The sequence below is a fragment of the Pollicipes pollicipes genome, unplaced genomic scaffold (genome assembly GCF_011947565.3).
Source record: "Pollicipes pollicipes isolate AB1234 unplaced genomic scaffold, Ppol_2.1 Scaffold_5724;HRSCAF=6776_pilon_pilon_pilon, whole genome shotgun sequence".
In the NCBI taxonomy this organism is placed as follows: domain Eukaryota; kingdom Metazoa; phylum Arthropoda; class Thecostraca; order Pollicipedomorpha; family Pollicipedidae; genus Pollicipes; species Pollicipes pollicipes.
In genome coordinates, this window is record NW_023596746.1 from 29,372,766 (window position 1) to 29,442,435 (window position 69,670).

The 69,670-nt window shown below is 55.3% G+C and overlaps 4 protein-coding genes across 4 annotated transcripts; 3 read left to right on the forward strand and 1 right to left on the reverse strand.

Annotated features, from left to right (window-relative positions):
* Nucleotides 1–19,451: 19,451 nt before the first annotated feature.
* Nucleotides 19,452–21,449, forward strand: LOC119103842 (phenoloxidase-activating factor 2). Its single transcript, XM_037227506.1, has 2 exons — nt 19,452–19,527; nt 19,818–21,449. The coding sequence occupies exon 2, from the start codon at nt 19,820–19,822 to the stop codon at nt 21,206–21,208; it is 1,389 nt and encodes a 462-aa protein (XP_037083401.1). The 5' UTR covers nt 19,452–19,527; nt 19,818–19,819; the 3' UTR covers nt 21,209–21,449.
* A 640-nt stretch (nt 21,450–22,089) lies between these two features.
* On the forward strand, nt 22,090–27,958 carry LOC119103847 (hsp70-Hsp90 organizing protein). Its single transcript, XM_037227512.1, has 6 exons — nt 22,090–22,229; nt 23,877–24,086; nt 24,566–24,719; nt 25,871–25,968; nt 26,474–26,627; nt 27,085–27,958. Exons 1-6 carry the CDS (start codon nt 22,221–22,223, stop codon nt 27,183–27,185), a joined length of 726 nt encoding a protein of 241 aa, XP_037083407.1. The 5' UTR covers nt 22,090–22,220; the 3' UTR covers nt 27,186–27,958.
* Nucleotides 27,959–31,209: 3,251 nt separating this feature from the next.
* CstF64 (cleavage stimulation factor subunit 2 CstF64) lies at nt 31,210–39,516 on the forward strand. Its single transcript, XM_037226362.1, has 13 exons — nt 31,210–31,311; nt 31,948–32,032; nt 33,772–33,850; nt 34,241–34,410; nt 34,790–34,935; nt 35,282–35,389; nt 35,778–35,810; nt 35,910–35,949; nt 36,495–36,632; nt 37,060–37,166; nt 37,758–37,863; nt 38,354–38,445; nt 38,988–39,516. Exons 2-13 carry the CDS (start codon nt 31,984–31,986, stop codon nt 39,102–39,104), a joined length of 1,185 nt encoding a protein of 394 aa, XP_037082257.1. The 5' UTR covers nt 31,210–31,311; nt 31,948–31,983; the 3' UTR covers nt 39,105–39,516.
* Nucleotides 39,517–42,543: 3,027 nt separating this feature from the next.
* On the reverse strand, nt 42,544–60,024 carry LOC119103840 (uncharacterized). The gene is made up of 13 exons (XM_037227504.1): nt 59,625–60,024; nt 51,793–51,908; nt 49,134–49,274; nt 48,733–48,842; nt 48,418–48,497; nt 47,706–47,851; nt 47,222–47,359; nt 46,333–46,929; nt 45,902–46,011; nt 45,598–45,677; nt 44,815–44,984; nt 43,794–43,937; nt 42,544–43,212 (listed from the first exon to the last, which is right to left on the reverse strand). Exons 1-13 carry the CDS (start codon nt 59,930–59,932, stop codon nt 42,665–42,667), a joined length of 2,688 nt encoding a protein of 895 aa, XP_037083399.1. The 5' UTR covers nt 59,933–60,024; the 3' UTR covers nt 42,544–42,664.
* Nucleotides 60,025–69,670: the final 9,646 nt, after the last annotated feature.

Below are 69,670 nucleotides of genomic sequence, written 5' to 3' on the forward strand. Positions count from 1 at the left end.
TGCCCAGGGATGGAAACAGATAATGGAACCCAACTATGGTAGGATTTTACATTGAAGTAGGAAGAACCCAGGACCCAGTGTGCAGGGTCTCGGAACAATCTTGTGTGCCGGATCAGGTTAACAGTTGGAACCCCCAACAAGAGTGCAGGGCCCTCCATTCACATAGGAAGTACCCATGACACAGTGCGGAAGGCCCCTGAACGGTGGGATGTGTCCGAGCGGTTTGACAGATGCCAGGTTGACGGATTGTTGACAGATTGTTGACAGTTGACAGAGCGGGTTGACAGATGACAGGTCCCGTCAAAACCGTTGCGCCCTCCAGAGGCATCAAAGGCACTCAAGACCCAATATGGAGGGCCACTGCACGAGCGAGTGTGCCCGAGGGGGGGTTAACAGATGAGGCCCCGGCAAGAGCGTAAGTCCCTCCACGGAAACGACAAGCGCTCAAGACGCAATGCGGAGGACCTCCAAACGATCAAGTGTGGCCGAGTAGATTAACAGATGGGCCCCGACAAGAGCATAGAGCCCTCTGCAAGTGGCAGGTAATTGGAAGAGCCATAGGCTAAGGTCTATGGCCCATGAGCACATCGATAGTGTGTCGGTAGGTTGACCGAAACTAACGCGAATGGTCCCTGAGCAGTCTGGAAGTCACTGGCAGTTTGATATATGAGGCCCCGGCTGTAGCTTATAGCGCCTTTCAAGGGAAGGTGAAGAATCTGTGGAAGACCCCTGACCGACAAAATTGCCCTGGCATGCCAATAAAAAGGGTCCCGACAACAGCGCGGGCCCCTCCGAGCGAATGTAGAGGAATCAGGGGCAACGTGGAAGGCTTCTTGGCGATCAGATTTACTCTGCAAGTGGACATATGGGCCCCAAAAAACAGTGTTGGGCCTCTGGACAGCGTAACGAGCCTCAAAATGTCCCAATTACCACTTTCTTAATCAGTCAAGACCTATTTTAGTCTACTCGTCGGCCCTTTGCTTCCGCTTGCGACCATTCTGATCGCCTGAAAGACTAAAGACGCCCAGTTTTGCTGCGTTTTGTGTTGAAAGAAGCGATGCCTGTTCGGCGGCTATGGGCCCCTCCCGGGCCCAAAGGGGTAGGCATGGTCCCGTGGCCCCCTTTGGATCTGCTCCTGATTTCTGTTCCAGATTAGAGTGCTCGCAAATGCTGTTTCCGTACCGGTTTTCGCAGCTTTGTTTCCCCTGACGGAGAAACCAAGGTTCATTTATTGCTATATTTTTGCATTTCATGTTTGGATTTTTCATGAGGATGGTATCTGAGGGTAAGTTGCGGTGGTGGTGGTGGTGAGGGAGGGGGGGACAATCCTCTTTGACTGAAAAGCCTCCTACATTCTTGTTAACTTTCCAAGATTCATAAAGCAATAGGAATGTGTTGAATTCCTGTACAGTCTGGGCATGTTTGCAAAAGCTGTCAGCAATATAGGAACCTGGAATTATTGGACGTTGCACGCGCTTTAGCACCGAACCAGTCAATGCCAGAAGATGCGCGTGGATGCTGCGCAGTGTGCATGCTAAGTTGCCGTACTGACCTCATGTGAGAGTGTCAGGCACGGTTCGAGATGATGAGAAAAAAGTTATTCCTTCTCGCTAAAACCATTCACCAGCAGGTGAATGGTTTTAGCAATTCCTAGGAAGTCGACCTCGGCGCCTCGATCCGTCTTCCCATTACGCCGTAGCTATCTTTCCATCGGGCGGTCAGCCTGCGGTGGTGGGGAACTTTGACCAGCAGCCGCGGAGAGCGGGGGTGTGCCTTTAAGACAGCACAGCGGCCGCAGCGGGCTGCAGACTCGTACCGGCCACGAGAACGGCGAGAGCACCGTGACCGCCACTTGACTGTGTTTCTGCGTGGCCAACCTGCAGGGTGAGTGGGGACGCGCTGCGTCTGCGCCCATGTCGTGGATGGGGACAACCGTGACTCGGGGAAGCATCCCCTCTTACCCGCAGCCTGGGCCCTTCACAATGAGATAGCAGCCGTAATGGAAGCTGCAACATAAAATTCGTGACGAAAGTGCCCATCCGCTACCGACCTGTTTGCATTTTGTTAGCGCAAGTCCCAAATTATGAAGGGATTCCAGCGAAAATGAAGCTAACCGCGACTGAGCTAAATGCAGACAGTAGCATCGCGAAGCATCTCTGGAATAGTCTATCCGATATCTCGCAACAGTTCTAGCCATATTCGTAATTTCGCTCAAATATGTACCCAACCCAGCGCTGCTCATTCGATATATGCACCGATGGTTTGCTCTAATCCGTGAAATCATCTAGATCATTTTTGTATGAAAGAGTTGACACATACGGCCGTTGATTAGCACTGATGACACAATGTCGGCTTTCCCGATGGAAGGCACAGTAATTGTTAGCACTTGCTCCACATGACATGTGCACTTGCAACCACGGGTCTGGTCTGAGACCGTGTACTGCGCAGCCACGGGTCTGGTCTGACACCGTGTACTGCGCAGTCATAGTCTGGTCTGATGCCGTGTTCTGCGCCGTCGCGGGCCTGGTCTGATGCCGTGTTCTGCGCCGTCACGGGTCTGGTCTGATGCCGTGTTCTGCGCCGTCACGGGTCTGGTCTGATGTCATGTAATGCGCAGTCATGGCTCAGGTCTGAAACCGTTTACTGCGCAGTCATAGGCCTGGTTTAATGCCGTCTATCGTGCAGTCACGGGTCTGATCTGACACTGCATAATACATAGTCATGGGTTTGGCCTCCCCGTGTTTTGCGCACAATGAGCAATCACTCGTCCTTTCACTCTCTAACAAACCGTTCAAATCGCACGGAAGGTAGCAACAATCCCACCGTTACTTTGCGCGGGGCGGACAGTGACGCGTGACCGGTCACAGGCCGGGCGCTGGCCGTGGCATCTGAGCTGACGGGCGGTTCCCCGCGCGCCATAGATGCGGCCGTCGCTGATGCTGACCGTGTGCGGGCTGCTGCTGGTGCTGGCGCTGCAGGCGGCGCTGGCGCTGCCGGCCGGCGCTGTCCAGCCGCCGACCGCGGTGCCGGGGTCGCTGAGCCCGCAGTACAGCCCGGCCCAGCCCTGCCGTAATGTGGAGCGGCTCGGCAGCGACGATTTCGTCAAGGCACTGCTGCACGGATGCTGACGTTCCGGCCTCGTCGTAACCACGTGACCTGTATTTACTGTTGTGTTTGTGTAATACACCGGAATGTCAAACTTGCCACGGCAGGTGGGACATTTGGATTGTAACGCTGCCGGCGAGACTGGTGTCCCGGTTGTCCAGATCGGACATCGGGAGCTGCAGGCTGCAGACATAGCATTATGCGCCACGTCACCCAGCACACGTTCTGGTGCGCTTGAATCGTAAAATGTGCTACTCCGCAGCCCTCTATGGTCAGGTGTTGTTTCTGTCTCTCCTCGCTTAGAAGCGGCCGTTTGTGGATTGACACGAAACGCATTGTCCCGGCAGTGTTTCCAAACGTCGCGCAGTGTTCTGATGCCGGCTTTTGCGGTCGCCATCTCGCCACTGGCCTCTGCGGCCGCCAGCTCGTCACGACCACCGCCCACGGCCTAACAGGCCCATTGCACGGGCTGCCCACCGGCTGGATTTTCCCGAGGGAGGGCTATATGCGACACAGTATGCTGAGTTGGAGAGGGGGGGGGGGGGGGGGGTCACGGGTCTGTCGCTGTTCCACTGCACACGTCATGATGCTGGGAACCTCATGGCGTTGGGAAAATCATTGTTTCCGCAGAGAGCATGCAAAGGTCCGGTCGGCCAGCCAGCTGATCATCCGGTGGATGGCGGCAACTAATGAGCTCATAGCCGGGTCTTCTGGCTGGTATTTATCGTGTCCAACGCTGCCGGAGGTTAAAAGAAAGCTCTCATTTCGTGGCGCTTTCCCGAAAACCCAACCTAAATGGGCCAGCGCCTAGGAACGATATGAGGTGTTGCTTCCTTTTGGGTGAGTTGCAGTACAAAACACGAGGGCTAAAATACCGAGATGTGGAGGGGCAAAAAATCGAGAAATCATAGTTGACAGAGACGCAGCAAACATAAAGTACGCCAACAGACACAAATGGATATAGCTATTAGCCACACATTACAGCCAGTAGAGTCAGACTCGCGGCGACTTCTTCCCCAAATAGCGATTCAGTGATGTAACGAGGCAAACTTACAGGGATAGTGCAGACGATAGGTTGGGTACCACCGAGCAACACGTAAGGCTGAATGATTCACTTTCTTAATACACAGGGCTTCCAGGACATGACGCTGTTGGGTGCTGACTTTTAAGCTCACGCAGTGTAATGTAACCTTGTTGATGTACTACATGTAACCTTGTTATATATAAATAAACTAAATGTAACCTTGTTGCCTATCTCACCTCCCATTTACTTGTGTTGCTGCACGGACGTAAAATCGAGTACCCACCATTCTGAGTCTTACATTGGGTCTGTTTGCAGGATATACATGGCAGATAAACTTGACCGGGTTGTTTTGTTACATTCTTCCAGAAGCTTGAACTATGTCTTGTACATTTTTTCCTTCCTCAGATTTTCATGTTTTCTAGTTGTGTAACTTGACTTCATTCTAGAGTGAGATGCATTCCGTCCCTAGCGATTACCCATACGGTATGCTTTAAGGTCACAAAGCATGCTAGCATGTCATCACATTCGTGTTTGCTGTTCTGGTGCTTATCACGTTTAATTTCCGATATAATGCTAGCTCTGCAAAACACCGATGTGGGGTGTATCCCACAGCACCGAGCAGATCTTACGTGTCATAGACGATCGTGAAATATGGATTTTAGTACTATCTGACCTTGGCAAACGTTTCGACGTCATAGACCATGCCAGACTAGTCTAGAAGCTCTAACTAAACGGGCGAACTCTGAATGGCTTAAGAGCTACCTCACCGGCCATTTCCAGTATTTGGGCTTAAGCTCCCTACAGCATCGCGTTATCAACTCCAGCCTAGCCTGTGGTGCAGCTGGAGTGTACCAGGGGGGTGGCAGAGGCCAGTGCAATGCACAGTTTTCTCGACCGACACGAGTTTGCGCGGAGAAAGTGATGTCACCATCGTGCAATACGCCGATGATTAACAGCTTAAGGCTACAGGTGTAAAGCGTGGCCTCACCGTACTCACGCAATGGATGGAGGTGCACTGCGCACCATACATCCGTGGTGCGGTCAAAACTCGAGGAAATTGAGCCCCAGTAAATCCCAGTTGATTGTGTAAGACACACGCACAAATGCTTGGGAACTTGCCTCCCGTCTTTCTTTCAGTCAGTAACGCTGTCATCGGCGAGGGCCAGCGTTTTCAAAAGTTGGTTTTAGTTGTGGGTCGTACGCTGTCCTTCAAGTTGCACCCCAACTACCATGCATCCTAATACACTGACCTCCGCATTGGTCTATGCATCGTAAAACATCGTACCCCCCCCCCCCCCCACACACACACACCTGCACACAAATGTTATCTATCTACTTAAGCTAACGCACTGCTGCTTTCATTAGCTGACACATGCTAACATTAGCTGACTTTGGCTAATGACTACTTTAAGCCTCCTCATGTATTATTTTTTCTTGCCTATTACATGACACAATTCCTTCTGGTCTGCACCACCTCTTCGCCTGCTTCGTCACGTTTGTTTTCTCTTCATATATGGGAGTGCTGTGACTTGATTTTATGTTTTCTGGTGTTAACGTACGGTTTATTGCGTCGCTGGTATTGAGGGAGGGGCACTCCTGGTTGTCTATTCTTTGGTAACGGCATAGAAATTTTTAAAAATCGCCTGCTGAACTTCACTGATCGTCCACCGCGGGTTTTTATAGGACTTAACAACATCTCGGCTGAATAAGATAGAAGTAATAGCCTTATTCCTCGGAGAAAAAACAGGAAAGGGGAGATACAGATGCTATGATATTTTGGCAACATGCGTTTATCGAAACAATTGCAAAAGTGAGTTCGAAATCGCCTGCCGTTGATCCTACACGATTTTTCAGTTTGCTTTTTAAACAGAGAGCCACAGCTTTTACATGACACTAACATTCACGAGATTAAACAAAGGGCAATTGCCAGGCAGCCGGCACTACGATACAGTGCATGCTTAAACAAGAATTATAATTCGCAAAAATACGTGTGCATGCAAACGAATTCAAGTAAACAGGCATCACACATCACGCATCGATTATATATGCAAGCGATTTTTATTAAGCAGGTATCGCGCATCACGCGTAAGGAATCATTTATACATGCAAGCCCTTTTAAGCTAGCACACATCACACATCAAGGCGCATATCACGTTCGCGTAATCGGCCGTGATGAGCCTTGTATGTTAAGGTTTGGTCGCTGACTTTTTAGAAGAATAGATTTATGTATTTTCCTGCCTTTTCTGCCTATAAATGACTGTGAGGTCTAAAAGAGACATAGGGCCCCATTCCTCCCTCGATTTCAGCCTGAGCGTGTTTTACCAAAAAATGGGCACCGAAAGGGTATTCCCTATTTTGCTCTGGCGTCTCGCTGGTGTTCATTATACTTCAAACGAATAGAGCGCATGGACTCCCCGACATAGACTATGCGACATATGTCCATGCGTTTTTCTCCGAGGAATAATGCTATTGCTACAGTCTTATCTATGTGAACAACATTCTTCGCAAAAGCATTTCACAATGTACGTAACATCTGGGGTAGACTGAGTGTGATTCTTATGTGTCGATGCGAGATGCATCTACTTGTTCTGTCATACCAGATATATTTGTGCCTGAATAAGTCTTTTAGATCCGTGTTTTCCTGCGAATCTCTTAATGTTGCGAACTTGAGTCTAAGAATGTCAATGAATTTTGGTTACCTTTTAAGCGTATGATACACACAAAACGATGCTGCCTCCGCTTTTGAGCTTGACACTAATTGTATATTTACTATCCTTGATTATTTGCTGGAGAGATTTGTTTTTGGAGGGAGGATCAGACCTATCGAATACATATGCTGCATTGTAATTACTGCATAAATATGACATATACATTACATACTTGTCATGTCAGATTCATCAAGGTGTGGCTCATTGCACCTGGAGAAAGGTGCATTTAGCAATAAAATGCGAGCGCCCAGGAACACTTAGCACTCGGATTCCTCAACAGGAATGTGCCAATGCATGTGAGCTTGCTTCGCTACGCCACGGGGCTAACTCCTTCAAAACTCATCAAAAGACTCCTCGCGTTCTATGAACGATTTCTGTTTGCCCTGCTCCTGGACGCATTTAAACAGATTCATTGCACTTCCTGGCCGGTCCGGTCTCTGGCTTGCGGTATTCCTGACGGGATCTGGGTGTGACGTGCTGACTACCAGGGAGGTGTGTGGGTGATGGGAGACGAACTTCATCTGTGAGCCAGTTCTGCGTGCAGCGGCATGGGCGGTGGATCGTTCACAACTCTGACGGAAATAAGTCGGTGACCGCTCGGCTCATCTCCCTCCTTCCTTTTAGGCGTGAGAGTATTGGGAAGGGGTCTTTGCAAATGCCTCAGGAACTCTGCTTGACCTGTGTCAAGAAGCACTGGCAAGCAATGGGGGATAGCGTTAATGAATACTTTAAAGCCCAAAGCTGTAAAGAGTATTCCAATGATTTAGTAGATGCAGTTCCAGTGGCTAGAATGTCGTTGCTCTTTCTAAAGACCACAAGGAAATCGTCTTTACCGCCATGGCAAATACCAGATCTCTCTCATTTATCCGCTATCACTTATCAACGCTGATGCATTGTTTCGGTGTTGACACAGTTTGCAACGATTCCGAAACCCACTGCGAGCCCCGCAAAGCACTGCACACGCTGTTTTGCCGTGGCGGCGGGCTTCGCTTTACAGTAGCTGCACTGCATGTGTCATTTCATCGCACTCTTTGTCAATTATTGCTTGCTCCATATGCTTGATTTCCTTAACGGCTCAGGCGAGGAGCTCAGCTTTGTCCTCACTGCGTCTCACTTTTTCACCGCAAAGAATGAATATACTAAAGTTGAAGAAGTACTACCGGCCGTCGACAACATACGGCCCGAGCACGTTTCGTCGTTATATTTAACACATTCGTGGCCGTAGGCTGAATAAGAAGCCGATGACATTTTGACGACGCGAAAAACTGAATCCACAAACTTTTTGCTTAGGGTCTGTCTGTCTGCCTGTCTGTCTGTCTGTCTGGCAGCGGCGAAATTACAGAGACTTGGCATTTGCCGCGGTAGAAAGAACGTGCTTCTTAAAGGTCGCTTAATGCATAACAACGCTCCAACCGCAGTGGAAATTTGGGAAGGTAATCTCTTATGCAAGTGATTTATCTCCTGCTACTCCACGAAAAACTTGCTCCCAGATTAGTTTTGCATTCCATGATCAGCAGACGTCCGTGGTAATCAGCAGATCACACACGCTTCCTGCCAGACATCCCATCAGCCAGAGGCCAGATGGGCTAGGAAATCCCAGGTATTCTGTTGAACGCATCCGGTGTAATACAAAAGTATCAATAAAATGTCATAAGTGTTTTCATACGTTTTGAAGGAGTCAGCTCAGTCGCTTGGCGAAGCAAGCCCGCGAGCATTTGCTGCGTCATTTAGGTAGCGTTGATGTTTAGAGCAGGGGTGGGCTCTTGTACCTTTCTCTTTGGAGCCCCCCCCCCCCCGCCCCCATATTGGACTGTGCCCCCGCATTATTGAACTGGGCCCTCGCAGTACTGATCTGGGTCTCTGGAGTATAGGACCTGGCCCCAATACCCGTTCTTTGAAGTAAAGGTGATTTCAAATGTTTACTCAAAATTTAGCCAAATGGCGCGAGCTTGCAACACTTCAAATGCAAGGTTATATTTGTACGCGTTTCAAAGGCATGGAAAAATAAAGGCTTAACATTTGGCTCAAAATATTATTGCACTGTGCTGCTGAAACGAGGCGCAAACGCTGCACTAAAGACAGCTGTGAATAAATGTGAACTTAAAACGCGTTGAACCGTGTTTGTAGTCGGCCTCGTGCTGCGCAGGTCTTTGGTGGTGCCTTGGATGATTGCACGATAGCACTGTTCAAGCGACACAAAAACACTCAAACGTTTTTAGGCGCACCACTGGGGGCGGATCCAGGATTTCGTTTCGCCGGGATTTTTACATTGCCCAAACTCTTTGTCGTTTGTGTTTGTTCTATTACGAACATATTCAAATGCTAGCTAGTGTTGTTACATTACATATATACCTATCTGCTCAATGGTGATGGATCTTACTGTGGGTTTCCTCAAATGCAAAGTGCATTTTGGTTTTTCTTCTTTCTGTCAAGAGCCTAGAAAAATATTTGTAATGTGTGTCAAAGGGATGACGAGCCTTTATTCAATGACTGTGCTAGCCTAAACTGTGGTTAGGGGCGCAGCCGGTCACGTGACTGAGCTAGCCTAAACTGTGGTTAGGGGCGCAGCCGGTCACGGTAAGAGAGGAGTGCCGCGGTTAACATAGGATTCCTGATAGCGGAAAGGCAGCATGGAATCCAAACCCTAAAAGTCGCTCCAGAGTGGGTCACCAGATTCAGCTGTTTTAATAGAGATATCGATATAGTCATTCGATATACACAAATGATTCGCCTAAAAAGGGATTCAGCAGTAACCAGAATATTCAGTTCCTCATGTATTTAGGAGTAAATGACGCGAAGTAAGTCAGAAAATAAATGGCTGCATTCTGTATGGAATAAAACACGGGCGCTACTCAGTTTTCAATGGTTCATTCGGCACTTTCGATAATACAATAATAGTCCACGGACTGGTATGGTGTGCTAGACTTTCTTGGGATTTTTCAAAGATATTGAGAATCTCGTAAATTCAAGGCAGCGTAGACAGAAGCAGGGTCAAATAGTTGCGTTAATATGTCCAACCATTTTCACCTTGACAAATATCATTTCCTAAGGAAACATACAAATTCCATGGAACGGTTTCAAGCATGCGCGCTTTAACCATGTCCAAAAAGGAAGAACAATGGCTCTCGGCGTTGCAGTCTCCATGGCCTTCGCGATGTCGGTCTTGCAGTTAACATTGGGCGGGGGTCAACGGAGGGGGGAAAACGACCACGCCTGGGAAAATGGTACTTTGGAACGTTTTATGGCATCAATTCGATGCTTAAAATAGGCATTCCGGGCGACTGATATCACCTGAACAATTTCTAGATTGATATTCGTAGCATATTACCCCGTGCGGCACCACGAAATCATAAGCCAATGGCGTGAATGCGATTGCTCGTATTGCAGTAACAGCAAATTCCTTTCACAGAATCAACCCCAAAATCGTATAGGTAAATTTCCTGGCCATTAACTGAAGGCCGTTTGGGTATGCCCGGCCTTGGGAGGGTAGCTAGAATGTGATAGTAGCTTTCCACGCCAGCCCAGGATATCCAGCAGCTCCTATTCGGGCCCCACGGGGACTGCGGCGCCTCGATAAATCCGGAGGTGCTCGAAAGGATCCATCCAGTCCCTCGACACCGGTACAGCCCCTGGTGTGGCAGGCCCTCTGACCTGGGCATAGGATACTGGATTGACGCAGGCACCGTCACTGACGCAAAAGGATCGTTTACCGGCGCAGGGAGCCCGATGAATGACACCAAGACATCAATTCGGGTTGTCGGCCCCAGGTTCAAACGGCGCGGAGGGTCCCTCGCTTTCTGTCTGACACAGATCAATGACTCATTGCAAGTGCAAGTTGGAAGGCCCGGCACTGTCGCTGCTTGGAAAAGGGGCCCCAGGGCCCAGACCGGCGTGAAACCGACTGTGCGGTTTTGATGGTCCCGGTCAGCTGACTGTCATACGGACCCTCACTGTTCCCAGGGGACCCGCGATCGGTGCAAGAGACCCGCCGCCTGACTTGAGGGCCCGGTCTATGGACTGGGGTCCCTTCACATGCCACCAGCCTGCCCTTCAGGCCCTCCGACCGGGGCCTTGACCGTCGGCCCCTCGAGACCTAAGGGTATGTGGTTGGTCACGTGTCTCTGTCCCACCAATGATTGTGCCTGGGCTACTCGTAAAAATCAATATTGGGGGGGGGGGGAGGAAGTTTGACACTCTCTGTAGTTCTAAGCCATTTGACCCGAAATGAGGGCTTTTGGTATCTCTTCGCCGAAGTGGTCGACCTAGGATTTCGTTAGGGCGGAAGACACAAAAGTTGCGTTGCCCTGGTTTTTGGTGCCGCTTTAAAATAGAGATGTTGGTGTTCTTTAGATGATCTGCTTGAATTTGGGGCCTATAGAAATACAGATCATGTTGCCCCAAAATGAAAATTTTGGTGACCCATCGTTGAAAAGGCCAACCGCAGATTTCGACAATGGGAGGTAAAGTTGCGGTGCCTCCTGGAACTTTTTTTGAGAATGAACGTTTTGGGGCCCTCTGTGCTGCCCCCTGGAATTGGGTTCCTGGTAAAACAATGGTTATGATGCTTTGCAATAAAGTTTTTGGTCTCTGCCGAATTGGTGGGTTCAGGATTTTGTGAGTAGAGCGGCACGGGCATCGCAATTTTTCCTGAATTTTGCTATCTCCTAAAGACAACGGTTTTGCGACCCTTTAAGATGTCTCCCGGAAATGGTTATCTCTGGAACTTAAAGGCTATGATTTCCCAACATGAAGAGTTGTGGTGCCATTTTTCCGACCGACGAAAATGGGCGATATCAATAATTTTGCCAGGGTGAAAGGCACAGAAATTTCTTCTGAAAATAAAGATCATGCTACCTCAAAATGAAGATTGTGTTGTCCTTGGCCTGAGAAACCGATAACAGATTGTATTCGCAGTGGAGGCGCAACATTGTTAGGCTCCTGGAGTGTACTGCCTCTTGAGAATGAAGATTTGGAGCTCTTTGAGGTGCCACCTGGAATTGAATGTTTTGAAAATAAAGGCCTATCCAGAATTTCTTGAGATGGACACAGCAGGAATATTGTGGTACTCCTAGAAATCCGTGCGTCTGGAAATTTAAGATCTGTGACCCTTTGAGGTTGCCCTGAAATTTAGTGACTGTTAAGACAGGGGTTGCGTTGCTCCAAAATGAAGGTCTTGATGTCCTTCACCATGAGATTCGGTGCCGCGAAGGGGTACCAAGATCTCATGAGCGGCCAATGGGGGGAGGGGGATGCCCCTCTCCCGTTCTTGATTTGCCTTTTTGTTCACTGCATCTTTCGACCACAAGCAGACGAATGAAATAATCGAGTTTGGACAAACCTGGAACACTGCCATCATACCATTCAATGAGGCATCTTCTTTTGCTCCCGTGGCTGGTACTTCCGGGAGGAGCCAACAATTACCCAAAATCACGGCCTTCCCACAGCCTTCTGGAGCGGCCTCGAAGCGGCAATTTTGTGGGCACGTGCACTTTCACAGATAAGTGCTGTGGGAAAATAGTACCTGGTTTGCTCCGGCAAAGAATTCATCTTTAAACAAAAACTAGATAAAAAACACTACATTACATTTTCGGAAGCCATGATACGTCTGTGAATAAACATTTTTCAGATGCTAACGCTGATCTGCTGTTCACTGATCATCCTCAACAGATGAGCTCTTGAGGATGGGCACATCTCAAAATATTGAGTAACGTCAATATGATCGTTGTTTAGCGTTTTAACGTCGTTTAACCAGTGCCTCCTGGTACACCTAGGGCCGTTAACACAGCATTAGATCTTTGAACTCATGGCACGAGAAACTGGAAGCTGAATGCTATTTTTCTTACATTGGTCAACATTATGACCATAGCCTCAGAATTAATTAGACGAGATCCGTGAAGAAATGCGCTTGGGAAACAGGATGAGTAAGGTTCATGGGTTTGCCCCCCCCCCGCGGGCAAAACATAAAGCTTCATCCTTGGTTTGGAGAGGACGGGTTTGTGTACAGGATGACGGGTAAGTGGGTGGGAAGTGCAGGAAATAAATCGGTGCATGCAGTGGAATGAATTTTGTCACGACCCTGTCCTGTCTGTCCACTGCTTAGCTCTGACAATGTCCCAGAGCCCTGGTGGATGGCGGATAACGAAGTGCGTGGGGTAAACCGCATGTCTGGGGCAGCGTTGAGCCGCGTACGATAGCAGCTGCCGCTCTTCACCACATGGTTATGAATGGCGTCACCCGGTGGCTTAATGCAATGGCCACTGCGGCATTCTAACTCTGCCAGGATACTGCAGCCGGTTTATGGTGAACAAATACCATATTCAAAACAGTCCAACTAGAAACATTAGCTATCGGCCCCGCCAAACGCTTTCCTTGGTTCGCTCTCCTCACGCTCCTGATTCGAATCTGTAGCATCTGTGCATTAAGTATATATTGTATGGCTGGCAACAAACTTGCAGTCACCAAATAAACAAATAGATGCTCCTATTAGGACCCAAGTCGACGTTACTCAACCATTGCAATACCTTGCTTGCACATCCTCTGCAGCGCATCCGCTCAGCACGAGGCAGTCCTGTTTTTCTGTGAATTCCTTATGGTTTGCATGAGTGGCGATGGGTTCAGTTCCTGGCCCGAGAGATGCCGTTGTGTGTACTCCGAGCCTGCCACCCAAGATGGGGTGATCCAGGTCACCGCTGATCGTTATGATTGGTCGGTGCTCGGGCCAAGGTAATGACGGCACAATGTCGAGTAAAGGCCCGTGATGTGAACAGCCGCAGCAATAGTGATTATGTCACTGACACACGGCACAAAGCTACGCCGAATGTTTCACATGTCTTCAACCGGTGCCTCCTGGTACCATGAAGGTCGGCTATTTTCAACTGAACTTTAACCACGAAAGATGTCGATCAGGAAAGACCCAGGCACACGTATTGTGCCACCCCCACGACGCTCCACTTCTTGCCACGATGGCCTATTATCTCAATACGATCGGGTCACGCTGCTACCCCTCCCCTCATCCACCCCAATCTATGGATCCGGTCCACGCATCCAGATAAGGTAAAGTTACAGATCTGGGAGGGGGGGGGGGGGGGCAGTCGGCCTTCCTCGAAGTGATCATAATTTGCGTAGCCCGCCTCGCGAGCTACATTTTTATTATTATTCTTAGAGCTAATGAAACGGGTGCATGACTACATAGACCATAATGTCACCTTGTGTATCTTGACATATTTTTTTCCTTTCGTTATGTGCAAAGTACATGGTAGCTGGCTTTCTGCGGGCGATAGACTGACAACTATACTTTTAATAGACCTTCAATAAATATTTTCCAAATACGCTGCCTACAGCACGCGAAAAAACGAGTAGCTGATATACACTTAATGTACACACATATATGTATATAATATGAACATTTATATATATATATATATATATATATATCAAGTTGTATATAATAAAATAACTTACGGTAATCCAGGAGACGGCAGTGTGATGCACAATGCAAGTGTTTTGTAGAAGTGATAACGATTGAACTCAGTGTCAAAACAGCTTGCCTCAAACATTTTGATCAAGTTTTTCAACGCCTTCCCACCTGTTTGGATTGCACCGGCTGCTTTTCCGTCCCTGCTGAAGCTACGATGAGTGCGTTTTTCAAGGAATTCTTGGACTTATGTTAATAAATATTTGTCACACACATCATGGCCGTCCCAAAATTTGCATTTCAGCGCGACACATGACTTATATAAAAGAAATGTGCCAGAGAAAATCAAGAGACATGTATTAAGTTTATAAAATTTCCGGGGTGTTTTACTTGCAACGCCAATTTTGAAAGTGGAAGTAAGGCTGCTTAAAATGGGCCCAGCACGCAATATCTGGCAAATGTTGACGCAAATTGGTAGATATCTATATTAGTGTCTTTCATACCAAGGACCGTAGTTTCACACAATCCTTGTGGTCTAGCAGCTAGAGATGCAGGTCTCTTTCCTTCGCGCTCAGCCCACACGCCATTTCCAAGACACCAGTGCGTGCGGGCCAATCCGGATATTTGTAGCAGCGCGGTCCCGTTCAGGAAGCCGCTGTGGAAGCGTTTCGCTTCCACAGCGGCTTCCTGCAGGTACTTGAACACTGGCGATGACAAATTGCAAAAATTCTTGACATGTCTGTATCATAAGGTAGCATGTTCGTAAATAATCTTTTATACTGTTCAAGATTGACATTTCAAATGAAACACGTTGCAGGTAAAGCAATAATCGCGCAATTCTCAATGAAGCCGTTTTGCCAAATTATTCCCTTTGTACAGTGTCGTGTTCTAAAAACAGCTTCCCTTGCACGATCTCACAACTCATCGAGCAGACCAAGTAATGTCATTAGGTGCATAGCGCGGTTTGCCGCACTGCTAGCCACTGAGGCGGGTTGTGTTTTTGACACGTGATACCGTGCTCGGATGATTCGCATAATCCACTGGCATCACACACGGCACCCTTCGAGCAACAGCTGCCAAGCCTTCCAGCACGTTTCTTTACAGAAAACAGGAAGTGCAACGCGATGCACTCCGTTGAGCGCATCCGATAATTCAATGTCATCGTCATTCAAGCTGGCTTAAAACACATTGATCTGACGTGTAATCAGCAGAAATTATGCTAGCTCGCCCCTGACCATCTATCCGAATCTCTTCCACTTCCTTGGGCCTTTCCGCCGGTAGATATTTGGAATAGAGCTTCTCGTGAGCAGAAGTAATTATTCTTGCCTCCCGGCTACCGGGGCGTTTGGATCGCATGATGGTGGGATTTCCGATGTTTGGCCTTGGACCGGCCGGCGGCATCGGAGCTGGGAAACCCGGGGCCCGGCGGGGCGTCTAGTTCCAGACAGCGCCGCCAGGGTGCGGGCCCTCGCCGCACACCTCAGCCCTAGCGGTCTGACCGGAATGCAAATGAGATGGGTCTCAGGCGATGGCTCGATGTGGGTCACAGCGCCTGTGGCGCGGGGCAGCCCGGCGTGCCTGGAACCGCTTGTGGCTTCGAATGCACACCTGGTTAGAGGGCACGTCACGTCTTCCGCACGGGGCGTGGGGAATCCGCGAGCCGTCAGTAAGCGAGGAGACGTGGTTGCTGCCCCACAGCAAATGTGGTTCGGTGGCGGCTCGGTAGCAAGGCGACTTACGCTCTTACTCTCATTTGTGCCACTGACTGCTCGGCAACACAGGCGGGTGAACATACAAACCGCACGAAGAAAATCCTCACTTCAAGTGAACCGCGTAACCACGTAATTCGTTGTCGACAGATTACGCATTTCTCTAAGGCACGAACCCAGCCAAGTGAAACATTCACCGGCGATGACTATTGAGGGGAAGGTAGTCTTGAAAGAGGGAAATAATTCGCATTATACGCTGTTCGTAAATGTGTGCACCAACTACAGATTAACCCAATGTTCGTAGTTCGTTCCGGCTTTTTGTGGACAGACCCGTTCCGAGAGCGTCTCTCTTTCGGTGCCTCACGCAGATAAAGCTCGCATCGTATCGCTCCGTATCGTTTTCGTGAAACCTCAGGCTTTCCCTGGGTGACGACTGACCAGCTAATTGTTACCTCTATCATACCAGTCAGAGGTCTTTTGCGGCGCGGGACGAGCGAGATGGTAACACACGTGCTTATCACTATCACGTAGATGATACCTAAGAAAATGAATGGGGCTTGTAACCTCTGGAAAGCGATACGAATAGGACTTATCGATGCAATGGAACACCGCCCTTTCATGGGCTCAGTGGGTAGCGGTGAACTAATTTTTTGCGTCCGAACACAAGCTTACAATCCACCTGGCTGGGATTTTGGTTGCCTGCATACCTCCTGCCAAGGCCCAGCAGCTTCAGCGGACGACTTGAATGAAGTCGGAATGTCTTACATCATTGGTGACAGTGACAAAAGTGTTGGGAACAGGGGAAGGTTTTGGATGTGTATCGATCACGACAAATTAAGGCATGCGCTGGTATAGTTAATACGGCCTCATGTGACTCGGTTTGGGCTACAGGGGGCCGGCTTCGGAACAGACGACAGTGGCCGCTTTCCGACGATCTTTTACTGGCGTACCCACGGATGAAGATCACCCAGCGATTTGCAGACGGTACGCTCGTTTACACTGGATTGCACAGATAGATTCCGGTTGCCACCTGCTCTGATTCGCCAAACCTGAGATCACCTTAAAACGCAAGAAAAGTGGCGGATCCCTGGTTTGCGCACGATTACGCGTTGTATTCCGCAACACATCATCCCGCACTTTGCCAATGTTAGTATGCTGTTGCTCTTCTGTCAGCATTACTCATCGTAGTCTCCCTGCCAGACCCACAGCCGCCGAGGTCTGGAACTGCTCCCGACCCACGTCCTTTAGCTTTTCGTGACACGGTAACTCTACCTTTCCCCTGTTAATCAATGGAGCAGGTGGTTGATGGTGAGGGTTGAAGGTCAGCGCGTGATTCAACACGGCACATTCAAGAACCTGGAAAATATCACCGTACAATTCTTAGCAAGTTATGTTATTGGCAGCTGAAAACTCCATTGCGGTACGGATAACGGTTGCTATTGCGCATGCAAGTTTGCCCACGGTGCATGATTCACTCTGTCTTAGCTCCGTTTTGTAATCAACCCTACGGCAACCGATCACTTAAGCATGCCAAGGATCAGGCCGGGCCTGCAGAATTGCAGGTTGGTCACACATGCTGAGTTCTCCGTTTTCGTTTACCGTTTCAACATACATGTGTTCTCGGGTGTCAAGGGCCTGGCCCTCTCGCGTGCTCCCAGCCTTTTAGTGGACGATTAAATGCATAACGGGGGCGAAGGCGGTACCATGACGTCACTGTGCACGGGCCCGGCCACGTACACGCTAGGCAAGCCCACCAGTTCACTGCAATCGATTTCAACGCATAAAACGTTTCCGTACCGCTTTGATGACAGCAAACCAAAATGTCAATAATAAAGGATGCGTTGAGTTCGCTGACGAAAGTGCCTAGCCTGACCTGCCAGATGCATGGCCACGTTTGTAAAACCGGGTGAAGGCTACGTCAGTGACTCACTGTCTGGCAGGGGCGCGGCCAGGCTTTTCTGAAAGGGTGCAAACTTCGGTGAGAACGTATCGCGCCGATTTGTGATGTTGTCAGGAGCCACCTATTGTGATTGAAAAAACGGACCTATGGGAGGTGCCCTCCCCCTGGTCGTGCTCCTGCTGTCTCTTAAAGTCAAGTGAAAGAGATACATTCCGAACCATCCATGTAGTCCATTATTTTCATTGGTCCCAGTGGCGTTTGCCTTCTTCAGTTTAGGTTTTGGTGTCATCTTCATCATCTCATTCACATCTGTTTTGATCTCGCTAAACCCTCTTTGCGCAAGCCATTTTACTGGAGCAAGATATCCCGGAGCTTATTGTTACAAAAAAGAAACACCTGAAAGACATAGAGGCAAAATCTCTGAATTCAGATGGTTTGGTACAACAGCATCCAAATGCTATCTCATTTTGCCCTTGTAACTCCAGAAACCGCAACTGAGCTTTTTTGTCGGTGTTCTGGTCTGGCCTCTGCAATCTCCACAGCATACACATCGAATGGAAAGTGCCATCGAGCCAAGGAAATGCTTTTTTAAAAGTCGTTTTCATGTAGTTACGCAAGCGACATATCTATAAATGTTCATGTTTCAAAGATGGATTGAGTCACGGAGCGCGTGGAACTCGCCGAAGTTGCACGCATTAATTTTCAAAAGGCTCCTAAGAGGCAAAAGGTCCATATATGATTTTTTAACACAGTGAAAAATGATTTCAAGTTTTTCTTGTTGCGTGCAATAATAAAAACTGTTAAACTACATTTTGTTTAGTGTTGGTGCATTGTCACCTTGACCTAAGAAAGAAAGGTCTTAAGCTGATGTTTTTTTGGCACTATGTGTTCAAAGTATGTTCAGTTGACGACCCTCGATATGCCAGCATATACGTGTTACAAGACATGTAGTCGTAGTACTAAGTAACAATTATTTGACGATACTCAGTACGGGTTCAACATCTGGTCGCCATTGGCATCTGTCAGGCTTCGGTGGGCTGTTCGCTTCGCATGGTCATGCAGCCTGTACATCCAAGAGGATATCAGCAGGTCGAGGGCTGGGAACCAGTTCTGGTCTCTTTTTGGGAGAGGCTGTCCATACCGCGATCGAGTGCAGACATGGCCCGACATCCGTGTCATTGACTTTCAGACTTTCATATCGTTGTATCGCCCATAAATGGCTATGTTCCGCGATCAATCTTCTTATAATTGTCGTGACTGAACACTTGACGCAGCGACAAATCCGGAATATTTTAGGTCCTTTAGTTTTTTATGAAATGAGGCTGAATTGGCGACTCCGATCGTGCAGCATGTGCTGTTATTACGGTTGCTGTCGTTTATCGTTCCTCTCGCCTTCCGGCTTCTACCTACGTGTTGACTCCGGTCTGTCCACTGTCGTCCCACGTCTACGCAGCACATCCTCCGCCTCTTATTTCCCGAGGCGGTCACCAGCTGACTGCGGAATTCCCACCGGTTCAGGTGGACCCGTGACGTCACGTTTCACAAAGCCGTTATAATGCCACGCAGGTGAGGGCGGCGTCAGAAACCCACGGACGGACCAACAGCCACGGTACAGGCCAGCTCCAGCCTATTCCGCTACCGCGCCACCTGTGACTACAGCGTTCAAGGCAAGTTTACATATACTTCATATTGTATCATTGCAAAATCAGCCCGCATTTACATTTGTTCCAAAATTCCGTCACTTTTATTACCTTGATGGTAGTAGCATTTAAAAGCTTAATTTAAGCCGCCAACAGGCGACGAAAAAGTCTTAGCGATGTGAGGTGCAGCATATAAGCAAAGCTCACTGCATTTTTGGGGCTGCCATATTGGTGGTGTCTAAGCCAGCCGTGGACAAAAACGCGCTGTGAAAAAAATCGCGCCGTTGAACGCACCTAACCGAATCCGCCGTCCGCAGTGATGCGTCTCTTCCTCGGATCGCTACTGGTGGTGGCTGCGCTGGCGATACCGCCGCCGCCGCCCCAGCACTCGGCGACGGGAAGCCAGGCGCAGACCGACGCCAGCCAGCTGACGGACGCCGAGCTGCTGGCGGCGCTCTCAGGCGACACAGCCGACGTGCCGCCGGCGCCGCTCGCGCCCGCCCAGCAACAGGCGGGCGAGGCCGACCACCTCACTGACGCTGAGCTGCTGGCCGCGCTGGGGCTGGGCGCCAACCAGGGCACGCTGGAGCGCTGTCAGTCCTCGCAGTACGTCTGCGTGCCGTACTACCTGTGCCGCGAGGAGGAGATCGTCACCGACGGCGCGGGCCTCATCGACATCCGCTTCGGCAACAACCAGCTGGATAACGATACGGCGCCGCTGACGCACTCAGAGTGCGCTAATTTCATCGACGTATGCTGCCGCGATCCCATGGCCAAGCCGGAGATCAAGGAGCCGGAGTATGTGCCCCGCTGCGGCCGACGCAACGATTTCGGCGTCAACGCGCGCATTGTTGGCTTCGCCGAGGGTGAGTCACAGTTCGGCGAGTTCCCCTGGATGGCGGCCGTTCTGCGCGTGGAGGCGGTGGCCGACGAGGAGAAGAATCTGTTCGTGTGCGGCGGCACGCTGGTGCACCCGCAGGTGGTCATGACAGCCGCTCACTGCGTCAACAACCTGGACCCGGCCTCTCTGCGCGTCCGGCTCGGTGAGTGGGACACGCAGCACACGACCGAGTTCTTCCCGCACGTGGATGTGGCCGTGGCGGAGGTGGCGGTGCGCGACGACTTCAACGGCCGCAACCTGCACAACGACGTCGCGCTGCTGTTTCTGGCGGAGCCGGTGCAGCTGCAGGAGCACATCGACACGCTCTGCCTGCCCGACCCGGCCGTCGATTACACTGGCGCAGAGTGCGTCGCCACCGGCTGGGGCAAGGACCGCTTCGACAGCGGCCAGTTCCAGACGGTGCTGAAGCAGGTGGATCTGCAGCGCGTCGGCCATGACTACTGCCAGAGCCAGCTGCGCACGACGCGGCTCGGCTTCCGCTTCGTGCTGGACGACTCCTTCACGTGTGCCGGTGCGCCGCCGTCGCTGACGACCCAGCCGGGTCCGGAGGAGGCCAAGGCGGCCGACACGTGCACCGGCGACGGCGGCTCGCCGCTCGCCTGCCGCGACCCCCTCGACCCGGAGCGCTACGTACACGGCGGCATCGTGGCCTGGGGCATCGGCTGTGGCGAGAAGGGCATCCCGGGCGTGTACGCCGACCCGCAGCAGTTCGTCTACTGGGTAGACCAGCTCATCAGCGAGTACTTCCAGCTGCCGCAGTCTTATTTCGGCCTGAAGCAGCCGATCCCGCAGTCTGCACAGGTTTAGACTCGTACTCTGTGATATGGAGCTTGACAGTGTGAGTACATGGCATGAGTACAAACAGTGAATGTAGGCACAACGGCCGTAACGAGTTCCTAACGGCAGCTGAATGGGAGATGCTTCCTTTTGGGCCTGTAAGTCGTTAAGTACATTCCTGTGGCATGTGCGGGCTCCTATTATATACTGTCGTTGCAACATGCGAGTGTGCGACGCATTGATCTTAATATATGTGTAAAACCACAATCAACATCAATATGCTGCACGAATGGTTGGATGTGATGGGAAGCTGATCATGACCAGTGGTAGGCACTTACCACTAAAACGGACAGAGATTTTGGAGAGACCAGCTCAAAGTGATCGGGATGATGGTCCCACGAAATGGTCAAGAAGCCCTGTACGTTAGAAGTTAGGTGATTACTGAGCTGGCATTGTGACCTGTGCAATCATTCAAACAGTATTGATATGACAGCAGCCTCAATGATAATCATGGATGCGGCCAAGAAGTATCGATATTGCAGAATGATCGGAAACCAAAGTGTCTTCCAGGTGATGCGAAATAGTTACGGGCTGTCTTAACAACTGACAGGTAAATAAATGGCCGGGCACCAGCCGGGTCAAAGTGGTCAAGTGGGTTTAGACGATCCAGGCGCACTGTTACCAGGTCACCACAGACTTCACACCAGGTCTAACCTCAATGGTTAGACCTGATGATAGGTAGTATGCATAAAAGCCATGGGAGAACGAGGCCGAGTTTCCATTTTTCAGCTGGATGAAGTGTTGTATTTACAAATGAAGCGTGTATATCGACCGTCTGTTTTCAAAAGTGTCTTGCATTTTGGGCTCCTCCCAAAAGTTTGGTAGCCATCCATTGAAGCGAAGATGGCGCAGCTGCTTCGAGAACTGACGACCACAATAACGATTGGTATGGGATGGGATCGCCGGTTGCAAAAGGAGTTGAGGTCAGGCACCTGGCATTCATTGGCGTTTGAAATCGACTTGGCGGTCGCGGGTGGTTGTGATGTCCGAGGTGAGTTTTGTTAAATGGTTCAGTTTACTTGCGATATCTAGAAGGACGAATAAAATCCGAGTCCGTAACATTTGTGCTGGTGGCCCAGCGAAAACGGATTCGAATGGGCTGGAATGTTGAAAATGGTTCGTGATCTTTTTATTAAGAGTTGCAGTATACTGCACGAGCTAGGATGTTCCTCACGGCCACGACGATGCTCAAAATTCAGACCGTAACGCAAGTTTAGTGGGGGACAGGCACCGCTTGGTGGCATTTTGAGTGTGGCAGTATTTCATACGAAGTTGTGGATGCAACCAAGTGCAAAACTGACAATATTTTGGATATTTTAGTTCGTTTAGGATTGGGATACTGCATATGAAACCAGACCATTTTTTACCTCGGTCAAAAGTGTAAAACTTTGTGTATTGGTAGGGCTTGTTACTTCAATAATAGGATGCAATTCCATATTGTTGTCATTGCTTCTTGTGATAGCCACTGATGGGTGTGGGGGGGGGGGGTGTTCAGTATGGTGCTAAAATTTGATATCTTTTGTTTTTAGGTCATAACTGCATTACCTGCAAACTTTTAGTTAAATATAAGATTACGTGAGGACTAGAATGGTCGTTCATATCCAATTTTCAGGTGAATGTATGTTTACAACTTACAATACTAACATTCCATAGTCCAGCACTTTAATACATTTATATTAACCCTGCATGGTTTAAAGTGCTTTGTACTTAGTTGACTTTCAAAGGTTTCTAAATGTGTGATACTTTACTCTTGTGTATTTGGCATTCTATCTATATCATGGATCTATCATATATAGGGGCTTTAATTTTGCATTCAGCTATACTGGCACATTTTTGACATTTCTTATCTACACTGATGATATAGATTCAGACCTAGCATGAATCTTATGATACTTAGAACTGTATAAATGTTGTCATGGTATGGATTCTGGGGCATTTGCTAGAGTATGGAATGTTGGCTGTAGTTGTATTATTATGTCACAAATATTACTTGGCATGGAAAGTGAAAGTAGTGACTAACTTTGAATAAAATTGTGTAATACCATTGGACATTCTAATTTATACTTTGCTCCCATAATGCATTTGATCTAGTGAGCCTTTTCAAGAAGCAGTTTGCCATGATAATGCTTAGTTGGTGTCATGGTAATTAGTTAAGAAATAATACAGCCATAGTCCTTTAAATCTTTTTGAAGTTCATGATTCTGTAGGAACCAAGACAAGATAGTAAGCATGACATTTTTGTATTTTCAGATGACAGTCTCATGGTCAAACATGTGACAGAGGTCATGTGAGGATAGAGTCACAGAAGTGAATTTTTCTCTTTGCAAAAATATCTCGCAATTATACACTTAAAATTCCAGTCCAATTTATGCACACAAGCCCCAGGCTATGTTATGTGACTCACACTTGTTATTGTTGTCCAATGCCTTATGATTTAAAGGTGAATGGATGTTTTTTCCCTGCAAATGTTTAGCAAGTTAACAATAAATCAATCTCCCATTGTTTTGTACTGTAGACATGAATGCTGTGTAAGTTCTGCCACAACATGATCTTTGAGTGTCTCAGAACCCAAGACTCCCACCACTCATATTCAGGTCCAAATATGCACTAGACTAAGGCATCGGTAACTTATTTTCAGGCTTTGGAACTGAAGGAGAAAGGCAATGCATGCCTAAAAGATGGTAAATACCATGAAGCTTTACTTCACTACAGTCATGCAATCAAGAGGGAGCCAAACAACCATCTTCTGTACAGCAACAGGAGTCATGTACTCCTGAAGCTTGAGCAGCACTTCCTAGCTCTTGAGGATGCCAAGCGAACTATTCAGCTGGATCCCAAGTGGCCAAAGGTATGCATTTTCATGCCAGGATTGAGCATCTGCATCCTGGGAAGCGTACAGAAAAGTTCCAACCTCCAGATTCTTGTTTATGATCATGTGATTCTACCACTTCATTTTCGCCAGATTTAGTATGATTGCTGAGTGCTTAGGTAGTATGGCGTTTGCAATAGTTGGCGTCGTTTCCGAACTCAAACCACTGCACACAACCAATATTCCTTTCAAAGTGATGTAACCCGCAGTATGTAAATGTTTTATTTCTTGACATGGACAGTCTGGGGTCATCATCAAGCTATGTGAACCATAAAATGATGCATGAACAGGGATGTTTCAAGTTTGCTCACGTCATGCCTGAGACGTCACGAGCTCTGACACGCCCATGGCCGAATGCAGCCTGTGCTCATTGCCGACTGGTCATCTGGTCGGCGAAGCCTGGCGGCGCTGCGCAGCTGGCCTCGGCTGGCGCTGACGGGCCGCCGGCCACGTTGCAGGGCTACTACCGCCAGGGCCAGGTGGAGATGGCAGCCGGATTCTTCGCCGACGCGTGCATCTCGTTCACGCAGGCGCTGGCACTGCAGCCGCACGACCCCACCCTGCACGCGGCCATCCAGGCGGCCGGCGGGGCGGCGCGCGCTCAGCGGGCCGGTAGGTACCCCTGGCCGCGAGCTGGGTGGGCAGGAGACGCCGGCCGTCCAGGCGGCCGGCGGGGCGGCGCGCGCTCAGCGGGCCGGTACATACCCCTGGCCGTGGACTGGGTGAGCAGAGGTCGTCGGCCATCCAGGCATCCGACGGGGCGGCGCGCGCTCAGCGGGCCGGTACATACCCCTGGCCGTGGACTGGGTGAGCAGGGGTCGTCGGCCATCCGGGCAGCCGACGTGGCGGCGCGCGCTCAGCGGGCCGGTACGTACCCCTGGTCGCGGGGTGGGTGGGCAGGAGACGCCGGCCGTCCAGGCGGCCGGCGGGGCGGCGCGCGCTCGGCGGGCCGGTGCGTACCCCTGGCCGCGAGCTGGGTGGGCAGGAGACGTCGGCCATCCAGGCAGCCGACGGGGAGGCGCGCGCTCAGCGGGCCGGCATGTACCCCTGGCCGCGAGCTGGGTGGGCAGGGGATGCCGGCCATCCAGCCAGCCGGCGGGACGGCGCGCGCTCAGCGAGCCGGTACGTACCCCTAGCCGCGGGCTGGGTGAGCAGGGGTCATCGGCCATCCAGGCAGCCGGCGGGGCGGCGCGCACTCAGCGGCCTAGTACGTGCCCCTGGCCGTGAGCTGCGCGGGCAGGGGGGCGCTGGCCACGCTCGGGCGCACGACATGTCCTACATCCTACGGCGGATGGGGAAGTGAGAGCCACCCAGAAGCTGGCTATCTCGGTTGTCCATAGTACACAGTGACTGTTGAATTCTGTTTTGTAATGGAACGAACCCTGCATAGTGAGCTATTTTGGCGTTGCATGCGCGTGGCCATGTACGTTTGCGCCCCAAAAGTGCCAAAATGTGTCTCACGTTGTTTTGGGCTCATACGATTCCACACTCTATAACGCACTGCCAGATTAGTGACGGTGGCCGTGTCTCGTTTTCCCGAACTTAAACGTCACCGTCCGTGACTCTGTTTCAATGGGCTGGCGTTCGTCGCATCTCATGGTGCTATGCCTCAGTCCCGCAGTTTGCGGCGCTGAGCCAGGTAGCCGACAGTCGACCCGCATCGGCGTCGCTCACTGCCACGGCCTGTGACGTCAGCGATGATGATGTCACACGGCACTTCGATGCCTCGTGGTTCCACCACACGAGCTATACCTTTGTTGCAGGGGACCGGCAGCTGCCGTACCTTGGCGCTGGAGTCGGCATCATCCTCGGCGTTCTTCTAGTCCTGGCAGATGTGTTCACCCCGGCGCCGAAACTTAATGTAAAGAGTGCTGATTCACGCTATGGAAGTTGGTTCAGCGTATGGCAGGAGTGAAGGAACATCCGACTTTTGTACCATTGTGAAATGGAGTTGCTGGACATGCTCGAAGAGCCCATTTTTGTCGAGCCCCGTAGGTCGGAATGTTACTGCTGCTGAGAAGCGAACCCTTTTCATGTGCTGTGCTCCCAGATGTCTTTACAAAATGATTCAGCAAACCGACATGAAGCGTAGTGTGCGGCTTCTTGTGTCACAGACCGATGCTTTTACGAGTGTTTTCTACTGATGTGTGTTATCATCGCACTGATAGTTGGTATTTGCCCCTGTAATTATAACTATATCTGATGTTGCTTATCGCCTCTGAATTGCTAGCATGTTTTGGGAACTCATGCGTCACGACGAAACTGAATCGACGGCGTGGTGCGCTTCTGCTGGAATGTAGACGGGTTTCTCCGTCAGCAAGGGCCGGACAAATATCAGTAGCATCGCACGCGCCCTCCGTCCACAGCACCCGGTACCTCAGATCCTGCTGGTGCTGCTGGTGGCCGGCGCTGGGTACGGCGTCTGCAAGGCGTACAGACTGTACCTGGCCGGGCAGCGGCGGGGGCTGCTGCAGCCGCCGCTGGACCTGCTCGCAGGATCGTCTGAGGCTTCGCAGGCCGGTGGGTGACTTTCCGGCGCCGCCGGTCCGGTGGGTGGCCAGGGGTGCGGGTCTGGTCGCCAGCCGGAGCTCTGCGCCGCGGTCGGGCCCGTGCGCTGCGGGTGTGCGCAGCCGGGTTCGCGCTTGAGCGCAAGCCGCCCACGCGCTTGGCGGTCGTGTGTCGGTGCGGGACCGTTGCGGCGCTCGGCCGCTCATGAGCAGACGTGAGCGTTGTCGCACATCTTCCCCCCGCGCCCCGGTTCTGTGGGATGTCTTGCTCGGCATCAGACACGTACATACCCGGAGCCCGACAGAGATCACAGGATTCCATGGGCATGGAACCCTACGAGGTTCTGGATCCACCTTTGAGATCCAGGCACATGTCTGCTCGGCGCGTCACCGGCGTGACGCTGGCGGCGGGGGCCGGTGGGACGCGGTCGACGGGCCCGTCTTTACGCCGTCCCGTCCACTGCCCGCAGACGCGCCGGGCGAGGGCGAGGGCGCCGAGCCGCCGCCCGCCCGCCACCACAAGTTCACCAAGGCGCAGGCCCGCAGGCGCTACCGCAACGGCAAGCGGTGATGGGCCGGCAGCGGTGCGACGGCATGGACATGGCGGCGGCCAGTGACGGCGGACGACGGAGCCCGTGCCGGCCGGCCGCGCAGTGGCGGCCGAGAAGCGTGGGCCAGTGCTGGCCGTCCGAGCAGTGACGGGCGGCGGCAGTGACAGTCCGAGCCTGGTCAGTGACGGCTGCGAGGTGGCGGCCGGAGCCGGCCTTCCGACCGGTGACGGCCACCCGAGCACTGACGAGTGCTCCGCCGAGTGGTGACGGGCGCGCGAGCACGAGCTGCCGCCCCGCGTCACCGATAACCCCAGGTGTCGAACCATGGCGGGCTCCCAAGCCGTGGTCGCAGACACGTCTTCAGCTGGGATGGCGGCTCGGCAGCGAACGGCGCTCGGAACAGTGTGCAATAGTGAATACAGATGAGACTAGTCTGCTTTTGTTATGTGGGTGTGCGGTGCTCTGGATCACATTCACGCTGAGTACTGACCGGCGCCTTCCTGGCGCTGACCCTGCTGACATGGCTGATGCTAACAGTGGTGAGTGAAATAGACAAGTGCATTTCATTGTTGATCTGACCGAACTGCCTCGCAAGTATTTGTGTTGCTGCAGCCGTTCAAACTCAAACTTAGTGTGATGAAAATTGATCCGGCTTTTGGAAACATTGAAGCGATTGCATCATTGGACAGGAATTACAAGGAATGTATTGTGGTGGCTTATGGAGCTCTAAAGAAAAGTATGATCGACCTTACAAATTACTAGCTTCAGGAATTATGGAACATCCCTTTGCGCATTTTGTCCAGCCATGCCCCTGGCAACATACATGCGCCGCCAAAAACTCTCCAAAACCCCCGTTGTCTTACTGAAAACATTAGCACGCCCGTTTTGTTTTTGTGTTTGTACCGAGAACTTTTGCTAACGCCGACTGCGAAAGCAACTCCCCACCGGGTGGCTAGCGTCGTCCGAGGCAATCCTCTGTGGTTTGCTCTATTGACGGGTGAGGCTGGTGGGTGATCAGAGGCACGGCCCCGTGGTTTGCTCCAGTGAAATGAGCGAGGCTGGTGGGTGATCAGAAACAGGGTGGTTTGCTTCAGTGAAGTGAGCGGGGCTGATGGTTCATCAGAGGCAGGGTAGTTTGCTTCAGTGAAGTGAGCAAGACTGGCGGGTCATCAGAGGCAGGGCTCCGCGGTTTGCTTCAGCGAAGTGAGCGAGGCTGATGGGTGACCAGAGGCAGGGCTCCGTGGTCTGCTCCAGTGAAGTGAGCGGGGCTGATGGTTCATCAGAGGCAGGGTGGTTTGCTTCAGTGAAGTAAGCGAAGCTGGCGGCTTTTTAGTCAGCGCTTCGAAGTTTACTCCAGTGAAGTGAGTGAGGCTGGTGGGTCATCATAGGCAGGGCTCCGTGGTTTGCGAGGCTGAAGGCGCCGAGGTGAGCTGGGCTGGTAAGTTGAAGGCGAAGGTTGAAGGTGAGCGAGACTGGTGTTGTTCTCGTCATCGGCGAATGGCGGCTCCACGGTGCAACCTATGACGTCACAGGTGGCGACGTCAGATAAGTTAGTGCGTGCTCTTTGCTTGGGTGTGCATGGGATGTTATTATCCCTACGTTGCCTGCCCTTCCTGCCAGTGTGGAAGGCAGGCCACTCCATGCAAGTTGAGCAGTTGATGCGTTATAAAGCCTCAATGACCACGCGGTTTCGTATGACGTCATATGAAGCAACTGGGTAGAGCCGTATTTAACTACTTCGTCAACTACGCCCTTTCTTTTTCTGCCACAGAGACACATGCGTTTTGGCCGGACGCATGTTCAGGAGATCGCATTCTCTCAATGCGTTCACTCCCCTTGCTGCTGCAGTGATACGCACTCCACTGTTGGCGTGAGCCCTGCAGCCGCGACCGCTGGACAGAAGGCCATGCTCGTGTACGTTTGACGCGACCGCTGGACAGAAGGCCATGTTCGTGTTCGTTTGACGCGACCGCTGGACTGATGGGCGGATCCTGACCGGATGGCGTCAAATGAAAATTTATTGAAACACGAATTACAGCGAAGAGCAAGGCGTACCAAATGGAACATAATGACCACCACAACTAGTTTGAAAAATCAGGTTTGTGAGGATAGGGAGGCAGCGACCAAGTGTCGAGCAAGTGTTCGGCGTGGGAACCGCCCGGCCCGGCAGCGCGACAGAGACGCGCTCCTACTCACATGGTGCCTGGTGAAGAGGTCCCCTGTTCACTCACGGCCGTGGTTTATGTGGTTCGATATTAGGTTACCGTGGGACCTCAGGCTCGAACAGGTCCGCCCTTTCTAGTAAAAGGCCTATGCGATCCCACGCGTGGTGGTCTAGAAATATTGTTATGACGTTGCCCTTGCTAGAAACACTCGTGCACAATCATAGGACAGATACAATCGCATCGCATAGTTGTACCTGCGATCACCGATATGAGTTAGTACATTAGTAGCGAAGTTATCTTAAACTCTGCGTGATGTTTTCTAAGGCCCTGAGTAGAATGACTATGCCAACCTGGAGTATATTGGACGGCTTGCAACAGTATTACGCCGTGTTCAATTCACGACATGTAACGTCGCGTTTTTCACATTGAGCCGTGTGCTGACTCGCTATTATTTTAGCCGCAAAATACACTCCTGTTGACATTTACATTCGTTTACATCTAGTTATTAAATTGGCATCTTTGTTTTTGGCACTGGTAATGCATCGATTTGTTACAGCGATGCTTTGGTCAGCCCGGGTCGGCCGCAGGTGCGCGTCCGTGCTGGGCGACCTTCACGGTTGTGTTGCAGTTGCAGCGGTGCTGGGCCCGCCCCGGCTCGGCCGCAGGTGCGCGTTCATGCGGCGTGACCCCTCCACGGTTGGGCTGCAGCGATGCTTGGGCACAGCAGCCGTTGAGTCATGCCGCGGGATGCAGTCCTGTGCTTCCGGCGAGGTCGAGCGTGTCGGCGGGCATGGGCTGGTTCACGGACGACGGCGACGGCCTTGGTGACGCTGCGTACAGTGACATGTGGGTCGCTTCCTGTATGTTGTGGCCTAAGTCGCGACGCGGTAGCCCACAATACGTCGCGCCGTCCTCGGAGGCTCCTCGGCGAACCCAAGCGCCGCGATGCGCTAGAGGGTGCATGGGTCGGCTCCACTGGGCCGGTTCCGCAGTCTCCGGGGCGACTTGTTCTCACGTCATGACGACCGATTCGGACCGAGACGGAAAAAGTCGCCATAAAACGAAAGTGTTCCTGAACGAGTCTCTCACCAAGGGGTGGTCAAAAAAGGGCCCATTTCCAACAAACTGTTTAAGATGGAAAGGATGACCCGCGTCTGGAAGGCATTCACTAAAAATGGAATTCCTTGCTTTAATATAGTCAAAGATTCTCCGTTCAAAGTACTCTCGATACAGCAACTCGACCTCGTCCTGCGGCGGAACCTTCCCATGGGCCTCCGCTGGACGGCGGCCGGCCGCTCGCTGGGCAGCCGCCGCGGCAGGACCGGCCGGCCACGACACGGCCGGCCCCGGGACCCTCTCGTCGAGGTGCCCCTGCAACCGCGCCTTCGACGGAATCACTGCCGTCGCGAGAGCCGGCTGCTGTGCTCTCGGTCGGGTCGCTGACGCCGGTGTCTCCAATGACCGTCACCGTCGCCTCTGCCGTTCCGGCTGTGGATGCTGTTGCCGTGGCGTTTGCAGCTTCCGCGTGCTCTGCGCCGTTCCGGCGCAAATACACAGTGCGAAGAAGTTATCTCTTTTCGTGAAAGATGGGAGGAAGATAGCGAAATGCCTAATCGTCCGACGATATTTTCTCCAAGGACGCAGGAGCAAAAGATAAGCAAGGCTAGCTGGATTGCGTTTACTCTGTTTTTCTGTCATCGTTCATTAACAAATTTCGCTCGGTTGTTATAACATTCTATGGCCGACTTCAAAAGCTTGCGCATGTAAGCTGCGCTGTGCTGTTTTCGCAATGACGAGCAGCGTGCATTGCAGCGGGGCCCGGGAGCAACAGAAAAGTTTAAAGCCATACGACTTCCATACATTCATGGCGCACCGAGCAAGGCTCGGCGCGGTGCCTTGAGCGCGATAATTTTGTTTAGCACTGCATTGGCAGACAAGGGCAAGGGGTGTTTGCTTCGTTTGTTTTGGTTGCGGAGTTGTGGTGAGTGAACAACATACCATTTGTTTACTTATGTATAGGAAGCTGGAAAAGCGTGTTGGGTATTGCTGCATGCTCTGTAGCGCACCCTTCGTCTTGCATTCGACCGGGCAGGCACGCTTCTTTGAGCACAGTTCTTGTCGTTCCCATGTGTCATAGATTTGATGTAAAGTTGTGCCCGACTTGAGCATTGGTTGCTGCCCTATTGGTACGGTATTTTCACCTTGTTATTGAGTATACGATATCACGTTTGCAAGGTGTTTGCATTGGTCCTTGTCATTGTCACTTGTCACCAGCTGCAAGTGTTAGCTCTGTCACTGTATGTATGCAATGGAGTTAAACACTGACTATTATTTGTGTTGTCAGATGACATTTTTCATGTCATTTTCCTTCTTTCTGTATTTTTAGGTTTTTAATAACGTGCTTAGATGCATGTGTGGAATTCTGTGCTGGAGTGCTACTTATATTCAGAGGCAGTTTATGACAGATTTACATTTGTTTGCTTTTATTCCACTGTGTTATTTGCATGTTAATTTTGAGATGGCTAGAGACTTGTAAACATCATACAGTATAATTTTGTCAACTTTTTAAAGAAGGTCAATGATATCTGACTTTTTACAGTCCCTATATACTTTTCAGCTTTCAGCTTTTTCAGAAGATAACTAAGCAAGCAAGATGGCTGTTGATAACTCCCTGGTGGAGAAGTCCATGAGATCAGTGTTTGGTAAGTGTCTGTGCATGTGGTGCTCCAGTCTTTTTTCTGTTAAGTACATCAATGGGGATGTCTCTTAACAAAAGTGAATACTGCTATGGATGCTGAATAATATCTGACTGTTATGAAGTCATGAAACTTACATTTTCATCTTTGAAATTGATTGATTGGCAACTAATAGGTCAATAAAATGGAGAGAATCCTGCAGAATAATTTTAAGGCTTGTTTGGTTCAATTTTTGGTAAAAGTCTTATCACCATGTATTAAGTAAACTGTCAGTTGGAGTTTGCTTAATGTAATGAGAATTCCACCTTTCATGAAGGCACAGCAGACTAAATCCTATAGCATTCACACACTTACCACATCGCTGATTGATCCAAGAGTCACTGTGTATGGTCTTACCAAGTCTATCAATTCTCCATATCAAAATCAACAAATTTATGATGATTCATAGGTGTGGCATTTGTGACCAAAGTTTGTGAACAACACAGCTTCTTGGTTGGCTTCCAAATAACAGACAGCACTACATGCATGCTTAGTTTGCATGTCTATTCTCGGTCCACATCCTTTTGTCACAGGGATAAGCTTCAAAAGAGGTGACATTAGCCGCCCTCTGACCGATTAGGCCGATTACTGGCGTGCTAATGGCTCGGACGGTTTTGGGTTATTTGTTTGAGCAAGCACATTAGCCCACACCACATGGTTGGTTTCACTTCTGTGTCAGCTCTGGTCGCTGATACCTGCCAGAAAGCTTTGGAAAAACTCTGAGATATGAATCCATGGTTTTCTCGCGTGAGAGCGTGCGGCCGTCAGCACGCACGCACTCACAGTTGACTGGTGCGATCTGCCGTTTTCTCGTCCGTCAGAATGTTGATCTCGCATGACTGCGAAGCCGGTTAATCGAGGTCTGAACCCGAACGCGACCCGCGCTCTTCTGCGTATTTTTACCGTCATTTCTCTGTACTTAGAGTTTGGCTGTTTCCAGGTTAATCGAAAGGGTGGAGAAAAATCGAGGTAATATTGTGGTGTTGCAAGAAATTTGTCTTGATCCAACGGCCTGCACGTAAATTCCGTAAATTTTCATAGCGGAAGTTTCAAAGAAATGCACTTCATGTTGCTGAAGGCTGAGCCTGCAGTCGATGGTGGCAAGGATATCAGTTTGTGGATAGCAGGACAGCCTGGCCATTATGGGCTGGCGTGCTGAATGTGGGTCAGTAATTATAGAAATCATAGATCGGCATTGTGGAACGCTAACATGGTTTCTACGTCTTCTATTTCCATGTATTGCTGTGGTATCAGTATCAACATTTTGTAAAACATGTTGGTATCCGTTCTGTCTCCCACCCCTCGCCCTCCTTCGGCACCGGCCATCTCCGGCGCCCATTCTTGCTTGGAAATCGATCCACACCTGGTGTCAAAATTACGACCACAGTAAGGTCTGACGATTTATTCTTGTGATTCGATACTGATGGTGAACTTCCGAGTCTGCATGTGAGCTACAACCATTATCATTAAAAGGAAATATTTTAGATTTACCTAGCGACAAGCTAAAGTAGTGATCTATGCTTACTTGCCCTAAGCGCCATTTTATAAGCATTCGTCTGGGCGGTAGTACGGTTTGCCTTGGAAGTCTCGTGGTTTTGTACCATCGGGATGTCACCTACTGTAAATTTCACAATGACTTTATCTTCCTCTAGTGCCCTCCAATGTCCTCATCTTTTTGACTGTCCGACCTGTTCGCCTGTTCTCAGTCGGTAACATACCGTACGAGGTGACCGAGAAGAAGCTGAAGGAGATCTTCAGCCAGGTGGGCCCCGTGCTGTCGTTTCGGTGAGTGGAGCCGGCGGCGAGGTTTGTGCGAGGCAGCTCGCACCCTGCGCTTGACCCGGGTCGTCTGCTCAGCCTTTCACTCCGAGGAACGAGTGAAGTCACGGGAAGCTGTTGGATTGTTCATGGGGCTGGTCTCGAATCAGATGGAATGGTGGTGACGGTGTGATTTCAGAAAATACAAATACCTTCGTGCACTTACCGCATAATTGAAGCGTGGAGATGGTGTCTAACGTATGTCGCTTTGTGCACTGTAAATTATAAACACAGCACATCTTAACACGTACCATGATTTCGATTCGGCCTTGATACGGCTGCACTGCCGGGTCGCGCTGCCGTTAACCACTGTCCGTATAACCCCTTCCTCCCTCCCTCTCTCCCTCCGTACTGCAGCATGATGAACGACCGGGCGACGGGCAAGCCGAAGGGTTACGGGTTCTGCGAGTACCGCGACCCGGAGACAGCGCTCAGCGCCATGCGCAACCTGAACGGCGTCGAGCTCTCTGGCCGACAGCTGCGCGTCGACAATGCCTGCACGGAGAAGAGCCGCATGGAGATGCAGAGTGAGTCGACGGCCCCGAGGCGGCAGATCGCGGTCGGCGCGGGCAGGCTGAATGCCGGCTGGCGGTGGGGTCGTCGAAGCTTCGGCGTGGCGGATCGTGTTGAAGATGTGCGTGCATTGGTCCCGCAGTATTTACGTCAGTCGGGTTCAGTGGTTACGTTGACATGTGCAGCTAGTTTAGCGGTCGGTGGTCTATGCGCACCGCGATGCGGTGCGTCGCGTGCTAGTGGCACGAAATGGGGGGATCTACCCTTTCCGTGCCAGCTTGCCTCCTGTCCGTCCCGCCGAGCTCCCAGCCGCCTCCCACCGACGGTGGCGCGCGTGGCCGCTGGGCGCACCATCCCCGTGCCTGATTCGGCCCCTGCGGCCGCCGCCGACAGCGCTCATGCAGGGCCCGGCCAGCGAGAGCCCCTACGGCGAGGAGGTGGACCCGCCGCAGGCGCCCGAGGCCATCAGCAAGGCGGTGGCCTCGCTGCCGCCCGAGCAGATGTTCGAGCTGATGAAGCAGATGAAGCTGTGCATCCAGGTGGGTCGGGCGGCAGGCGACGTCAGTCTGTTCCGTCCGGCAGTGGAGGGCGGCGCGGCGGCGCGGCTTTGCGTTGGAGACGCGGCCCCTCCCACTGGCGAGCCTCTGGATGGCAGCGCGGCTTGGTGTGGCGACGCGCCGCGTCTTCCGTTATCAGCCGCCGGAGGTCGGCGATTGGGGAAGTGTACGGACTCAGCACTCAACCGCGTCAGCGGGCGTTCGGTGTAGCTTCGCTGCAGGCAGGTAACCACTGATGGCTACCTGGGTGATGCCGTCGACCGCGTGCCGCGGCGTGGCGCCTCGCGCCCCGTGCGCGCGAGCTGACGGAGCGGTCTCTGCCCCACAGAACAACCCGACCGAGGCGCGCACCATGCTGCTGCAGAACCCGCAGCTGGCGTACGCGCTGCTGCAGGCGCAGGTGGTGATGCGCATCATCGATCCGCAGACGGCCGCCGTGAGTCAGGCCGGGCCGGCCGAGCGGGCCGGACAGGCCGCCGGGACGGTACCGGGTGTCGGATGGCCAATACGGGCCGTTGGGTAGGTCGGGTTGGAAGCTTGCTGTGGTATTGGTGTGGCGGCACAGGAGACGTTGGTCGTGGACTTCTAGCGATGGAGGGCGCTTGACGTAGTAATTTAGCAGCGGTGTTGCAGTTAAATTTTTGTATTATTAAGTGAGCCTCCCTACATGATTCCTTTATCGAGCGGCGATGGCATAACCGTTGCCGCTAGTCGTTTCGTTCAGAGTCTGTACTCTCTTTGAATGTGACGCAAAGCTAGCCCTGCCGGTCAGCGAACCCCTGGCTCCGCCGCGGACGCCAGCTGACAGCCCGCCCGGCCCGCAGACGATGCTGCACAAGTCCCAGCCGGCGCCGCAGGTGCTGAAGCCGGCCGACCCGCCGCCGGCCGCCGCCGCGTCCGCCCCTGCGCCGGCCGCCGCGGCCAGCAGGCCGGAGCCGCCGGCGCCGGCCCCGCAGCCGCCGGCCAAGGACGGCCCGTTCGGACCGCTGGTCGGAGGTGAGACGCTCGGCGGTGGTTGCCTTGGCAAGCGTGCCGGCCGGGATTCGGTCGCAGCCGTCGGTGTGGTGTTTTGTGGGCGCTCTGCTGGTCAATAGCTGCTGCCGTGTGCTGAGGGATGTGATTACACGATGGCATGTAGACGTGTGGTCGCGCGATGTCATGTCATTCGGCCGCATGATGTCATTAAGATATGTGATCACACGATATCATGAAGATGTGATATCACATGATGTCACGAAGGCACGCGATCACACAACGTCATAAAGATGTGTGATCACACGATGCCGTGGTGTGAATAAGTATCATTTCCCTCTAGTTCGTCTCTCGGAACGGCTGACCTGTGGTGTTGGGGCGAGCGTGTGAAGGCACGGCCCTCTGTTATGTCCATCTCCATGTACTGCCGCTGGACCACCGGTAGCGGACCCGTGCCTGACCTCTGACCAGTCCGAGGTCAGACCAAAGGTCAGACATGCCCAGACGCCGGTGGACACGACCTGGCTGAGGCCTCGTCCCTCCCTGAACCTCACTCCCGTCCGCCCCAGGTCAGGACGTGGACTTCCGCCAGGCGGCGACGGCCGGCCCGCCGGTGGCGCCCTCTGGGGCTGACCTCGACATGCGCAAGCTGGACCCGCGCGCCAGCGGCCGCCACGGCGACCAGGACCTGCGGCTGCCGCCGCGCGGTACGTGGCGTGGTTTGGTCGGCCCCAGCAGCCCTGGGGCGGGGACGCGCGACGCGAGCGCGTGCCTCCAGCTTCATAATGGCGTGGTGCTGTCGAATCCTGCGGGCGAGAGTTCAATCCTGTGTCTCAGAAGTGTACGGGCTGTAAAGGTCACACGCTGAATGTTGGCCGTCACAGTTATTTGGTATCTTGTTATTTGGTTAAGGGATCTGGTGGCATGCCGGCCGTGTCGGCGCCGATTATTTTCCAATTCGGTGGATCAGCAGCCGCATGTCTTGCCTCGAACGCGTCCCCGCCGTGTGTCGGCCGGGACCGTGTGGCGGAGTGCCCCAGCTGCGGACCGTTCGACCGTAGCCATCGGCGTGAGCCACGCGCCTCAGGAGGCCGCACTCGAGGCGCCCGTGACACCGGCCTGCGGTGTCGGCAGACGGCGCGCGCGGCGGCCCGCCGCCCGGCCACAGGGGGGACCTGGACCTCCGCTCCGGCGACCGGGACATGCGCGGACCGCCGCCGCAGGACTTCGACGCCAGGTCGGTGGCTATCCCGGCTTCGGCTCGGGGTAGAGCCGTCGACGGCCGCAGTTCCCGAGCTTGCGCATGCGTATGCCATGACGCCGTCACTGGGTTTAGAACCACGCCGTTTTACGCCACTGACTGCCATCAACTTATTTGGTTTGGTTTGCTGTGCGGGCAAATGGATGGAGTGTTCTGAACTTGCACGCAAAGTAGGGTCGTATACCAGTTAATCTTGGCTGTAAGGTCTACTCTTGCACTGAGAGTTCATATGCTTAGTTCTTGGTTTGTCAGTGGTTAGTTCCCCTTCTTAATATCATGTCGTTATGCATATGGTTTTACTTACACCACAGAATGTTTGTTGGCCTCACGTGATAATGTTATTATTCCTCCGTATATTGTTTATCATGTAGACATATTGCCTCCTTGTTCATTCACTCATTATCCACCGCATGCCGGCTGTGATGCCCGGTGCACCGCCGCCGCCGCCGCCGCCGTTGTCGTCGTCGTCGTCGCCGTCAACTCTAACCCCGCCTGACCCCGCTCCCGTCTCAGGTCGTTCGGTCGTGATCCGCGCGCCGGCGGCCCGCCGTTCGGCCGCGGCTTCCAGGAGGCGCCGGCGCCGGTGCCGGCACCGACCCGCGACCCGCGCGAGTCGCGCGACCCCCGCGACCCGCGCGCCGCCGCCCCGCCGGCCAGCGGCGACCGTGACATGCGAGGTCAGTCACTGGGGCGGGCCGTCGGTCTCCACGGCGTGTCAGTGGCGGGTTGGCTCCGTGACGACCGGCTGACCCGGCCGTGGTAGAGGATGACACATTGCACGCCTGGATTGACTGACGCCTAGTGGTTTTCATTGTGTGCAGTTTGGTAGCTGGTCTTGCCATCAGACTCATCGAGCCGGCCCTCCCCGGCGCCCCGTGCGTCGGTGTCGTTTCACGACTCCCCTGTGTGTGTCACGACCGAGTCGCTGCTCATGTTTGTGTTGGCGTCTGCGTCACAGCTCCAGTCCGTCTGTGTCGTCGCGGCTCCCATGCGCGTCACGCCACGTGGCGCCTGCCGCGTGCATCGGTTTCTTGGCTCGGCTGCCGGTTCCTAGGGCGGCTGCCGTTGACTTCGCCCTTGTGCGACGCCTCGCCTGCCTGTCAGTGTCGCGCCAGAGCCGCCGCGTGCCGCAGCGCGGTGTCACACTGGGCTGTGTTGTGTCGACAGGCCCTGCCGCGGCCGGTGCCGGCGGCCGCGGCGGACCCGACCTGGGTAATATCAGTCTGCCAGCTAACCTGGCCGGCGGCGACCAGGAGAAGGTGAGAGGGCGAGCGGGCGAGCGGCGGCCCGCCGACGCTAGGACGCGGCCCCCGCTCACCAGCGTGCTTCTGATTGGATCGGAACCGGGAAGCTGGCCGGCTCTGGTGGCAGGACACGCGCACTTCGGACGCGCCGGCGCCCGTGGCCGGCGATGTTTGTGGCGACTCTCGTGAAAAGCCTATTTACAAGCTGATTGATCGTAGCTTTGTGGCGTTCAGTTTCTGTCATCAGTCATCAGTTATTTCAGAAATAGCGTAGACAGGTTTTGGAACGCTTGGCACTACATTTGAAACCGTTAAGTGTTGTGTGCTGTTTTGAATGTTGTTACTCTGAGCTTGACCTCGACGTCATGGGCAGACGACGTTAGCCACCGAAAAGTGATCTGGTTGACGCCGCTATTGTCTTCATCCGCATTTTATCACGGCACCATGGACATGTAACGCCACATTGATTGCCGATGGTGTATCTCCGGCGCCAGACGCGCGCCTCGCCGCCCCTGTTGCGACGGACGCGAACTAACGTTTTCTCGGGGCGTCGACAGGCGGCGCTGATCATGCAAGTGCTGCAGCTGTCGGACGAGCAGATCGCCATGCTGCCGCCAGAGCAGCGTCAGAGCATCATGGTGTTGAAGGAGCAAATCTCCAAGTCGGCCCGATAGGCGGCGCCGCCGCCGCTCCGGTGTCTGTGTGCGCGTGTGTGTGGACTTCTGAGTGAGCCGGGACTCGCTGTGCCAGCGGGAGGCTGGCCTTGACCCGCCTGAGGACCCGGACTCGGCGGAAACGGGCGGCTGGCGGCTGTCGGCTGCTCTCCTGGCGCTGCCACAGCTGACCGCTGACCTCCCTGGTGACTTGTTGATCCTGTGCGACTGTCGTCGCCGGCCGGCGCGAGATCGCGCCGGTGGTCGCTGAGTGGCCGTGAATCGCCAGGATGGCTCGCGTTCTGTGTTCGCGGTCCGAGGGGCAGACAAGCAGGCTTCACCGCTGTCCATGGCCGTGTGTTGGTGACTGAACGTGCAAGGCTCCGCAAACTATGCGCGCGGCGCCTTAGCGAATACAAGCTCTTTAGTGGTACGTTGGATTCCACACACAGTGCACGTGTTGTATACAAGTGATCCGGCCTAAAATACGGTTATCAGCAGATGCGCTTTAAAACGTGGATTAAGGTGTGCTCTAAAGATATGCCGGTTTGATAGGCGACATGAATTCAGCTACGAGTACTTCATCGCAAAAGTAAATACGAATCCGCGTCACGCGACGAACCTCCTCTGTACCCAACATCCTGTGGTTTAGATATGTATTTGAACATCCCATTCTGATGAGAAAATAGTCTCCACGCACAGTTCGACTGGAATCGAAACCCGTCGAAAGGCAGCCGTCCCACAGCGCGCACAAACAGGCCACAGAAGAGAAACGGGACGCCACGAGGCGCACAGTATTGGACGGACGCCGCCCGCCACTATCCTGGTATTCATACGGTCCTCGCACCGAGTCTGTAGCGGCGGGCCGCTCGGTGACCAGTGCAGTGGCACCTCGCACCGAGTCCGCAGCGGCGGGCCGCTGGGTGACCAGTGCAGTGGCACCTCGCACCGAGTCCGTAGCGGCGGGCCGCTGGGTGACCAGTGCAGTGGCACCTCGCACCGAGTCCGTAGCGGCGGGCCACTCTGTGACCAGTGCAGCGGCACCTCGCACAGAGTCCGTAGCGGCGGGCCACTCGGTGGCCAGTGCAGTGGCACCTCGCACCGAGTCCATAGCGGCGGGCCGCTGGGTGACCAGTGCAGTGGCACCTCGCACCGAGTCCGTAGCGGCGGGCCACTCGGTGGCCAGTGCAGTGGCACCTTGCACCGAGTCACAGCGGCGGGCCACTCGGTGACCAGTGCAGTGGCAGCTCCTCAGCTGCCGCGCTCACAGCTGACTGACGCGGATCACATACGCAGCGCGCGGAAGAGGCGTACTTACGCTATCGTCACAGTTGAATGATACAGAACGCACACTGACCTCACACACGGACGGAATGCAGTCTCACTGGTTGCATTTGTATGACACATTGCGCATGCGGACACCACACAGCAGTAACCTAGAGTCGTCCTCCGAGCAAACACGCCAGCATCCAACAGTCGCCTCACGATGTCCGACCGCGCCGCACCCGCCGGCGGCGCGCCGAACTTGGACCCGCCTGTTCACTAAACATTAGTGATCACCAGCGCCGGCGGCCGCCCCTCCGGCGCCGCTCACTCGCCACACGCCCTCTCGCGCGCTCATTCGTACTCGCATCTGTATCACATGTGAGTCTGCCCGGCTGCGCGGGCGTACGGCACTGGTTCGCGTCGCGGTCGCGCGGCGACGCGCTCGCGGCAGGCGGCCGGCCGGCCTACCGGCGCAGGTCGTTGCTCAGCTCTTGAGCCGCCGCGAGCGCCTCTTCCACCGCGTCGCGGCCGGCCGGCGGCGGCGCCGTCGTCTTGGTCGCGTCCGCGGCCGGCCCGACGGTCGTCGGCGTCGCCTCGGTGGAGACCGCCGGCGCCGCCGCCTCCGTGACGTCGGAGGACTCCGCTGGCGCCGTCGTGGTCGCGGGCGTGGCCTCCGTCGACCCGGGCTCTGTCGCGGCCTCCGGCTCGGGCTGCGCGGTGGACGTGGCGTCCGGCGGGCCGGTCGCGCCCTCCACCGTCGCCCCGATCGTCTCCGGCCGCGGTGTGGAGGTGCCCTCCGGCTGCGTCTCGGCGTCCTGCCCGGTCCGCGGCCGGCGGCGCCGCGCCGGTCGAGCCCTCGGGCGCGGGCTCCGTGGTCCCCGCCGCCGCGTCAGTCGTCGGCTCGGGCTCCGGCGTGGTGGTGACGTCACCCCCCGGCGTCACGGCCTCGCTGGTCGGCGTGGAGGTGGGCTCCGGCTCTGGGGTCGTCACGTCGCCAGCCGCAGCCCCAACACCCTCCGGAGCCTCGCTGGCCGCGGCCGCCGGCTCCGGCGTCGTGCTCTCGGCCGCTGCCTTCGCCTCCTCGCTGACCTCCGTGGCAGCTGGCTCCGGCTCGGGCGTCGTCGCGTCGCCCGCCGACGCGCCCTCGGTGGTTCCCGATGCGGACTCCGGCTCAGGGGTGGTGGGGGCTTCAGCAGCCTCGCCAGCACCTGGCGCCGGCGTCGTTACACCATCAGTCGCCGGCCCGGCGGCGGTCGTCGGACTCCTGTCCAGGCTCCGCAGTCGTGGTCGGCTCTGTGGCATTCGCCTCCTCCGCCATCTCCTCCAGCACCTTGGCGCGGCGCCGGTCGTCCAGGCTGTTGTTGACCGGCAGCAGCTCAGCTTCCTCGTGGCGCGTACCATGGTGCATCTCGTCCTCCATCAGCGACGGCGGGTTCACCGGCTCACCCGGTACCTCGTTGTTGTCCGCCGCCTTTTTTGTCTCTGTGCCGTTCTCGGCGGCGCCTAGCCCCTCGAGCGCCATCAGGGCGTCACCGCTCTCGACCTCAGCCGCCGTCTCGGCCGTGGGCGCCGGCTCGGTCGTGGTCTCCGTCTCCGGCTCGGGCGTCGTTGTGGCGCCGTGACTTTCCCACTCGGGCGCGATCCCCATGGCGTTCATCCGCGACAACTTCTCGTGCAGGCTGATTGCGTCGCCGTCGGGCTGCAGCGCGGCCCCGCCGGGCGGCAGCGGTGTCGTCTCCGACTCCGGCCCCTGTGTCGTCGTCTCGCCGTCGAGCGGGGCGCCGCTGGTGGCCTCCTCGGGGGCCGGCGTCGTCTCGGAGTCCGGGCCAGGCGTCACTGGCGCCGGCCCCCCAGGCAGCGTCGTACTCTGAGGCTCCGGCTCGGCCGTCGTCGCCGTCTCCGGCGTCGTGCCCGCGAGTGCGCCGCCGAGGAGGGTGGCCAGGTCGGGGTGCTCCGTACTGGCAGACTCCGACTCCGACAAGGCCGCGCCGAGAAGCGCCGCGAGATCGACCGCACCTGGTGTGGTCTCCAACTGCGGCTCCGGCGTGGTCTCCGGCTCCGGCTCCGGGGTAGTCGTCTCGCCGTGCTCGTGGGCTGAGTGGTCCACCAGTCCGAACCAGTCGTCGTGGCCCAGAGGCGTCGCCGTGGTCTCCGCTTCCGGCTCCGGGGTGGTCTCCCCACCCACGTCCCCGAACAGGCCATGGTCGTGCAAGTGGTGGTCGTGGTCGTGCGGCGCGGCGGTCGTCTCCGCTTCTGGCTCCGGGGTGGTCTCCCCACCCACGTCCCCGAACAGGCCATGGTCGTGCGAGTGGTGGTCATGATCGTGCGGCGCGGCGGTCGTTTCCGGTTCCGGTTCCGGGGTGGTCTCCCCGTCCACGTCCCCGAACAGGCCATGGTCGTGCAAGTGGTGGTCGTGGTCGTGCGGCGCGGCGGTCGTCCTCCGGCTCCGGCCCCGGGGTGGTCTCCCCGCCCACGTCCCCGAACAGGCCATGGTCGTGCAAGTGGTGGTCGTGGTCGTGCGGCCCGGCGGTCGTCTCCGCTTCTGGCTCCGGGGTGGTCTCCCCGCCCACGTCCCCGAACAGGCCATGGTCGTGCAAGTGGTGGTCGTGGTCGTGCGGCGCGGCGGTCGTCTCCGGCTCCGGCTCCGGGGTGGTCTCCCCGCCTACGTCCCCGAGCAGGCCATGGTCGTGCGAGTGGTGGTCGTGGTCGTGCGGCGCGGACTCCGTTGTGGTTTCCGTGTCGGCCCTCAGCCACGGGTGGTCCGTGAAGGGCCCGTCTGTCGGCTGCGGCTCCGGCTCGGCGGTGGTCGCGTCATCCGGGTGCTTCCACTGCTGGCCGTCCCACACCGTCACTACCGGCGGCACTGTGAGCGAAGAGACGACACCCGGTCAGCAGACGAAGGCGATCTACAACTCGCCATCGTGGCGCAGTTGGCGCGGCCTTCGACCACGGGCGCGTGCGAGGCCTTGGGTTCGATGCCCACTACCGGCCTAATTTTTGTCGACAACCGGTGTCGACTGACTGACTGACACACCAAAGGACGAAATATTTTAAATGCATTATTGCACATCCCAATTTTTACGCGCAGTGTGTGACCAAGCCTGGCGTGACCTTGGTATGGCCGGCGTGACCTGGCTGAGGCCGGCGTGATCTTCACAGGGCCTGAGGCGGCAGCCGTGATCTATTGTTGCGCGGTACTTCGCTCGGTCATTGATATCATTTTACTTTACACCTACGATAGGCTATGCTTACACCCTAGTGCTTAGTGGGTCCTTCTAATATACTAAAGATTAACACACCCTGCTCGAGAAAATGCTACGGAGATGAGCCACGCGACCGCTCGAACCCCTGCGACGACCGATCCGACAAACGGCATTGCGGAACGCTGAACTATCGCCCGCCGACCTGCATGCGCCAGCACAGTGCACTCGGTCGCAGACTGACCTCCGTGCAAATGCATGCATGTCTTGGCGTCGTCGCCAAGCTCCATGCCCTCGGGGCAGTGGCAGAGGAAGGCATTGTCGGCCGCCGAGAAGTAGCACTTGTGCGAGCAGCCCGACTCGCCGCTGGCACACAGGTCACGGAACGCTGGGGATCAGAGCACCGGGTCAGAGTCACAGGGCGGGCAGGAGGGGGGGGGGGGGACTGTCCAGCGTAGTGAGTCGCAACCAGACATGGGACACCAGCTGGACCCAACTCTGGACCAGGACGCCATCGAGGCCCTGTTCCAGACCAGGAAGCCAGGGGTTCAGCGCCGGCCCAGGACACCATCGAGGTCCTGTTCCACACCAGGACGCCAGGGGCTCAGCGCCAGACCAGGATACAATTAAGGCCCTGTTTCAGACCAGGACGCCAGGGGATCAGCGCCGGACCAGGACACCATCGAGGTTCTGTTCCAGACCGGGATGCCAGGGGATCAGTGCTGGACCAAGACACCATCGAGGTCCTGTTCCAGACCAGGACGCCAGGGGCTCAGCGCCGGACCAGGACACCATCCGGAGGCGGTTTCAGAAGAGCACACAGTCGAATGTCAGCTTTTGATGCTGCCGTCTGGTTAACCCAGCATCAGTGTGAAGTTTAGGTCCACAATATTGCCCGGCAGATTGTGTACTAGACATCGCCAGGTATTTGTTTCATATCGGACCACTGTTCCACGTCCACCACACCACAACATAATGGTCTCCATCACTGCATCACCCAGAAAGAGCTACAGTCGTTGGTATTCTCAAATATTCGTGAAAATCGCGACCAGACCACGGAAACAGGTGCCAAATTTAGCGATGCGTCAAACTTTTCGAAACGTGTTATGCCTAGCGGTAAGGCGAAAAAAACTGCAATATCAGGAAGAGCCACTCAAATCTGGCACCAGCGTCAACGCGCGCGTGTAGCATTATTCCTCCCATGATCCTTCCCTCCCGGCCTTCCCTCCAGCTCGGGGGCAGGCCCCCTGCCTCGGGCTGCGTACGTTCGACCATGATGTCGGAGACCGGGAAGCGGGCGCCGTGGTAGAGCCGACCCTCTGTGCTGGTGAAATAGTCCTCCAGGCGGTACTGCAGACGCTGCGCCACCTCCTCGGCGCTCAGCCCAGACACGTCCCCTGTGGTGATCTGGTAGTACACCACGATGCTGCCCGGCCTGGAGACGTGCCCTCCGCGTCACGTGACGGCTCCAGATCCAAGAAAATGAGTGATATTTTGCTACGTTAATTATGTTCAAGCTATGTTCATTATTCATTCATTACGTTGTTAACACGTTTAATCCGTATCACAAGTATCTCGAGCAAGCACGTGATTCTTTCAACCTCTCTGGGTTCCTTCTGGGTCTCATTCGTGTGAAGGCACGACTATTTCAATAGTGACGGGACAGAGAAGCTGCATGGGTCCAGGCGACGAAACTTCTGGCACGGCGTGAGCATCAGAGCAATCAGAGCACACGAGCGCGTCACGCTGACTCGAAGCTGAATAGATCATACGGCGTTCCCCCGACTGAAGTGGTTGTGTCCTTCAGGGACGAGAGCGCTGATTCTGGGTTCGTGCTGCTATTTCATGCGATCACCGAGGCCAGCTGTGCCGGGCATGTCCAGGCCTCTCACGCGTTGACAGCTGTCGATGACGGTTTTAAGCAGCAGCAAACGATGCAGTACACCTGATCATGTAACTCTTATGTTACAGTTCTAATCTCATATAAACCCCGCAGCGCCGCGAAGGGGAAGCAGGGCCGTTGCTAACGCCCCAGACGCGTCTCTTACCCGAACTTTCTGATCTTGATGCCGATCGGCCCCAGGTCGTCGCCCTCGGACCAATTGAAGCCCGAGAACGCCTCTGCCATCTGTCGGCGACGCGGAGAAGGTGAAAGGACGGGCGAGGCCTCTGACCGGCGTCAAGCCGGGTGGGCGAGGTGCGGCAAGGTATTACACGTCACAGAAACACAGTAATTAAGACTAAGCAAATTGACTGGGCGATGTGAGGGGAAAATTATCTTTACCGGTGTCACCCATCCAGTTTGTAATCAAAGCTACAAATTTGCGTATGGAAATCTTCAGGGTGGCGTACCTCCTTCCTGACTCTGACCATCATCTTGAGATAGTCGGAAGAGGTGTTGTCGTGCAGAGATTCGGGGAACTTCTCATCCAGTCGCAGCGATGCGTTGAACAGTGACGGAACTGAAAACGAGATTACGTTTTCGTTGTACAGCCGAAGGCTTCCGAGTTCATAGACAAAGCCGGGTCTCGGCACATCATGGAGGCTAAAGGAAACCAGTGATACTGATATAAGTCGCTTGGAACTCCCTGGGATGTCATGAAGAAGGCTTAAATTGGGTTCAGTACTTATTTTTCATTAACGCACTGACAGTTCTTACGTAAAGCTCCGACATCAACAACGTTCCCGTCTTCTCTGGAGCGCCACACTTCTTAACGCGCGAGCAGTTCAGTCATCTCTGTCCGGATGCGGAAGCGGCAGATGGAGCAGGATCCGGCACTTACCGAACTGCGGCTTAGCCGCATCCAGCTTCGGCGCGACGCCGAAGGGCACCGCTTCCTCGACCGGGTACGCCGTGGTCTCCGGCTCCGGCTCCGCCGTGGTCTCCGGCTCCGGCTCCGCAGTGGTCTCCGGCTCCGGCTCCGGAGTCGTCTCCGGATACTCCTCATTGAACAGCGACAGGAAATCGCCAGGCTCCGTCGTGGTCTCCGGCTCCGGCTCCGGCGTGGTCTCCGGCTCCGGCTCCGGGGTGGTCGTCTCGCCGTGCTCGTGCACCGAGTGGTCCACCAGTCCGAACCAGTCGTCGTGGCCCAGAGGCGTCGCCGTGGTCTCCGGCTCCGCCTGTGGGGTGGTCTCCTCGCCCATGTCCCCGAACAGACCATGGTCGTGGAAGTGGTGATCGTGGTCGTGGTCGTGGTCGTGGTCGTGGTCGTGGTCGTGCGGCGCGGCGGTCGTCTCCGGCTCCGGTTCGGGGGTGGTCTCCGTGCCTTCGTGAATCCACGCATGGTCCACGTTGTATGTGGTGTCTGGATGCAGCGACGGCTCCAGTACCGGGTCCTCGATGTGGTGGATGTCGGGATGCATCTCCTGGATGGCTGGTGCTGCCGTGCGACAGGAAACATCTCATTACATCAGCTGAATATCTTCACCGAAGTCTTGAAAATCAGGTGTAATTTCCCAGATATGTGCATGCAATTAAGTAGACGCATTACAATAACCTGCGCCTTTAGTCTACCTAAACTGCCTTACGGCAACTTAGGACCATCACGCACAGGACCAACAGGCTGCACCAGAACCAGGTCAACAGTTCTGGCAAGGGATAAGTGCACTTTTGTCCGTTCCAAGCCAGTCACCTCTTGCAGCGGCGACTCCAAGACCCCGCCGGTCGCTCACCTGCGAACACGCAGTTCTTGAGGTCGTCACCGATCTCCATGCCGGCCGGGCAGAGACAGACGAACTCCAGGCTCGTGAAGGAGAAGTTGCACTCATGAGAGCAGCCGGACTGACCCATGGCGCACAGGTCCTCCATCGCTGCGGCGGGACAGGCGCGCTCGTCAGCGCACGGCACGCGCCAAGCGAGCGAGCACAGCGCAACGGTCCGACATGTCCTAACTCGCACACCTCGATACCCGTCACTGGCTCGATAGCGACGCCCACTACGGGGAAATGTGAGTCACAGCGAGGCTTTTGTCCGAAGTTGAGCATCGCGCCCGACGCCTGTCCGGCCCGTCGCCTGCTCGGATTACTCGCTTTCAGAAGTGCTCGAAGGCAAACCACTGTTCCGTCAACTCAGGCTCGACATCTGTCAGTAAGCGCCGCGGGCCCGGCACACGCCGTCGCCGCGCGTGATCCGGCCGGCGGCGGCGGCGCCACTGACGTTTGATGAGGATCTCGGACGCGGGCAGCTGCCCAGCGGTCAGGTACTGCTCGAGACGACGCTCCAGGCGGCGGCTCGCCTCCGCCGGCGACACCGACTGCACGTGGTCCGCCGCCACGTCGTAGTCGACCATCACGCTGCCGGGGCTGCGGACGACGGGCGCGTCACGGAAGGGACGTGGCGCGCGCGGGCGTCGCAGGAGATCGCGGAATGCCACGGCGTCCCAGCGCACGTCGCGGTAGGCAATGGCGCCTCCCAATGCGGCCATTGGTCTCGGTACTCCACGGCAGCCGGGAGGCATTGCTAAAGGTCACGGTAGTTCGCAGCACCCAGGGCACGTTGGTGTAGAATCACCATAGAGGGTACGTTCGAATGCAGCTGCAACGGTGGCTTGCAGTGTTCGCTGAGATGAAGTTAGCAAACTGCAAACGTAGTCACGAGCTATTCACGGAATTCTTAATCCCACGACTGAGACATTTATCATGGTCTTGCAAGTTAACAATAGGTAAGTGACGTCACGACCTGCTCACCGGGCTCAAACCACCGCAGGCTTCGTTGGTTTGGTGAGAACTACGGATGTTTGGCTAGCAAGTGCACATTAAACTCAAACAAAATCCTTTTCAATGGCTGGATTTCTCCGCAATAGGGGCGTCTCACTGGCACGCAACCGCCTGCAGTGCCCTCGGGCTGCTCTGGGTCGGAGGACACTCACCTGAAGCTGTTGACCTGAGTGCGGATCGTGCCGAGGTCACTGCCCTCAGGCCAGTTGTACACCGAGTACGCCTCGTCAAGCTGCGGTGGGAGGACACGGATTAGTGCGGCGCGAAGCCTGGGGATGAGATGACCAACAGAGTGCCTGTAAGTAGCCAAGCACGCCATGAGCCATTGGACATGTCGTTCTGGTAGCAAAACTTAGAAGCATTGTGGTTTTATCTTCGGCGTAAACACATTAAATGTCGCAAGAAATGACGAATGAATGCGCATACAAGGGCATGACATCAGCAGAGAACATTATGCGAGCCGTTACCTGATCCTCGACTGTTCTCTTCATTTGCATGAATTCTGGAGAAGTCTTGTCATAGAGAGCGTCTCTGAATTCTTCATTCAGCCGTAAGGACCCAGAAAACACAGAGTCGACTGCAAAGGCAGAGTGATCAACGTCGTACCATACGATGCCATGGCGAATTACCGCTGATTTCGATGCCCTTGAACACTACCGCAGCCTTGATTGTGAAAACTTGAGCTGTTATATGATAGAATCCAAAAGAACGACCCTGAGCACATGGCTGGCAAACGTGTAACTGCTCACTTTTGGAGGGGCAAATGGGCTGTAGCGGTTCTGAATGTGTGAGTATTGTGAGTGATTACTGTTGTCTATTGTATACTAGTTTCATCCGCTCCCCCAATGTTCCACCGGCTTCAACACACCTATTGGTGTGCTTGGTGGAGGTGGGGGCGTATCAGAAGTTGCGGCGCCCCCGCCAGATGGCTCCACGTTCGCTATGGCTTGGGTATCTCCGTTGACGGTAGTGTCGTTCCCGGCAGCTTCGTCGCTTGAAAACACTCCAGCTGTGGAAAAGACCGGTTTAGGTTATTCGGATCAGTGAATGCTTAGTTCTCCTGCGGTTGAACATGCTCACCAGCCCGGAGAGCATGGCATATGCCTGCAGTGTCATTAAGGAATAGCACCTAACTGGCAAAGTCAATCTGCAAAGACTATAAACTCGCATTATAAAACCACGTTTTAAATAGTGGATACAGCTCCTTCCTCGCAACTAAAAGGGAACATTCGGATATGAGAGGCAACCCGACCTGAGATGGTATTTCTGAAGGCAAATATGTGAAAACCGTGATCATTCTCTTGAAAACAACTGGGATCAATCTTGTGATCAGTCTCGGGCGGCAGCCTGTCTAGCAAACTCAAGGACATAGTCCCCCGCCCTTTGCACATTGGTTACACCAGTAACCCAAGTCCAGCACAGATATTACAGTGGAGGAAAGGCGCGGTGGAACGGTGCACCAGCTACAGTACAGCATGTGTCTTATTACCTCGAGTCCCCCCCCCCCCCCCCCACCGGTGAGCCCGTGATGCAATCACTGTTGTCTCGGTGACGATCATTGATTGCCTTGCTGATGACCGAATCCCAGTACCAGCACATCTCCCGTGCTCGCAAGTTTTAGTATTGTGACAACATGATCGTGTTTGATCTGCCAGGGTACGTCCGAAACAGTGGATGAACCACTATTTGGAAATCGTGAATCGCCCTTAGTTTCATATTGTTTCGTTCTGCACATCCCGCCATCTCCGCAGAACGATAGTCTTTATGCTACCCCCATGGAGTATATTGCTCACTCGCGGCCCCCCTCGCTCCGGTCTCCATGCCTGCGGAAATATCTCACGTAATTCGAAGAGCTGATATCTAACGGATGGTAGTCCGGTCCCACGTACAATCCACATTCCTTGCAATTCGCCTTCTCGTTGTCTCAAATCAATAACATTGTTTGGACAGGATTTGAACTAAACGGTCCTGTTTTCCACCAGCCCATCCTTGCAAGCACGCTCAGCTCCCCCTCTTCGTCACAGTTCAGGGACGTTGCACCCCCACCGCACAGTCGGAGGCCCCGCCCCGCTGGCTCCACCGCTGACCGAACCCGGAGGCGGCCGTGCGCCGGCCGGCCGGCTGCGAGCCGCTTCGTCAGCGACCCTGACGGCGGACGGAGCGGCGCCGGCGGCCGTGCCTGGCACGGCGCCGCTCCGGCCGGCCGGTGACGGTGGTCACAAGACGCGCCGACCCATCCCCGGCCGGCCGCCGCTGTCGGCTGCAGGCGGCTGGTCGGCGGCCGGCCGCGGACCAGCTGGAGCAGCCGCCGCCGGCCCGGTATAGGGGGAGTCGGAGAAAGTGGCGCGCGCGCGCACCGGGGACCGGTGTGCAGCGGTGGGGGAGCCTGGAGAAAGTGGCGGCAGGCTATGGGGTCTGGCGAGGGGCGGCGAGTGGCCGTTGACTGGGGGTGTGGCTGAAGCGTCGGCTCAGCCGGGCACTCTGTCGCCTAGGCCAATTACATGCACGGGCAATGCGCTTAGCCACGGGGCCACTGTCACACCGCATGCCATCCGGTAAAGCCGATCTATGCCAAGGCACTTCATGCCTGCCTCCGAATTCGTAGCCGTGTGCAAACAGGATGAAAGGAGGAGCTCAGAGGACCGCTACCTATTGGTGGTGAAAGTGGGCATTGACCATCTGACGGTGCACAAAAAATGAATTCAAACAGTGCAGTTGCCGTATCCTTCTTAAAGGCTTACACCGCTGCTGTTCGGGGCGACAAACCGGTCGGCAATGTGCCACCGGCGCAGGCATCACGCCAGTGGACGCAGACTATAGTTAAGAAAACTAGCTTGCCGTGTTTTACGGTTGCTGCTGTTTTGAAACGGATTTCATGGAATCCCCCGTCGTCCCGTCTGTCTCAAAGAACATGGAATACCTGCATCGTGAACAGCACACACGAATGTGACACGTCTGGCGTTCGCGTGGGAACTTCAGCTATAGCGCTCAGACAAAGTTGCCGCTGTGCGTGACCAGCAATTCTGGACCTTGAACTGTATGAGACTCCGTTTCAATGGTGCAACACTCCACATGATATTTTGTGCAGGCATTATTTCATTATTTGAGGGAATATCTACAAAATCACAAACGGAACTATGCTGAACACCTATGTTCCATGAACACCAAATGTGAGCTATGCATGCCGCTGAGCTGCTGTGCTGTGCTTTTGAGCTGTATGTGACCTCATCAGCACACTGTAACACATTCCACTGAATTTAGCAAAGTGAAATCATGAATTCTGCAACCTTTCGGCACTGTTTTCCTCCCTTATACCCCTGCGTTCACGATCCTACATGACCACACCCACGCGGCGCCAGCAAGAGCGGTTCTCCTGTGTGACCTCTCTAAACCCTCCTCGAGAGCCGCACCGCGGAGACACGCGGACGCGAGCCGCGCGCGCGTCGGCCGACTCGCGGCCGTGGATCGTGATCCCACCAGCGAAACCCGCCGCGTCCGCCGCTCACGACAAACCGCCGCGCACTCACTCGACAGCAGGATGATGAAGATGATGACGGTGAGCACGACAGCCAGGATGCCGCCCCAGCATATCCAGCGCTGCTTGGCGGTGCCCTCGCGGCCGCCCGGGTAGTACTTCTCGCCCCTGGATAACAGCGACGAGGTCAGTGTCAGCCGTGCCAGCAAACTGTGGAGTACGGGACAGTGTCAGGCGGGAGTGGTGTGGGCGTCCGTGGAGTACGGGGCAGCGTCAGGCGGGAGTGGTGCGCGCGTCTGTGGAGTTCGGGGCAGTGTCAGGCGGGAGTGGTGCGCGCGTCTGTGGAGCAGCGTCAGGCGGGAGTGGTGCGCGCGTCCGTGGAGTACGGGGCAGAGTCATGCGGGAGTGGTGCGCGCGTCTGTGGAGTTCGGGGCAGCATCAGGCGGGAGTGGTGCGCGCGTCTGTCGTGGGCCGCTCGGCGCGTAACCACGGTGAACGCGGGCGGCGGAAGGCGTGTTTTTGGTGCTAGACGTTGTTCGCTTTACCTTAACTGAATATCTCAATACGGCTGATGTTGTGAAATCACCGCTTTTTTGTAATTGCTCAACAAGAAGAGCACATACTTCACCTTTCGTGCTGTTCCGAGACACCATGGTAAAGTATGTACGGTGTCAGTCACGACAGAGGGGAAAAGGGCCTCCAAAAAAGTTAGGGATTGCTGGTATGTTTCCCAGCGCAGTGGATCTATGCTCTGCGGAACAAACAAGCCAGCTCAAGGTTTCATATGAACGCCGTCCACGCATCTATGAACAGGTGTATTCAGAAACCGAAGCTCGCTCAAAGGCTGCTGGAGGTCACACGGTCTCCTCTGTCGCGTGTCGTGACCGGACCACTGCACCACAACAAGGCTGGCGCGTCACCTGTCTGGCGTGTCGGTCATGCCGATAGCGACCTCAAGGTCAACCCGACGTGGAACGCGACGTGATTGGCTCGTCAGAACATCACCAATAAAAGCTGTCATGTAGATGGGCTGCCTCGTCCGGCTTTCGAAAATTAGCAAAAATCTTAAGCAACTGTCGATCTAAAGACCGAATGTCATTAAAAATCGTGACGTCTCAAAGCGGGCTTTCAAGGCTTGTGTGCATGCTGGATGAATCATGCGTAGAGCGAACATTTCATGTCATACAGAGCATTCTGTCTGACGATGACGATGACCGATGAAAGATACTGGCAATAGCCTGCAAGCCATTTGACATTTGAAACACCAAGTACTAGCCGTAAGCACTCCAAGAACATAGAACGTAGAGCGAACATTTCATGTCATACAGAGCATTCCGTCTGACGATGACGATGACCGATGAAAGATACTGGCAATAGCCTGCAAGCCATTTGACATTTGAAACGCCAAGTACTAGCCGTATGCACTCCAAGACATCAGCATATGTTCAGGGGCTCAACTTTGGAGACCCCGACATTTGCACACATGCTTAGCCTAGCGCGTGGCACCGTCCCCGCGCGATAGACTCGCCGAACACGGACCCCGACCGGCGCCCCTAGTGATCCTGACTCCTGCCCTTCAGCTCCCAAGCAGCAAGCGTGACCGATGCCGTGCAGGGCCATGCAGATGGGCTCGTGCAGTACTGGCCCCGCCGCGCTGCGCAGTTACGGCGCGACAAGCGGTCCAGTGGCGCGAGCGCGGCGCGGTCCGAGCGGCGCCGCGTGCTCGTGCCGCGCGGCCCATGTCGCTAGGAGCAACGCGCAGCCGGCAGCTCTCCCGCGCCGGCGCTAAGCCGTCAGATCCGGCTCCGGGCTCGACCAGGCCTCGGAACTTCCCGGCGAGCAGCGGTGCTCGCCGCCGCCTCCCGAGCCGTCAGCACGAGAGGCCACCGCCGCCGCATCGCTTCTGGGATCTCCCGCCACGCTGAGACCCGCGCTCCGGTGGAAGGTCACCTGACTGGCAATGATGACATTGCAAGAGGAAGCCATTCGTGCGTCGGCAAAGCAGCAACGAAATAGCTTGATTACCTCATTCTCCCCCCCCCCCCCCCCTCCTCTCTAGCGGGCTGCGATGGTCCAATATCGGCGTGGTGCAATCTGGATACAGCAGTGCGCTGTGCTGCTCATACCAAACTGTCCAGAATTCGCCGTCCCATCAGGATCGGTAGCCCTGTGCCATGCTGGGACCTGGCCAGGCCCCTGACCAGCAGCCAAAGGTCACATTCTGAACTGGTCGGCCAGCCCATGCACGGTCACGCTTCAGAATGCAGTCAAACCCAGTTCGTTGGCCAGAGGCCTCGGTCACCGGCCTCAGATTCGCCCACAGTCGCCGTGGTCGGACCGGAAGCGCCTCGTTGGTGGCCGCGGCGCCGCGGGGCGCTGATGCACTCCTGACCGTGGCCAGCGCGGCGCACAGGCCGGCCAGCCCAGCCGCAGAGCTGGGATGGACTCGCCCCGAACTGGCCCGGCCAATCCGGTTGGTGAGGCATCGGCCGCAAATTCGCTGCCATCGGCCGGGCGGCGACGGCCCCCTCGCAGTGTGCCCGGCACCAGCCGACACTGCAACTCGCCTCCCCCTCCCCGCCCACGCCCCCTCCCCCGCACCCGGCTCGTGCGGGAGTCGTGTGGCGAGACAAAGCCATGCGAAGGCGCCGGAAGCGGGGCGCGGTGACCGGGCTGGTCCGCTCCGGCGCACTGCAGACGCAACGGGCGATTCGGTTGGAAAGCCCGCAGAACGCTGCAGGCGACCGCCGCCTGGCGAGACGTGAGCTTCCCGGGGGCTAATACGCTGGTGCGAAGCGCGGGCGTGTCTTGGAAGAGTGCATGTATGCCGGCGCAACGCCGGCCACCCTGGAGGCCAGGAGTGATAAGCCAGCAAGCTGACAGTTCGCGCCAGCGCTGTGGGGCATCGGGGTCGTATGCGTGGGAACAAACCGCGTGGTCAGGCTCGCTCCTCCGCCCATACCCCGCCCCGCGTGCTTTTTGGGGAAGTTTAGCTTGACCCCTTGGTGTTGCGCGGACGAATGACTTAAATGGTGGCTGTCACCACTTCGGGTTCAGTTTCGGGGGCGCTTTTTTGTTCCTGGTTGTGTCGTTGACCAATGTGGGAGCGTCCGTTTCGATCGCCTGCATAATTGATTCTTCAAGTCGATGCTTCATCAAATGCGGCTTCGATATTCCTCCGTACCTCACCGCGAGGAGCGCAGGCGGGCCAGGAACATATTCCACGAAATATCGAGCGTTCCACACTTGAACGAACCTGGCATGGACGTTAACAGTAATTACCTGTTCAATACCGTTGCCTGATAACTAGCAACTAAGTCTAGGTCCCACGATATACTGATCGCAGACAGTGGCCAGCCGTCGGCGAGCCAGGAAAGCGCGCACGAGATTACGTGACTCTGAAGGTCCACTCGCATGCTAGCGAAGCTAAATGGGTGTTCTTGAATTCCTTTCGGCACATCATCAGATCTCAGGCAGCGGAGACTCAATCCCTCGCCAACCCGCCCCTTCCCATGGCCGACTTGATGTCCCTGCAGTTGGTCAAGAGTGATCTCGAGCTATGGCCATATTCCGCCGCCTCTGGTGTCGCTGTTGCCTGGCCACACCGGGAGCGTGGGGACCAGCTCTCTGCTTTCCCCGGGATCGGTCAACAAACCACTCGGCGCGGCTCGCGACATATTTTCACCGTCCCCAATACATAGAGCTTGAGCAGAGCTCGATGTCAAAGCAAGGCAGCAGCGCAGCTCATGATTTCGCCAGCCGCTTCCCAGCTCGTCGGACCGGTTGGTTACGTCATCATTCGCTCAGCTGGCGGACGGTCACCTGACGCGGTCAGCTGAGCATACGGGACGGCACGGGGATGGAGCTCGTGACGTCAGAGAAGCCAGCAGCGACGAACCGACGCTGTGGCGACCTTCTGTGGCCAGGTATCGCCCGGATTAAATCAGCACACGAAGGCGGCGCGCCCGTGGGGTAGCGCCATGTTTGGCTCCAGTTTCACAGTCGCGCTCCGAGCCCTGGAGGTACACCATCAGAGACGAGCTCTTGCAGCAGACAGCACCATAGATATACTCCAAATGCAAGAGACACCTGAGCTAAGAGGAGAAACCTGTCTGGTGCAAAGAGCATTGACACATCTGTGACGTAGACACACTTTTGGAAACCTTGGCATCGGAGCAGTGTGCAGAAGCAAAGGTTGGCGTCCACAAAAAAATCACGGGCCATGCGGAGGAATATGGTGATTCCCTTTGCGGATTAAACGCGGATGGAGATGGTCGAGTTTTGTAGAGTGCCGCGTTGCTGAGCTTGGAAGATCGGGGCTCGGCAGGCTAACAATCATAGCAGTGCGCGGAAGGCTCTGACTGAATCGTGCCGGGGGAATGTCTATCAATCGAGCGTCGTGCAAGGCGTCAGGAAAGTGCGCGCGTCATGAGAGACCTTGCCCGCCTGAGTGTCCAAAGCTGTCATCACTTTACCCGTCCAGTCAGCTTTTTCTATGACGATTCGTCGGCTGCCCTCTTTCGGCACACCATTTTCATTACGTCTAACTTCGGTGAAAGTGTGATGAAGAATTTCGTGTCACGCTGCCTCAGCCAGCATGGTCATTTACTGCTGCTCTAGGTCTGTTACCGAGCCGAGCCTGCCCCCGGCATGGGCCGCCTGTCGCCGCACACACACGCCCTCTGCCCTCCCCGTGAAGCGCTGAGAATCTCGACCAGACGGCCCTCGGTCCGGTCCCGCCATTGCACGCCTGCATCGCTCCGGAGACCAGCCGGCGCGCGAACGGGCCGAGCCGCGGACGGCGCCGGCCCCAGCGCGGCCGCCGCGCCGGCCGCGCTGCTGCCCGCCACCCGAAGACCGGTTGGTCTGGTACCCGGCCGGATCATGAGGATTTTTGGCGGCGGCGCAAAGCCGTGGACCGGCCGGCGCCGGCCGGTGCCGTCGGCCGCCTCCCCGCGCGTCATACCAGCACCGCCGCCGGCAGGCCCGGCATCGATCGGGCCGGCGCAGCCCCTCGCCGCAGGGGTCCGCTCTGCACGTGCATCTGATGGTTACCGGGCGGCTCGAGCGTCCGCAGGTCGAGCGGGCCAGTCCTCCGGGGACGACGCCGCCACGTATTTATGTAGTGATGCAAATGCGAGCGCCTAATCTGGCTGTGGGGATCGGCGCTGCAGCGCAAGCGTTCGAAAGCAGGGAATTTCAAAGTCAAATAAAGGCAATAGGCATGTTACTGAGCGGCCGAGCTCTACTGATTCTCAAAATCGAGCCGGTGTTGGGGACTGCCAAGGTCGAGACACCGTCGCGAGTCCCGAGAGGCGTCAGTGATAGCGCAAGAGGCACGTACGCAGCGCTACATGGAGGATGTGGTCTGGAAACCAGCACCCAGGCCACGCAGCCAATTAGGACTAATGACGCTCCAAATGATCAGCCTTCGCCGCTAGCGGTATGCGGCAAGAGCATGCAGTGACAAAACCGGTTTCTAGGCGAGCGCCCCTCACCATGCAGCGACGACAGAGCAGACGAGGACCAGCCGTGAGGCCGCACTCCGTCTGCCGCCAGCTCCCCAACTTTTGGTTTCGTTGGCCTTCTCGTTTACGCAGAATGAGTGAAAGCGAAACGAGCAGCGCCCAGCCGTCCGCACGTAAGCTGACGCAGCCGTTTTTTTCTCCCTTCAGCAGCTCACACTTCTCTCCACGCCTGCCATTTCAATGCCTGCCCGGAGCGATAGCCTGACAGGTTGGCGCACCGGGGGCCGCGCCGTAATCTCGCGGCTCAGCCCCAGCGGTGGCGGCGGCGGCCCGAGCCACGTCTGCGCTCCCCGACCGGTGACCAGGTCAAGGTCAGTCGGGAGGTGCCGTGACTCGCCGGCCTGATTAAAGACGCCCCGGCGGCGACGGCGGCGTCGATTCACATCTGGCCTCGCGCCCCCCCTCCGCTTCAGTCGCGGGTCGGCCCATGTCTGGCACGCACCCGAGGTGCGTCATCGCAGGCCACGGGCGAGCGACAATCGATCACGATCAGCGGCGTGACAGCCATTAACACGGAGGGTTTCGGTGCGACACAGCCCTTAAAAAGTAATGTACTTGCTTTCCTTAACACGCATTTCTGGGTCGCATGTAGATGGAGACGGCGCCAAGACTCGACTTCACTGCTAGAAGAGTGACGCTGCGTTTAAGCTGGTCTACCAGACAAGGATCGGCCAAAGAAAAATATTTACAGAGATGTGTAAGTGCCAAAATTTTCAAGGAAACAATCACCAGTTTCGCACCGTGCTCATGGCAGAAAAATGGCTAGTTAGGACGCGTCGTAGCTTCATCCGCATAAAAAGCCGTCCGCCATAGTCCTTTGTTTTTCTCGGCTCGACACGGTCTTTCCTCGAGCAGTGCCCGGTTTTTCACGAGTCTCCACGGCGGGCCGCAGACCCCGCCCAACCGCCAGCCTCAGCGTCGGCTAGGGTCACGCTCAGGTCCCTTCGAGCATCCCTCGCAGCCGCGCTGACTAGGCGGATCGATTCTGCACTCTCACTGCGTCGGCTTCGACGCAACCAGGCCGCACTTCGCCATGTCTGGCGAGGTCACCGTTGCACTCATGCCCCCCCCTCGCTTGGCCGGCTCCTGCAGCGTGCCTCGGCTGGCGTGACCCGAGGGCGCCCCGTCGACCCACAAGGCCTGGCGTGGCGTGCACGGCCGGTTGCAGTTGACCGCGCGATGCCAGCTGACCACTTTCCCAGCCGGCGATGGCCGCTCTCGTCGGTCGGCGTCGCGGGTGGGCCCGTGCTCCAGCGGCCGGCACGTCTACACCCGCCTCCATTCGGGCGAAGCGAGCCGGTTAATACCTGCCGCGCTCGATCGGAGTGGCCGAGCGATCAGTGAAAACGACACCGCGCCGTCGACCAAGCGTGAGCGTAAATAAATCGGTCCGTTCAGAGAATAACGACACGGGAACTGCCAGGTTTTGGCCGGTGGTGCCAGTTGCCGACAAGATTGTCACCCACGGTGCGCTATTTACCGCCGTTCAGACCTCGCGCTGGTGTAGCACACATTGACGAGCCGGTCTTTAGAGCACCGTTTGATTTAGACGGACGACGCCCGCTGAGGAACGCTGATCACGAGCGGGTTCCAACACGCCTCCAGCGGCGAGCAAGAGCAGCCAGAGCACGCGCCCCACAGAGGCGCCATGGCCGGCCCTCCCTGCGTCACGGCCGGACCTTCAGCGCGCCTCCGAACATCGGTCGCTGGCCCGCGCAAAAACGCCCACCTCCGACCGCCACCAGCCGCGGGAAGGCGCATCTGTTTAGCGGGGACGAGCCGTGAGTGGCCGGCAAAAAACGGCCGGCGGCGCCCCGTATAGCGCGGCTCGGGAAGGCGGGACGTCTCGCGGACACCGCGTACATCAGACGGCCCGACTTTTTGTGGGTCTACCGTGGCAATGGGGTCCGCGCGCCCGCCAGCCGGCCAGCAACGGGTGACCAAATAGGAAGGGACCGACCGAGACAGAGCGTCGGAGGAGCGTGCACGTGCAGGATTAAAAGGCAACGGGCCGAGGTTCGGTGAGTGGACAAAAGGCTATAAAAACGAAAAGGTAATGCCGGGTTCCTCCACTGAGCTGGCGTAAGGTTCGGGTTTTTCCGCCGTCAGTTATTATTCATACACACATGTCATAGGCAAGTCTTGATAACTGCATCCTCATCAAATTGCGAGAACAAATTAAATTGAAAAAAGAGATGTGGTGGAGAGCAGACAACTGGACAAACTCGGGATAAAAAAATACTCAAAGTGATCAAGGAACACAACAAAAAATGTGAATAAAACTTTCATCTCTACGCCATCGCCACTTCGTGCGGGCGTCGCCACATGGCACACAGCGCTGAGCTGTGGGACTGACCTGACCATCTTCCGGTGCGTCTTGTTCTGGCCACCCTCGCCATCGTCGTGATACGTCACGTCGATGGCGGCGTCCTTGCTTTTGATGTCGGCGCCGTTGCCGTTCTTCTCGGGCGTCATGGTGACCAGCTCGAGATTGACGGCCTCGTGGTCCTTCTTGGCGCCGTTGCGCGCCTGGTTGGCGGCCACCTCATCGTTGCTCGCCTGGTTGACGTTGAGGCGGGCCGTGCCGCCAGCTTTGTCGTCATCCTCGAACACAGGGTTGTCGAAGCCCTTGACGGTCACGTCGTCGGGCGTCTCGGCCATCATGGCGTCGCAGTTCTGGTTGAGGTCGGGGCGCAGCGAGAGGCGCGGCGCGGGCAGAGGCGGGCGGACGGCGACGCTGCGGGGCCGGCCGGGCGGGGCGTGCGGCGGCGGAGGAGGCTCCGGCGGCCACGGCTCCTGCGGGCGGACGGACGCGGCGCGTCAGCGGAGGGGCGCCGGCTCACCTGGCCGCGCGTCAGCTGGCCGTCAGGGCGCTGAGCCGCCGCTCGCCGACCCAGTCACCATCACGGCAGCTCACCACGGCACGGTCACTCACCACAAGCCAGGCGCATGCCACGGCATCATCCGCCCATAACTCACTCAAAGGCTACGTCATCATGTCACCACATGGCGGCACCGGTCATCACACCATTCACAACTCACCGCTGCTAGTCTCCACGGAGAAACGCAGCACCAGATCACCAAAGCCCGTCAATCTTACAACCTTCGACGGCGCCGACCAATGCTGCGGTGGGCAGCTCGTCGGCGCGCTGCGCGGGCCACGACTGACCCTGCTAAGCCCTCCGGCGCCCGGCGGTCGCCACCGATCAACCGGCACGCGCGATCCACTCGGCGGCGTGCGGCGCGGCACGCGAACGACTCGTCCAGCTCGACTCGACTCGACCCGACCACGCGTCATCGGGCCTGCCAGCCGCCTCAGGACCGGCGGCGCGACCTTGTACGAGCCGCCGACATGTTGCTGCGTCGCCATAGCAACGTGCGGCGCGAACAAACAACGGCCCGTGCCTGTCCATGGCATCGACCAGTGAATATGTCGCGGGTAAAATGCCAGCGCCACCTGTCGGCCGCCGGCCCGTGAGTCGTTTCTCGATCAATGTTCGTCACGTGACGGACGGCGGGTCACGTGGGGAGTTTCTGCGCCGCAAACGTCCACTCAGCGGCCTCGCTTGGCTTCGATTAGTAAAGGCAATTAAAATGGTGGCGCGGCCGCAAACAACGCACGCCAGGGAGTGGCGAACTGCACGTGATGGCCTGCCTCCGGTGACGGCACGCTGTTGCGACAAAACTGGTTTGAACCGGTCCGAGCAAAATTGGCTGCCAGAGTCCTACATATGGCACTTACTCAGCACTGCTTTCACGACGCAGGGCTGTAATTTTGTAAAGTACGTCGAGTTTTCAACAAGTTGATTGGGCTAAACTGGGTCCAAACTAAAAAAAAACTGATTTCTCCTGGGATTTGGCCTCATTCCGTTTCAAGGTTGGAAGACTAGAGCGCCTCCCCCTCCCCAACAAGTGAAAAGGGAACTACATCCTAGGCTGATGTGCAATGTTCGTAATTATATATATATATATATATATATATATATATATATATATATATATATATATACTCTTCTTACCGTATGACTGTGTGTAGTTGTGTGCTGTATGCAAGCGGCAAAACGTATTGTTTAGCATGCATCCTAAGACAGCTTGCTCCTGGCATCCCAAGCCTACCAGCCAAATATCTAGTGCCACTCCGGATTACCTGACCATTTCGTATCCGGTCTTTCGTCAGGCACGATTTCTGAGCGATCTGTTTCGTGCCACACAGTTCCAGGGTCAGGTCGCTCGGTGCCAGCTTGTCGGACTGACCCCTCCCCCCCCCCCCCGGCCAGTTGTCAGCTGACCGTCATGCGTGGCATAGGGCCCAACGTATCGCTCTCTCTGGAATTTGAACCTGAGGCAAACGAAACAACTCTTCTAACCACCCCGTTGGTCATATGGAAGATTGCAACTTACCATCAAAGCGAAAAAGTGAACACATGTGTTTACAATAGCATACTTGGACGAGGCAAAAGCCAATTTCTGATTGCTGGCAAGCTTATCTCCCCGGGCCTCCTCGAACGGAGCCCCAGACAAACCTCTCTAAACTGACAACCATTGAATCACTGTGGCGCAAACCTCATGGCAGTCACTAAATACCGCTGCAGTGATAGGGCCGTTTAAAGCGACCCATTACCGAGTCATGCTCCGCCGCATCAGGCATCCAACTGCCATCAGAAAGCCGCATTGCCACACTGCACCGGGAGATACCAAAACCTGCACCCAGGCGGCAGGGCGCGCGGGCGTGCTCGATGACGCCAGAGAGGCCAAACCGCGCGCCCGCGCGGCTGGGAGCCACCAGTGGCGGAGTTTGAGGCCCTGCGCGCCCCTCAGTCGTACCAGCGACGGGTACGCCTGCACCCGAACGGCAGCAGACCGCGTCGGTGCCGGCCCGCGCCGGTCGGTCGGCTGAGGCTGTTGGACACGGCGCCTGACGGCCCGAGTCGGGGCGGGCCGGCCCGCGCCGCCGGCCGTCTTCAGGGAACGCGGACCCGCCCGGCGGAACGGGGAAGACCCGGGGCAGATCGCGGACCGCGGACCGCGCCACGTCCGCCGGCCGGGTCACGGAGCGCGGGTTCGCCGCGACGCCGGGACGCGCTGGGAGCCCGGGGCTCGGCGAGCCAGCGGCGGCCAGCTCGGCTGGGAGTGAGGGGCGGGCGCCGGAGCGTCACTTCCGACGTCACTCACACACCTGGCCGGCTGTCGACCTGACGTAGGTGACACGAGGCTGGGCTTGGAGTCCCAACATCAGCGTCGCATGATCAGCCGGGCTGTCACGTGTGCTACGCTCGCGTACGCCAAACTCTCGCTCGCACGAGCCGGTTGTGCATGATCAGTAGCGTTCTCACCCAGCTCACCACTTTGTGGTGCTCAGCGTTCTCTCGGTAAGGCGTGTGAATGGTGTTTCGCTGTCCCCAAAGGCCAAAGATGTGGTGATACGCAATGGGCGCTCGCCCTAGATACGCGCCACAATACCTACAAATCGTCCAAGAACGAGCGCCCGAGGCTGGTGGGCTCCCATCCGCAGTTTCACTAACAAGCTCTCATTGGTATGCGCGCCGTACCATTCGAAGTTTACGCGCCAGTCACCGAGTGACCGAGGAGACGTTTGTGGACCTGCGTGCTCACCAGGGTGCTGTTAAAACAAGCCGTTTGGTGCCGTACGGCGTCTAAACAGCCGTAATCCAGTCACCGTGATCGACCTAGTCTCGGCGAATGCGAGTACGAAGCCAGTCTGGCCAGGTGATTGGTACATCGTGATGACGTACACACGACACATTGCCCTGGAACATCCGTACTTGCCGCAGACAAGGCACGGTTGTCATTATTGTATTCACGCCAGGGGGTGAACGACTCCAAACGTCGATGCGGATTAAAATAGCAGCCACCATTATTTGAGTGCCCCTTAGTCGGCGGCATCTGCCACGAGAGTAGCATACCCTACCTGATTTATTCAGAATGTTTGTATTATTCCCACCATGTCGTAGCTGTCATAGTCTTACTGTTACGGTGTATTGTGAAATGAGAGTGCCAGCAAAGGACAGTGCTTCGATTGGAACGTTAACAAGGCAAAATTATGCTCGGGAAGAAACAGAGAGAAGGACACCTACGTGTTTTTTTTCGAATAAATGTCATTACCTTATGTACAGGCAATTAGTGAAAGACGCAGTAAAGGCACAGTGGTAGCAAGCGTCTGGAGGTACCAGTACCAACCTGTTTGTTACATGCGCCCTGGCCCGTGGGTCATGGAAAGAATGGGCATTGTATGTCACGCTTTCAAACACTGGGATGAAAGGACGCATGTAAGGATGTCGCCAAAGCAAGCGAGGCAGCAGGGTTAAATTCCGGTGCCGCTTACCTGGTTTTGGTGATTACGGGGCGGTCAACGAGCGGGAGAAGTACATTCAAAAGGAACGCTCATCGACAATGACCTCGGACTGAATACGGCCGTGACTCACGGTGACCAGAGACTGAGCGGAGCGCGGTGTCACTCAGAGCGCGGTGTCACTCAGAGCGCGGTGTCACTCAGAGCGCGGTGTCACTCAGAGCGCGGTGTCACTCAGAGCGCGGTGTCACTCAGAGCGCGGTGTCACTCAGAGTGCGGTGTCACTCAGAGCGCGGTGTCACTCAGAGAGCGGTGTCACTCAGAGTGTGGTGTCACTCAGAGCGCCGTGTCACTCAGAGCGCGCCGAGCTATACGCAGAGCTGTAAGCAGCTCGGGCGCCAAAAACGAGGTCGCGAAAGCCGCGTATTGACGAAGCACCGCTCCGACCGTACTGAGCGGACGCTTCTGCACCTGGAAGGTCAGCCTGGACCCGACCCATGGCGCCGAACAAACAGACGCCAGCTGACCGTTCCCGCTCTCACTGACCCTGAGCAGGGCCGCGCCACCCACAAGTGCGGCTGGTTGTGATCATCTCCAACCAAACTGATATCGAATAGCAGCTGGTTTTTGTGGTGGGTAATGGTGAGCTGGGAGAAATGAAAATGACTTAATTTTTCTGAAATGAGAACCGTTTCCCATAATTGCAGGCGGCCAGTTAATATGGTATTTACTATGATGCACTGTAAACATAGCCCAGGCCCCGTGCGTCATGTTTTCGAATAAACACTGGTGAAGAAAAGATGAACCTGCTCCTGTAATGCCTCGTGTGCCTGTGAGTAACTTTCTCAGACAGATATCAATGAATGATGAAGCGGCAAAGATGCGAACAGAGCCGATGTAGCCTGACGGTAGTGTACGACGACGTGACGGCGACGGCGCATCTAGTGTGAATGGGACATTTCAAACGCACCATCTTTGGAAAAGGCAAATATTTGTGTACTGATGGTTACGTTTTCAATTTGCATTTGGAATCAGGTTTTTACAGATCTTATTATGCATTTATAAAACTATAAACTAGAATACAGCGTCATGCTTGTGCGCCGTTGTTCATGCCATACTCAGAATGGACCACACTGAAAGAAACGCCAGAGTTCGAGCCCGCAAGCTCAGGAAGTTTATACACTTGAACATGGGCTTACGCTATAGAGTACAGAATGTACTCGTATAAATCTCTCGTTTTGTGTAATTGTCTGCTTATCTTAGTTTATCTTAGTACACCCATGTGAAACTGAAGCGTTGCCCGTGAGACGAGATAGCTGGTAAAGGTGCGACTATGACGTACTGTTGGCATTGCATTATTTTACCTCAAATTTTCATATTTCTGGAGTTCCAAGAATATCACGATTATTATCGTTCGCAGCAGATGGCTGTGTCCCGCCCGTAAGCCTACCGGGAACGCCTGAACGCTCAGGCTGCTATCGAAAGGAAGTCACGTGCTTTTATATCTAAGCGGAACAAAGGAAGAGATGTGTGGGGGGTTGTTGTGATAGAAAACACCAGGATTAGGTTGTTTCGCTTTGGTTTGGCGCTGCCCAATGTTCACTTCGGGAGGAAAAAGCCTGACTCGATCAGCCTCGGCCAGCCATGCTTTTGACTGTCTGATACCGTCGCAACTACTGTTCGCACCGACATGCGGTTTCAGCAAGTGCCACAATTATTTTTAAAAAAGGTGCCGCAACATTGCAAAGCACAAGTAGGCCTGCAAGCTGTTTGATCGGGCGATGTTTCCTGCAACACTGCATTATCGACACAGTCTTACCTCCCCAAATTAAGGACCATGAAAAAGTAAAATGGTCCAGTTGCGAAAGAGCTGAAGAGTGCCGGGCGAAAATATCAAATCTTGACTACCTGGTGGAGCAATTTCACAAGACCGACACTTTTGACGGGGGAAAGAATGCACAATCGCACAGGCAAAGTGTGGGTGGATGTGTGCAGCCGGTCATGTGATCTAGAGCGTGTACCATCGGCACGTCCTTTGTGGTAGATGTTTATGTCCGACGTCAGATTTGCCAACCCGAGTGAATGAAGGCGTGAAATCAACTGCGCGGTGAAAGTCAAAGTATACCGTTTACAAATTACTGACCGAAATTTTCCCTGTCCGATTAACAGGCGCCAGTAATAAACTAGAAGCCGGCCAATGCCATATTTTCAAAACCGGTCCGGAACATACCAGACTGAAGCCTCAGCTCGGATGGGCATGGACAAGAAAACGATGTATATATACATATATATATATATATATATATATATATATATATATATATATATATATATATATGTGTATATATATGTATATACATATAGTTTATCTCGGTTATTATTTCGCCCGGAGTATTACTATTTTCGCAAATACTTTGGTCACAACCAAAGAAAAGGTAGGCAATTCAAAATCAGTTCACTTCGTCTATTGAAATGTATTGGCTTTGCTAGAGCCAAAGCCAGACCACTTTAAAGCAACATAACCTGCAGATTCGTGTGCCAGTGATAAACGGTAGGAATCTCTGCCTGGTAAGCCCACGAAAAAGTGATATTCCAAAATGCTTTTTTTATGGTGGTTCTCAAAGGGGATAGGTGTCATTATCATGTATTTTTGCTATCGTCTACATGACGATAACAATTACGCTTGTTAGCGTGTCACTTGGCCCGCGCCACGAATAGCCATCGTACCTATTTCCTTAACGGATTCTCGGGCGTTTGAAGAAAAGAATCGTTCTCATACTTTACTGTACCCACCAGAAAATCTTTAAAACGGTCCTGCCTCCTACTGCTATCAACAAGACAGCTAAGAAAAGAAATAAAAGGTTTCATTTTCACAAATAGCTCCGAAAAGAGCCAAAAAGCTGGAGCGATTTCTTTATAAATGCCTGGGAATGATACGGCAGGCCCCACGCCGTGGCGGAGACTCCATGGCTGGTGAAATATAACCCTGAATACGGAATAGTGCACTCGGTACGTTCGCGTGGCGTGCATTCATGTTGAAAAATCGTTGTTTGTGTTTTGGCTATTATGGTTGCTTTTCTTGTACCAGAAATGTCGTATATGACAGGAAATGTCCCAGAAACACCGAATGGTCTCTTGCCACTACAATGATGCTATCTACGCCAAACATGGGCGACAGTACATGGCAGGGCAAACAGTGCTGCTAGGTCATACGGTAGCTTATCGTATGCCGCGCATGCGCCGTGTGTCTTATCCGCACAATCATTAAAAAGACCGGCTCCAGCATAGCCAGCCCCGACAGATAAGACGTCGCTCCTGCTGACAACCGCAGTATAACCCTTCGGGTCAGACGCATGTCCAGGTGAACCCGCAGACTACAGACAGCAGACAGGATTCAGGGCAAGACAACACGCTGGCCGCGCAGCAAAGCGGCCGCGCGATGCTCTTGCCACCCAGCAAGCTGCAGCTTGGCTGTTTCGCTGGGACAATGGCGACACGCGCCGATGCAGTCAGCGGATGCGTCTTTAACCTCTACTGTGGCTGGGCAAAACAAAATGTTTTCAACGCGCGTAAGCCAGTTGGTGATAACACGGCCCTCACCGAGGCTGCCCGACCTGTCCTGGTCAGGTGGGGTGGCTTCGTTTTGTCGCGCCCCGTTGGGTCAGTGCCGCCCGCATGCGGCGCGGTGTCTGGGGTGCCTCTCGCGAGACGGTAAAAGTAAGCTTTGCAATGTGTCGAAATTGTGCGCTCAAACCAAGAGTTGCTTTAATTTGCTCACTATCTGGTGTGTGCGATGCTAAGTACTTCATGTCAGTGAAGAGAAACAAACCTTTAACTCATTGTGAACAAACGGGATAGCCTCCGCCGTGGCGCCAGCCTGGGGACTGGAAGTCCGCCAGAGCACACCCGGCTACACCTATCGCGGCAGCGCGCGTGGCCAGCCCGCCAGCCGCCGGCACCACCGTGCACCGTCACCATCGGCCGACACCAGCTGCACCACGACGCCCATCAGCGGCCGTCACGGCCGGCGCGCGGGCGTGCACGCGGCGGGCGGCCGCGTGGCGGCCGCGCGCCCGCAAGGTGACATCCCAATGACGTGGGAGCCCGCCGCGGCAATTTCGCCAGGCCCGCCGGAAGGGCTACATTGTGGCGACGTTTGGCGGTCAGTGTACGGCGCTTCATTTCCCGGCGAGGATTGTTTTATCTAGCGCATCGCGCGGGCGGTATAGGAGAATGCCTGGACTGGCTGAGGCGGCGTCGTTGGAACAGCGGGGTGGGTTTTTAGCCCGTGGAATGGGGCATGACGCAGCGATTCGGGTTCGCGGTTCTCCTCTCGTTCGTTTCATTGGCGTTAGTTCAAACGTCAGCATTGATCCAAATGCGATTATACTGAATCCCACCGCTTATCGCGTAACCATGACAACCACCGCCGGTCGGCCGCAAACAAACCAGGATGCCGTCCAAATTAGGCTCTGCTTGCTGTGTTCGGGCCGAACTGAAAGCCAGCCTTTTGTTTGGAGTGAGCAAAAGCGCGGAAACGCGTCGACACCAGTAATTCATTGAACCAGGAACTCATTGTTGCGCAGTAGGCGGATACGCGAGCAGCGGCGCCATCGATTCAAGGTCGGGCCGCCTAATTGGCCCATCCTAGCCGCAGCATACGTGCGCATGGCGATGATAGCCAATGGTTGATCCCACAAACCGCCAGGCGGCCGGCCGCGAGCACTGACGATGTGGGAGCGCCTCCGACGGCGAACCCCCGTCCGATCGATTCGGCCGTCCCACCGCCCCCACTCACCCCCACCACCATGCCGGGTCTGCGCGGCCCATCGTTGGTGACCTGAGGTGACCTTTGTGCCGTCACTGGCGGGCTATCCCTGCCGCAGGACGGCTGGCGGCCGCGCGCGGCGCCGGGCCGCGCGGCGCCGGGCCCCAGCCGGCCGGTACCAGTCCAAGGTTCGCCGGCCAGCGCCGGCCGGCGGCCGCGCGGCCCGGCGCCGCTGACTCTCGGTTTCGCCGGAAGGACGGCTGGCGGCGGCCGCCGCGTCACGGCGAGGCACCTGTCGGACGCGGCCGGGTCAGGATCCGAGCGCCGCTGAGGCGTGACCAGCCGGCCGCCCCGGGCGCTGACCTGACACCTGAATCGACCCGCGCGACGGCGGCGTGCCGCGGGGCGGACCGCCTCGGGCCGCGGCGCGGCGCGAACCCAATCAGCGGAACAAAGGAATCTTGGGTGGCGGCAGGTGGCCACTTAGTGCTCGTTTTCAAGCAGAACAGAATATGCCACGCGGAAACGAACAAGGCTATCTCGCCATCGCGGATCCGGGCATCAACAGTGGGAAGGACACCTCAAAGCTACATACAGCGTTTGTTTCAAATATACGACTCGGTCTCGGAGAGATTGGAAGGCTTGGAAGTCCGCAGCGCTCTGCTCATTTTCCAAGGCATTACTGGTGCGTGCAAGTCACCTTTGAATAGATTGTGTGCTGCACCTTTGATGCGATGACGGGCCAGGATTAGACCTTTCCTGGATGCATATATGGACACGACTTCGAAGCCCGCAGCGTTCAGCTACGACGCAACTTAGTGCCCTCTGCTGCGCGGCGTAATAAGCTAGAATGCATGCTTTTCACCGTCAGAGTGTAACGAAAAGCGTTGCATCATACTCTCTGACGCAGTCTGGGTTTCAGTGCTCAAGCGCATTAAAGACAAGGTCACGATTTGATGGTGGGATTTATCAATGCATCTACCTTGCAGCCCGCTGGTTCGCAATGAGAGAAGAGCTTGTATGAACTCGCTTGCAGCCCATGTTCGCCCGGGGGACACTTACGGAGCTCAAACCGGATAATTTATCAACAAAACCTCGGACTGACGACTTAACCTTTCGTTCATTCTGCACCAGCTAGCCTTGCGGGCACATGGCATTTCCCCTCATAAAAAGTTAAAATCCGGCCGACTGGGCAGTAAAATCGCAAAGACGGCTCCTGGGGAGGAGAGAGTCCGCCGGAAAGACATGGGACCGACCTACAACCCCGGCTCGGACGACCGGCCGGACCGAGCTCCCGTCCCCGTCCCCGGCGCCGGCGGACATG

Bases quoted from the DNA above. Each gene is read 5' to 3' on its own strand.
- LOC119103842 (XM_037227506.1), top strand. From the start codon at position 19,820: ATGCGTCTCTTCCTCGGATCGCTACTGGTGGTGGCTGCGCTGGCGATA.
- LOC119103847 (XM_037227512.1), top strand. The intron at 24,720-25,870 runs GTAGGTACCCCT...CCTTTGTTGCAG, and splicing joins GGCGCGCGCTCAGCGGGCCG to GGGACCGGCAGCTGCCGTAC. The intron at 26,628-27,084 runs GTGGGTGACTTT...CACTGCCCGCAG, and splicing joins GTCTGAGGCTTCGCAGGCCG to ACGCGCCGGGCGAGGGCGAG.
- CstF64 (XM_037226362.1), top strand. From the start codon at position 31,984: ATGGCTGTTGATAACTCCCTGGTGGAGAAGTCCATGAGATCAGTGTTT. The intron at 35,950-36,494 runs GTGAGACGCTCG...CGTCCGCCCCAG, and splicing joins GTTCGGACCGCTGGTCGGAG to GTCAGGACGTGGACTTCCGC. The intron at 36,633-37,059 runs GTACGTGGCGTG...CGGTGTCGGCAG, and splicing joins CCTGCGGCTGCCGCCGCGCG to ACGGCGCGCGCGGCGGCCCG.
- LOC119103840 (XM_037227504.1), bottom strand. From the start codon at position 59,932: ATGATGGCCGAGACGCCCGACGACGTGACCGTCAAGGGCTTCGACAAC. The intron at 47,360-47,705 runs GTCAGTGGCGCC...GTCCCGCCGCAG, and splicing joins GTCCGAGATCCTCATCAAAC to CGATGGAGGACCTGTGCGCC. The intron at 44,985-45,597 runs GTAAGAGACGCG...GCACGTCTCCAG, and splicing joins ATCAAGATCAGAAAGTTCGG to GCCGGGCAGCATCGTGGTGT.